Here is a 72,089-nt window from a genome sequence, read left to right on the forward strand (position 1 = left end):
AGCGCCATTCGACGGCCAACACCGCGGTTCCTGGTGTGTCCGCTGTGCCGTGCGTGTGATCATTGCTTGTACAGCCCTCTCGCAGTGTCCGGAGCAAGTATGGTGGGTCTGACACACCGGTGTCAATGTGTTCTTTTTTCCATTTCCAGGAGTGTATTTGACCGATTTCTTCATGAATAGTATATATCGGATACAAACAAAAACATAGATGAATAAATATATTTATAAGCATGTTGCTACCGTTTTTTCGTGTAACTGTGGAGTGCTTATGGCCTCTCGCGATCGATAGTAATCGGCCACTTTGACCTCCAACTACTCATTTACTATTCAAGTTACATGCCTGTAATTTATACCAATTTAGGTTTACACTAATAGCTTTCTAAAGACACGTCGATCGACAAAATCTGAAGAACCGTTTAGATTTTGGAATTTCGTTGCTGGGTGTTACTCGCATAATTTACAGCCAGATACTGAACTTTAAACTAATAAAGATATTGAAAATCTGACTACACTTTCTGAATCGTCGTGCAAATAATGGTAATGTACATGTTTCTTTTTGAGGTATCATGATTCATCTGACTACTATTAATTTCTATACGAACTGTGAAATGTCTGCCATTAAGGCTTCACAAAGTCCACCATCTTTGACCCTCCTGGCACACAGTGTCACCAAGGAATTTCCAGCCACGTGTTCGATGAACTACGCGCTGGGCTCCCCTCATGTTCAGCTAACGTTCGGCACCAAGTGGCTGCTGCCGGGTCGCGACTTTGACGAGCGTCCTGTGCCGCCGCTCCAACTCCGAACATATAATATTTCCAGGGCGCCACAACTCGCCCGTTACATCACATCCTGTCAAAGGCGCGTTCAATATCTATCGACACCATTGTACCCCAGAGACGACATGTTGTTGCCATTGCGAAACATCACGATAGTCGCTGAGTGCCATTCGTATATTGCTATACCCTTCTAGCTGGGTTTGATCGAGTGATCTCACTTTGGTCAATGGCATGTAGTCCTATATCCCTGTGCCGCCGGACGGTTTGTGGAAAGGGATGATCATTCCTTCCACGGAGGGTGGAAGTGGCCCGTTGGGGGATATCAACTGCCGCGTAGCAGTCGGAACTTGACCGGCATTCGAACAGTATTAATGGTAATTGAGGATGTTCGTTATGCCTGCTGCTGTCCCTCATGAATGCTTATGTTAACTTCTGCGCTTCTGCCTGGCGACCTGGTATGCGTGGCTAACATCCCGTGGATGCCACACCTGCCACTATGACTGCGTCGTCGATATGTGGAAGTATCGTATTAATCGTCCCAATTCCCTTGTTGAAGGTCCACCTCATGGCGTTTTTCTCCCGCTAAGGTGTTGCTACGGCGTGTGGAGTGGCTCCTACCGGTGGCTCTCCATCTGGTGGTTCTGCATTCAGCCCTTATCTGGTGTGATTCGCTTCGCACTGTTGTGAGGGAGGAAGAACCACCCGTTGCGCATCCGGATACACTGTGTCATTGTAGTACGCAACACCGTCTGCCGTGGAGTTCATTAAGCGGGTGTCCGACGGCGTTAGCCAGCGTTTCTTGTGGCGCTTCGGTGATCATTGTTTGCGCGTGTGCGCTTCCGTGCCCGAGTACGTAAGTGACTTCCGGCGCTCAGGAACTAAAGCAGCTGTTGGCACTACCATGGGGTCAATTTCCATCCCCGTCGTTCAAAGGCGTCGCCGGCGCCGGAGTGGCCCGAGTGTACGTCGTTTCTTCACTAGTGGCGCACTACTGCAGGCAGTTGCCGCAAACTGTCAGGGTGGTGGAGCGGGATGGCATCCATTTGGAGTGAGTCAACATACTTTAGAGTCAGGGGCGTCGGTGTGGAAGTAAAAAAGGGTTCACCAATTCGATTGTTCAAATGGTTCAAATGGCTCTGAGCACTATGGGACTTAACATCTGAGGTCATCAGTCCCCTAGAACCTAGAACGACTTAAACGTAACTAACCTAAGGACATCACACACATCCATGCCCGAGGCAGGATTCGAACCTGCGACAGTAGCAGCCGCGCGGTTCCGGACTGAAGCGCCCAGGACTGCTCGGGCCAGTTGGAACTTGTACAATCCTCCGCTGCATGCATTCTGAACGGACGTGGCCTTCCTTCCCCCATCCCCAGCGTGTTTTGGGTTGGCAATCGCAGATGACTATTGCTCTGCATCCGCCGATAAGCAAGTAGCAGGGTACATGTTGTGTTGGCTCTATTCAGGTCAGTCACGCCTCACTGAGAACGGGGTAGGTTGTGAATTTCGATCATTTTTCTTCCACGTGGCTAAGCACTCTCCCATATGGCCGTAGTGCGTCAATCACCAAACCAGACGGAACCTCGATGGGAAGTTCAAAGATGCATATGCTTCGCAATCCCAGTCCTGCATGATAAATACAGTAGTTACCTCGCTGACACGTCCGTCGGAGTGACGAAATTTGAGACCAGTGATTCTGTCGCACAGTGCATCGTTAATTAGTTTGAGGTACACTAGACGGCACTGCTCACTACGGAAAGGTATATTCCAATAAGTTCGTTGTAAACTAGTTTAACTTCGTCTCGTAGGAACCGTTCAGTTTCATAGAGTTCAGGTCGCACACATTCGTTCGAAAAACCAGTCCTGAAAGACGACTTTCGGTATTCTTGTACCATTCTATATCGGTTGCCTCAAAACTCGCGAGTACGCAGGATAGGTTAACCACCGCGTGCGTGCGAACTTCCGCCGTAGGATCGTAAACAGATGTCCGAGCCGCAGCATCGCCGAAGGCAGACTGTAATTTCTCACCTGTACGGGAACACTCGTAGGGGATGTACGAGTACACGTTGTGGATACATGGTTGACGACGTGTGGAATTTTGGGTCTAGCTATGAGTCGTGCCCGGATAGCCCAATGGTAAGGCGACCGCTCGAAATAAATGGGAAATTTGGGTTCGAGTTCCGGTCCGGCACAAATTTTCATTATCGTCATTCCATTGTACAGCTGATGATTGTCCATATTCGCAACTGTGAATTAATTTCATGTGTACCATATTAATGTTTCACAGCAAGAAAGTACATTTCTATGATCTCGAATCGATGAAGAGGAAATCTAGCGATGTACAAGCAAATTACAGAAGATCAAGAGTCAAGAACGCATCGTACAATGCAATACAACATATTTATTTCTGAGCGAATACGATTTCCCGTACACGTAGTTTAAACGTTTTATTTCATAGATAATATCAGTGCTAAAAGGTTTGTGCGCTCAGCGTGCCGGGAAAATTCTATTTTACTGGTGCACGTACAATACACAAGTCCTTTATAAACCAAGACCTCAATTTATAAAACGAATGAACATCACGGAAATGAAAATTCAGTAAGAAAACAGATATTTTCAAGTTATTTTCATTACATGTGTATCTACTTATATATACATCAGCCACTTTTCTAGTTTCGCAATATACACTGATAAGCCAGAACATTATGACTAGCGACCTACTATCGATATAAACCCGACCAAGCAATAGCAGTGTCACCTGTCGAGGAGTGACTGCCGGTCATACACACGCGCGGTGCATGTAGTATCAGTGAGCGTGCTGTCCGTGTGTGGAATGGGGAAGACACGCGATATACCTGACTTTGACAGAGGGCAGATTGTGACGGCCCGGGGGCTCGGCACGAGCATTTCGGAAACTGCACGACTTGTCGGGTAAACGAAGAGAGCTGTGGTGAGTGCCTTCAACAAAATGGCTCAAATGGCTCTGAGCACTATGGGACTTAACTTCTGAGGTCATCAGTCGCCTAGAACTTAGAACTAATTAAACCTAACTAACCTAAGAACATCACACACATCCATGCCCGAGGCAGGATTCGAACCTGCGACCGTAGCAGTCCCGCGGCTCCAGACTGAAGCGCCTAGAACCGCTCAGCCACACTGGCCGGCCTGTCTTCAACACGTGGCTAAGCCAAGGCGAAACCACGTCCACACGTCCTGGGGTTGGGCGGCAACCCCTCATTAGAGATGGACGTCGTACGCTGGGCAGACAGGTAAAATAGGACGAGCGGCGAACTGTGGCGGAACTAGCATCAGACTTTAATGCTGGGAAGAGTACAAGTTTGTCTGAACACTTGATGACTGGCCTTCGTAGCTGATGACCCATGAATGTGCTAATGTTAACATCATGACATCGGCAACTACGACTGAAATGGGCACGTGACCATCGGGACTGGACGTTGTCGCAGTGGCAGAGCGTTGTGTCGTCTGATGAATCCCGCAAGCTTCTTCATCATGCTGAAGAGAGGGCTCGATCCGTCCTTGACTGCAGGACGGAGACAAGCTGGAAGCGGCTCCATTATGCTCTAACATTCACGTGGGCATCCATTTGTCCCGTGGGGCTCGTGCAAGGCACCATGACTACTAAGAAGTATCGTACCCTGGTTGCAGAACACGTACACCCCTTCATGACGATCATATTTCCCGACGGCAATAGCATTTTTCAGCAAGACAATGCCCCATGTCACAAGGCCAGGGGTGTAATGGAGGTGTTCGAGGAACACAGTGGCGAGTTCCAGTTGAAGCCCCAAGTCCCCAGATGTGAACACGATCGTACACATCTGGGATGTGATTGAACCTGGCGTCAGAGCTCATGGCCCCAAATTTAAGGGAATTAGGTGACTTGCGTCTGCAGATGTTGTGCCAACTCCCTCCAGCGACCTACCAAAGCCTAGTTGCTTCCGTGCCACGACGCGTCGCCCCTGGTATCCGTACCAAAGGTGGACATACCGGCTGTTAGGTAGGTGGTCATAATGTTCTGGCTAATCAGTGTATCAAGTCAATGTAGTCCCATACTCGGAAGGTGACCGCAGAGGAGCAGTGCAGAAATCATGCAGCGCCACTCTGTGCAAGTTCCCAGTGGTTTGGTTTGCCATTGCTTTCTTCCAACCTATAATGAAGTGTTAAGTGCGTATCTGTGTCATGTGGATAACTGTGAGTTTCTGTCAGCACAATGGGTTTCTTCCACCATCTTTACACCTTGGGCCTGTTGCTCTTCCGTTCATTGAAACGACGAAATTCCTGGGACTCATGCTTGATAGGAAACTTTCTTGGTCCTCTCACGTCTTACCTGGCCGTACGCTGTACCCAGTATCCTAAACGGTACTTCTTGGGGAACAGATCTGACCACCCTCCTCTGTTGGTTTCCATCCCTTGTGTGTTCTAAACTAGACTTCGGCCGTTTCGTTTGCTTGTCTGCACGTCCGTCCATCTCACGCCATCTCAACACAATCCACCATCGATGAATACGTTTGGCTACTGCGCCTTTTCACTAGCCCGGTTGAGAGTCTCTATGCAGAAGCTGTCCAACCACTACTGTCATACCAACGTGATGTGATCCTCAGCGGATACGCATGCTGTTTGTCTGTTTTGCCCGGCCACCCATTCTATGCCCTCTTCTTCGATGAATTCCTTGACCCTCGGTATGGGGCGCGCCCTTCTTCTCTGTTAGCTCCCGAAGTTTGCTTTCAGTTCCGTGCGGCAGCCGTATTCATCTTGGACTTCATTTGCTTCCCAGGGAAACTACTCCAGATCTACCGCTGTAAATTTCTCGATCTTCTTGTTGACTGATGGCTGTAACACTGAACGTGGTGCTAGGCGTGCCTTCGTCATCGGCTTCCAGGACACCGCTTGATTTTTACAACAGAGCTCTTCGCCATCTATCAGGCCACCCAGTTCATCCGCCCACACTGGCTTTTTAATTTCCTCATATGCTCCGATTTTCTCTGTGCCCTCCAGAGTCTCTGTGTGCTGTACACAGTCCATCCCTTAGTGTAAGTGGTCCAACAAAGGTTCCACTTCCTCACTGTGATATTCATGTGAGTTCCTGGTCATATCGGTCTGACGGGAAATGAGACTGCTGACGCTGCTGCCAAAACTGCAGCCCTCCTATCTCGGCCTGCTAGCTCTCCCATTCCTTCGGATGATATCCGAGTTGCCGTCTGTAAGCAGATGGTTTCACTTTGGGACACGGGAACAAGCTCCAGGGAATTAAACCTCTCCCAGCGGCTTGGCCGACCTCCTCTAGGATCTCTCGTCGCGAGGAGTTTATTTTACCTAGGTTGCGCATTGGGCGCTATCTTTTTAGACATCGCCATTTGTTAAGTGGTGATCCCCCACCACTTTGTGTTCATTGTCATCAACCTTTGACGTTTCGCTATTTTCTGACCGAAAACGCCCGTTTTTTAAGCGCTTACATTCCAGTGTATATTTGCCGTCTAAGTTATGGGCAGTTTTAGCGAACGACGTGCGCATTTTCAACCTTTTTTTTACTTTTTGTCCGTCGTAGCAATATGGCGAAGGACATTTAATTTTTGTTTCTGGACCTCCGCTGTCTCTACGCCGTATTTTGCGGATCTTTCTGCAAGAGGAGTCTTAGTTTTTAGCTCTCTATCCTTCCGTCGATTGGGCTTAACGTGTAGTCGCTTTCAACTTCTTTCACTTATTAGTGTTCTAAGGTTATGACATTGGCGTTTATGACCTCAGTTGTTTTTGCGCTATAAACCAAAACAAAACAAAACTCCAAGCCTAGCTGCGGACAGTGGTTAGCCCGAAAATATCCCAGTACTGCAAAAGCCCCGCTCCACATCTTCATCCTCCATGAATATCGGAGAAGGACCAAAGAGTCTTCATAAGAGATATCAAACAGCGTGATCTCGTCTCGCATAAACTTCTCTCGGCTGTTATGAAAATGGCGATGTTGAAAACAAACTAGGAAGGTAGGACATTAAGAATCATTAATAGTTACGAAACCTTACAACAAAAAATACATCATGCCAAAGAGACATCAAATACTTTTACCCCCTGTGTAGACAGTCCATTTTTGAGACTATGTTGTGCATTTAGCAACCCCTGAGACCCCAACAAGATCTAAATCTGGTGCGCTATACACTGACATGAAGATGGCGATAGTACTGCATACACAAGGTAATAAAAGGGCAGTGCATTGGCAGATCCGTCATTTGTACTCGGATGATGGTGTGAAAATATTTCCAACGTGATTACGGGCGCACGACGCGCATTAACAGACTTTGAATGTGGAATGGTAGATGGAGCCAGACGCATGGAACACTCCATTTCGGAAATCGTTAGGAAATTCAATATTCTGAGATCCACAGCGTCAAGAGATTGCCAGGAATACCAAATTTCAGGCATTACCTCTCACCACAGACAGCACAGTGGCCGACAGCCTTCACTTAACGACCAAGAGCAGCGGCGTTTGCGTACAGTTGTCAGAGGTAATAGACAAGCAACACTGCATGAAATAACTCCATAAATCAATGTGGGACGTACAATGAACATATCCGTTAGGACCGTGCGGCGAAATTTGCGTTAATGGGCACGGCAGCAGACACCCGACGTGAGTGCCTTTGCTAACAACACGACATCATCTTTAGCGCCTCTCCTGGGCTCGTAATCATATCGGTTGTACCCCAGAGTGTTAAACCGTGGCATGATCAGATGAGTCCCGATTTCAGTTTGTAAGAGCTGATGGTAGCGTTCGAGTGTGGCGCTGACCTCACCAAGACATGGACTCAGGTTGTCAATAAGGCACTGTGTAAGCTGGTGGCGGTTCCATAATGGTGTGAGCTGTATTTACGTGGATGTTCCGCCACTTAGGGATCATTTGCAGCCATTCATGGATATCTTGTTCCCAAACAACGATGGAATTTTTATGCATGACATTGCACCATGTCGCCGGGCCACAATTGTTCGCGACTGGTTTGAAACATTCTGGAAAATTCGAGCGAATGATTTGGCCACCCACATCGCCCGACATGAATCCCATCGAACGTTTGTGGGACGTAATCCCCCACCGTCAACACTTTCACAATTCTGGACGGCTATAGACAAAGCAGGGTTCAATATTTCTGCAGGGGACTTTCAACGACTTGTTGAGTCCATGCCATGTCGGCTTACAGTAGCACACCGGGCAAAAGAGAGTTCGACAGGATATCTCACGACTTTTGTCACCTCAGTTTACCTCGAAGACACTTTCAGTAAGATCAGGTGTACTGTTACGACAAAGTCACACATGGACCAATTAAACATGAAATGTGGGTACCGTAGCTCCGATGGATATAATGATAAAGGGGTTTCATCGAACTATGAAATGTCACAAAAGGCCACAGTAAAATCCTGTCTAATACTAAGATGCATTAACCTGATTCCAATCATTGAAGAGGCAAAACAAATAATTATAACATGCACAAAAAATCAAATGAATTATGAAAGAAACACGATAAGACTTTGGCATAGGTGGGTAGGATTGGGAATGAAATGATACAACTAGCTATGTCCACGTAAACCTCTAATTATTGCTGAATTAGACAACATATTGAAGAAAAGAACCAGAAATATTCGTAGAAGCTGAAAGCTGTAAGTTCAGCCCTGGCATCAACCAAGACGAAGGAGCTCCCCCTCTGGTGGTCTATGACGAACTCTTCCTCTTCTGGACATCTAAGGCAAAGTTTGCACCAGCATTCCTTCTCAAAATATTACTGGTTATGCCAGCACTGGATTCTCATTAGCCAACTGCAGTAGACCTTTTGTGCTCCGACCAACAAAAAATTATAATATTAGCAACAATCTCCCTTCCGCTAAGAATCTGCTGTGATTAACCAGGAACACACATTTTTCTCTTCGAGTGGGGCAGGAAGCAGAACTTCTCTCCCACCGTGAGAGTAGTTTCACGTTTTTCCCAGCGATATGGGCTGCACATAAAGTCTTATGAGTCTTCCTTTCTGCTACGAAAACTAATCTGGTGAACTCACCCAGGAATTACTTACATAATTTAAACATCCGCTACTGTCGATCTTCTTTGAATCCAACAGATTCTTCTAGCTCTGAGTGCATCGTGTTTCTCATCTCCTTGCAGATCTGTATCTGTTTTGAAAGTATCCTTTATGCTGCGTTGCACAATGGAAGTTAACAGCTCGCCGAATACCTTCTTCAGCCCTCTGCGACGCTTTTATTGGACCGCGAGGCACTGTCTCCGACAGCACCCGTCCGTCCATTGTACCTGGTTGGGGCCTCAGGCTTTTAGCTAGCAACAGTTTTATGACTTGTTTCCCTGCATCCATCACTTTCCCACTGTCAGCCACCGGATCCATCTTACAGAAAAACAATACGTTTCCTTCACTGAAAAAATTAAATTGAGAAGTACCTCTGAGATTTGGTGTTTGACTCATTAATTTTCACACTTTCATTCGTTGTTAGTAATCTAAATTAACTTGGTAGTATTAATTTGGTAGTCTAATTTTGAAAGTGGATTATTAATTAGATTACAGAGAAGTTTTGTAAAAACTGTCCAACAACACGTGCAATCAGGAGCCAGCCCCAGTCATCAGTACTGGGCGTTCACTCAGCCTGACCGCCTGACTAAATTCCTGCAGTAGTATTCAAAAGACAGTTCATTAAAACCAAGGCGTAACTATGCTACACATAAGAAACGAAGGAAACACCATCATGAATGCTTAGTGATAGACGTAACTAAAAATTAGTGGAACATCGATAAACGTCACTAAAACTGCCTCATCTTAACTAAAACTGTGGCCAACATAAAAATTAAGTAAATTAAAATTTTGGAGCTGTATAAAAAACATAGGTTAAAAATAATTAGTTTGTTAAGCTACAAAACACCCAGAAACACTACTGAAATAACAATTTTGAACTTTCGGAGAGACGCAAGTTTAAGTTAAACATTTCGTCAAGTTCCAAAACATCCAGCAACACTAATGAAATAACAATTTTGAATTTTAGCAGAAACGCAAGTTAACGCTAGTTACTTTGTTAAGTTCCAAATCACAGAACAGGCCTCAGTTAATCCAAATTCGTAGGTCTCTACTTCAACCAGAGGCAAAGACAGGGCAAGGCCTCTAGTACAGTATCAACTGTATACCGAAGGATGATGTAAGACAAGGAAATTCCAGTCCCATCAGACTAGGATGGAAAGCTTTTCGAAAACATTCATTGGTTTTAAGGTACAAGAAGAAATCAGTTTACGGCTTGTGAATTCAACCATTTATAACTTATGGCTCTCAGATATAAACATTGAATGAATTTAGCGATGAAAAGCTCAGAAAAGCACAAAAACCTAAGGAAAATTCAGTGCTGTGTTTTACAAAACTTAGGTGACAGTAACAGGTCGCACGTCTCCTGTTGATTCCTAATGTTGGTGACATGTTGGAACAAGCAGGCTTCCTGAAATCGCACTGGCTGGTCATGTAGACTCAACCGAAGACGAGAGAGGAGATCGAGAACAGGTCTCACCGGCTGGGGACAACCGCTCAAACTGTACCTCCAGGTGTCGCTTCAAGAGGTCTCAGTTTTTCTGATCCAAATAGCTTAGGACGAAGAAGGAGCAACAATATGGAGGTCTAGCTGGAACATTCCTTTCGAGGTGATTCCAATTGGTGAAGTGTATCCAAAGATACTACACACATTCTTCTTACCAGCCAATAACACTCTGTGAGAACGGGGACTTTTTACCACAGCAGGCTGTCACACCAGAACATTACCACCAAATAAGAAAATATGTGGTTGTCGATCCATCAGACCACTAAACACAACAACAAGGTAGCACGAATTTTTCCAACGCACCTGTGGTCCAATGCCACAGGATTATTATTATTATTTCCTTCACTTTCTCAGACGTTAAGTCCGGTTAAAAATGGAGTGACGCGGACCTTGATCAAGCGTCATTTCCTTTTAACTGTACGGTATATGTTATATTGCATTTAGGAACTTTCGGGTAATTTAACATGTATCAATAATTACGGATTTCTGTAGTTGTATATATATGTTTGGATGTAGCTGTATTGCATTGATGTACTGGTGGATATAGTGCGGTATGACTCCTGTAGTTGATAGTATAATTGGTATGATGTCAACTTTATCCTGATGCCACATGTCTTTGACTTCCTCAGCCAGTTGGATGTATTTTTCAATTTTTTCTCCTGTTTTCTTTTGTATATTTGTTGTATTGGGTATGGATATTTCAATTAGTTGTGTTAATTTCTTCTTTTTATTGGTGAGTATGATGTCAGGTTTGTTATGTGGCGTTGTTTTATCTGTTATAATGGTTCTGTTCCAGTATAATTTGTATTCATCATTCTCCAGTACATTTTGTGGTGTATACTTGTATGTAGGAACGTGTTGTTTTAAAAGTTTATGTTGTAAGGCAAGCTGTTGATGTATTATTTTTGCGACATTGTCATGTCTTCTGGGGTATTCTGTATTTGCTAGTATTGTACTTCCGCTTGTGATGTGATCTACTGTTTCTATTTGTTGTTTACAAAGTCTGCATTTATCCGTTGTGGTATTGGGATCTTTAATAATATGCTTGCTGTAATACCTGGTGTTTATTGTTTGATCCTGTATTGCAATCATGAATCCTTCTGTCTCACTGTATATATTGCCTTTTCTTAGCCATGTGTTGGATGCATCTTGATCGATGTGTGGCTGTGTTAGATGATACGGGTGCTTGCCATGAAGTGTTTTCTTTTTCCAATTCACTTTCTTCGTATCTGTTGATGTTATGTGATCTAAAGGGTTGTAGAAGTGGTTATGAAATTGCAGTGCTGTAGCCGATGTATTTATATGAGTGATTGCCTTGTGTATTTTGCTAGTTTCTGCTCGTTCTAGAAAGAATTTTCTTAAATTGTCTACCTGTCCATAATGTAGGTTTTTTATGTCGATAAATCCCCTTCCTCCTTCCTTTCTGCTTAATGTGAATCTTTCTGTTGCTGAATGTATGTGATGTATTCTATATTTGTGGCATTGTGATCGTGTAAGTGTATTGAGTGCTTCTAGGTCTGTGTTACTCCATTTCACTACTCCAAATGAGTGGGTCAATACTGGTATAGGATAAGTATTTATAGCTTTTGTCTTGTTTCTTGCTGTCAATTCTGTTTTCAGTATTTTTGTTAGTCTTTGTCTATATTTTTCTTTTATTTCTTCTTTAATATTTGTATTTTCTATTCCTATTTTTTGTCTGTATCCTAGATATTTATAGGCATCTGTTTTTTCCATCGCTTCTATGCAGTCGCTGTGGTCATCCAATATGTAATCTTCTGGTTTAGTGTGTTTCCCCTTGACTATGCTATTTTTCTTACATTTGTCTGTTCCAAAACCCATACTTATATCATTGCTGAATCCTTCTGTTATCTTTAGTAATTGGTTGAGTTGTTGATTTGTTGCTGCCAGTAGTTTTAGATCATCCATGTATAGCAAATGTGTGATTTTGTGTGGGTATGTTCCAGTAATATTGTATCCATAATTTGTATTATTTAGCATGTTGGATAGTGGGTTCAGAGCAAGGCAGAACCAGAAAGGACTTAATAAGTCTCCTTGGTATATTCCACGCTGTGTATTGGCTGTGATGTGATATTATTTGAATTTGTTTGGATATTAAGTGTGGTTTTCCAATTTTTCATTACTATGTTTAGGAACTGTATCAATTTAGGATCTACTTTGTATATTTCCAATATTTGTAGTAACCATGAGTGGGGTACACTATCAAAAGCTTTTTGGTAATCAATGTATGCGTAGTGTAGCGACCTTTGTTTAGTTTTAGCTTGATATGTCACCTCTGCATCTATTATCAGTTGCTCTTTACATCCTCGTGCTCCTTTGCAACAGCCTTTTTGTACTTCATTTATAATTTTGTTCTGTGTTGTATGTGTCATTAATTTCTGTTTAATGACTGAAGTTAATATTTTGTATATTGTTGGTAGGCATGTTATGGGGCGATATTTAGCTGGGTTCGCTGTGTCTGCTTGATCTTTAGGTTTCAGATATGTTATTCCGTGTGTAAGTGTATCAGGGAATGTGTATGGGTCTGCAATGTAACTGTTAAATAATTTAGTTAGATGTGAATGTGTTGAGGTGAACTTCTTTAACCAGAAATTTGCTATTTTATCATTTCCAGGGGCTTTCCAATTGTGAGTAGAATTAATTGTACGGTCGCAGGTTCGAATCCTGCCTCGGGCATGGATGTGTGTGATGTCCTTAGGTTAGTTAGGTTTAAGTAGTTCTAAGTTCTAGGGGACTGATAACCACAGCAGTTGAGTCCCATAATGCTCAGAGCCAATTAATTGCTTGGGTGACTTCATGTTGCAAAATTATCACTTCAGGCATTTGTGGTATCATCTTGTATGTGTCTGTTTCTGCTTGTATCCACCGTGCATGCCTGTTATGTTGTACCGGGTTTGACCATATGTTGCTCCAGAAGTGTTCCATGCCTGTTATGTTTGGTGGATTGTTTATTTTAATGTGTGTGTTATCTATTGTCTGGTAAAATTTCTTTTGGTTTGTGTTGAATGTTTGGTTTTGTTTCCTTTTATTTTCACTTTTTTTGTATCTTCTGAGTCGTTTGGCTAATGCTTGTAATTTCTGCTTCTTTTCGTCTAATTGCTCTGTCGCTTCTTGTTGTGAGATTTTACCTAACCTTTTTCGTTTTTTTCCGAGATTTCATTTCTTATAAATTGTGTTAGCTGTCCGATGTCTTTTCTCAGTTTTTCTATTTTGATCTGTAGCCTGTGTTGCCATGCTGGTTTTGTGGGTTTCTTCTGTGTGTTGGTTGGTTCTGATCTCTGCCTAGTGTGTATATTTAGTGTAGTGAGTGCTCCTATATAAACCAGTAGTTGTAACTCTTCCATAGTTGTGTTTTCATTTATTTTGTTGTGTATGATTGTGTTGATAGTTTTTATTGTTGTTTCGACTTGTGGGTTATTTGGTGGTCTATGCAAGAATGGTCTAATGTCTGTATTTGTGTCTTTGTATTCTATATATGTTAGCTGAAATTTTTCTTCTATATCTAACATATGTGTCACTTCGTGTTCTATTTGTGCCTGTTCTGGTGGCTGTCTTAAGATTTCGTTTTCCTCTGATTGTTTAATTGGTGCGTGTTGTTCTTTGTTTGTTTGCTCTGGGATGTTTGAGTCCATTACTGTATTTTCTTCTTCTTCTGATTGCACATTATTTTGTTCCAGTATTTGTTGTACTTGTTGTTTGATGTTTTCTAATTCTGACTGGGGTATCCTGTTAGTTTTTATTATTACACGGATCTGATCAGCTAGTCGTTGTTCTGTTAAAAGTTTTAATTCTGGGTATCTGGTAATAAATGTTGTGTATACTTGTGATCTGTATCCAGTTGTGTTGGTTCCTAGGTTTGTTGCTTGGTAATAACAGAACATGAGGTGTCGATTAACTTCATCTGACCATCTCATCCTCTGTCTTTGTTTTCCTTCTAGGGTGGTTGCAGGAAGCATATCCTGCAAAACACCTCTATTTGGATTTAAATCATTTTCCAGTTGGCTAGCAGTGTCGTTACCATTGTGGGCGGGCATAGGGTTCAAGCGTCGTCCCCGACAATGACGGCGCTTGTCCGAGGCTTCTTTAGTTCTGTCCTGAACCAACTAATCACACTAAAAGGGGGGTTAGCCCTATTAGTGGTTTGTTCTTTTCGTCGCCTTTTACGACTGGCAGAACATACCGTTGGCCCATTCTTTTCCCGGGCCTCCACGGGGTTTATTATTATTATTATTATTACTATTTTGACATCCGGCTCATATTATCAAATATTTACTTCTCTCAAATAATTATCGTAACCGACACCCAAACATATAATTATATCCTGATTGTGTTTCGTCATAAAGGACACTCTTTGGTACGGTATATTTAAAACTATTTCAATGTCCGAGACGAGCCTATTTCGCATGATTTCCACTTTATGACACAGTGACATTATCCCACTACCGCAACTACTAGATATCTACTGATAGGAAACCTCAAAAGATGTAGTTTACTATAGACAACCATGTGCGGTGACATAGCTCCGGGAATTAACTGAAACAGCACGTGCACATTCACAGTGAACGCTTTAGCAAATGTTACTCAAACTGAAGATCTCCATAAACAAACAAACAAACAAAAAATTAGGAAAGGAGACGATCATCCTGAGCAAAAGCAGTAAGTGCAGAACAGTTAAATGATAATTGGTACTCACCTCTTGTACACTCGTAAGTGCTTTCTTCCTGCACTGATGGTTCAAATGGCTCTGAGCACTATGGGACTTAACAGCTATGGTCATCAGTCCCCTAGAACTTAGAACTACTTAAACCTAACTAACCTAAGGACAGCACACAACACCCAGTCATCGCGAGGCAGAGAAAATCCCTGACCCCGCCGGGAATCGAACCCGGGAACCCGGGCGTGGGAAGCGAGAACGCTACCGCACGACCACGAGCTGCGGACTTCCTGCAAAGCCTTAGAATATATAGTTTACGACCAGCCAACAAGCTACCAACTACAAACAGCCTATTAAACGAATACCAATTACGCTTCCATAACATCGCAGCACAACATCTGCCTTAATAAAGGTAACGTACGACCTGAAGCTTGCCGTGGATGCTAAAAGTGCAACTATCACGTGCTTTTTAGACTTCCCCGAAGCCTTTTACAGCGTCGACTATGACATTTTACTTGCCAAGTTTAGCAGCCCAATTTTCCCGCCAAATGTAGCGCAATAGTTTCGCTCATACCGGCCGCCTAGCCAGCAATGTGTCAAGACCGGAACAATAAAGTCACAACGGAGGCAGGCAGCATCAGGCTGTCGAGAATCTTAATACCAACCTGAGTGCACTATCAAAACTGGCGCAGGACACATGGTTAAAGCTCAGCCCATCCAAAACCCAAGCGGTAATGGTTGGTCATTCTAGGTTCATTAGCCCAAAGTATCGGGAATCCCTACCATCTTTAGCCCTAAATTGGAGAAACATCAACTCCTCTCCTTCGTAGGAGTAATCTAAATTGCACTGAGAACGTAACTGCAATGTGCAAGAAGGCATCAGCATCTCTCCATGTACTACAAAAATATAAACATGTCTTCCCTCTAGAGCTGAAAAAGAAACATATGCAACAAACACTTACACTTCCAATTAGTGATTACAGTGATGTTATCCTGCAAGGTTTTTTTTTTCAGGTTATATCTGTGACGTCCTACACTCTGATCACATTTCGCCATCACATGCACATCTATCCTGGCTGCGTGCAGACAAGCGTAGAGATTTCAATACCCTCTGTCTTCCTCACTGTCTTATTTAAGAACACTGCCCTTCATACCTCTCCTCGACCTTAGCGATCTTATCTGAAGGACATAGCACAAACACTTGCCCCAATCAGAAAATTTTGAAACTTTGTGGTAAGTTCTATGGGACCAAACTATCAGGTCATCGTTCCCTAAGCTTGCACACTACTTAATGTAACTTAAACTAACAACACACACACCCATGCCCGAGGGAGGACTCGAACCTCCAACGGGGGCAGCCGCGAGAACCATGACAAGGCGCCCTAGACCGCACGGCTATCCCGTGCGGTCCCAATCAGGTCAAAATCCTTCCTGTCCCACGCCAACGTTTAGCTCTGGTGACGGCGAGTAGTGAAATGGAATCCACGAGATGTCGAAAGCGTTGCGGACCCACCCTGATCAAAGACTACCCAACTGCTGCCCATATCTGACGGAGATTGATCAAAGCTGGATCCAATGTGTGCACACCTCAGTCGATGGCGTTACCAGCTGTGACATTAGGTGACGTCGTGGCCAAAGAAAAATCCTCGTATCCCTGGACATTTCATGAAAACATTCTGGCGTAATTCGGAAGCGATCATGTGGTGCACCGTTTTCTTAAAACAGAAGCTGCCTGTGGGGTGCTGTGGTGAGAGGCGATGAAAGAAGTATGAGGAGCTCCAGCTCCTGTGAACGTCCACCCACACGTGAGCACACTCAGAAACTACATGAAAAGCGCGCACTTCTCAAGCATCACACAGGGAGGGCCTCGTGTGGTTTACAACGTGCCCGCACCCTGCCATCAGTGTATGTCAACGTGTATAGCATTTCGTCAGTCCAGATGACCTTTCAAACGGTCCGAGCGACCTATGGCGCTGATCTGCCATCTGTGCTAATATCTGCGCACTTTGATACACAGTGAGGTACGTAGTGTTTGTTGTCCAGCACTGAACTGGTGAGTGAAGTGAACTGATGCTCTGGGCCCCTCTGTCCGCTGTTACAATCCGTGACAGTCACTGCAAACACGTCGTTGCCTGCAGCAGGCGCTTTGGCTGTGGCAATCGAATCGAAGTATTCGTACTAGAACCTTGACACGCTGACACGTGAAAGGGTGGCGCCCTATCAACTTAGAAGTTCAGTTATCTCTTGCATCTGATCCCCATCTTTTTGGCTGCTAGCAGTTGCACAATATCTCATGCCTTGCCCATTTCGCACTCGAGTGTAACTTAGTTGGTCAGTACTACGGCTACTGGCATCACACTCACTTAATATGCCCGAATGTACCATTCGCTGTGGTGAAAGGAGTACTCTTTCTCTCTAACGTATAAATTAACATATAAATTATTTCGACTGTAACTGCACATGAGTCTTTTTGGAAGCAACTCTCACCGACATAAAAATGAAACAAAAGATAAATGTTTTGCATCGGGATGGATCTACCAAACACTTCCTCAGATACAAACATAACGAGGAATGTGAATGTAATTGTTCTTATTGTGGAGTTCAGATTGAAGACCGGTTTGATGCAGCTTTCCACGGCTAACCTCTTCTCTCCAACCCTCTTCATCTCTTCGTAACTACTGAGTCCTATATATATTTTAACTGCATACCGGATTCAACTCTTGATTTTTCTTTTACGTTTCTACCTCTCTCACTTCTCTCCACTACCAAACTGACAATTACTTGATGCTTTACTATCTTTCCTATCAATCTGTCACTTCTTTCAGTCAAATTGTGCAACAAATTGCGTTTTTCCCTTATTTGGTTAAGTTCCTCCTCAGCACAAATTCTTAGCACAACATTTCAGAAGCATTCTGTGCTCTTCTTGTCTGAAGTGCTTACTGTTCAGGTTATCACTTCGCGCAAGGCTACACTTCATAGAAATACCTTCAGAAAATACTTCCTAACATTTATATTTATCTTCAGTGTTAAGAAATTTCTCTTTCCAGTCTGCATTTTATATCGTCTCTAATTCGACCATCGTGAGTTATTTTGTTGCCCAAATAGCAAAGCTCATCTACTACTTTTACTGTCTCATTTCCTTACATAATTCCCTCGTCGTCGCCTGAGTTAATTTCACTATATTCAGTTACCCTTGTTTTGTTTTTGTTGATATTCGTCTTCTAACCTCAGTACAATACATGGTCCATTCGTTCAGCTGCTCTGACAAACCCTTCGCCGTCTCTGACAGAATCGTAATGTCCTCGGCAAACCTCAATGTTAATAGTTACTCTCTCTGAACTTTAATTCCCTTTTCAAATTTCTCCGTGTTTCCTTTACAGCTAGCTCAATGTAGAGACAATAACATCTGTTAGACGCCACAGCCCTCTCTCACTCCCTTGTCAAGTATTGCTTCCCTTCCACGCCCTACGATCTCAACTGCAGTCTGGTCTGTAAAAACTGCAGATACCTTTTCACTCTGTGTTTTACCTCTGCTACCTTCAGAATTTCAAAGACTAATTGCAATCAACATTTTTAAAAGCTTTTCTCTAAATCTGTAAATGCTGTCTTTCCTTAGTCTATCTGATAATTGAAAGCAAAGTCGTAGTGTCAGCATGGTTTCGTGTGTTCCTATATTGCTGTGGAATCAAAAATGACCTTCTCCAAGGTCGGCGTCTACCAATTTTTGCTATTCTTCCCCAAATAACTAGTGTAGGTATTTTGCAATCATGGCTTATTGAACTGGCGGTTTGCTAACATTCACACGTGCCAGGGCCTGTACTCTTTGGAATAGGAACTATTAAGTTATTATTGACGTTTGAGGGCATTTCGCCTGACTGAAATATTTGCGTACAAGATGGAATACACTCGTCATGGCTGGCTACTCCAAGTATCTAAATAACTGCCATGAAATGTCGGCGACTCCAAGGGACTTGTTTCAACTTAGTTGTTTCAGAGCCCTGTCAAGTTCTTCTCGCAGTAATCTACAAATACACTTTTGTTCCTAGAAATAAATATATTTCAATAGACTAGAGAGACCACGTGAAACAGTAAAGGTGTGATTACATAAATCAATATGTTCCCGTAACTCTGGTTTACTACAAATCCTCGCCGTCACCCATCACACAGCAGCAGTAGCTACAGCTGGCATCGTTACCATCACGCTAATTATCATTCATCGAGTGGTCCCTCAACCGTGTAATGGGATTTGGCGCGCCTGCCTGCTCCGCGGTCCCCACCGCCGTGCGCTGCGCGGCTCTGCAGACCGTCTTAATCGGATTGCACAGCACTTGTGGGAGCGTGGGCCGATTCTCCACGGCAACGCTGCCCGGGGAGTAGCCACGTGTCGCCGCAGCCCTGTGTGGCGAGCCAGTTACCGGCGAGGACGCGGCCGTGCGCTAAACCTGGTTAACGGTCGCCACCACTCTGCGCGTTCGGCAGTATTTGTACAGCGTGCTCGCGGCGACCGTATTTTGCGACCAGCGAACACCGCTTTGCGGTTTACCCGGCGTTTTTGTTCAGAGAATGATACAAGCTGCGAGGAACATTCTGCACGAGAAAATTGCCATCGGTTAGCTCCAGGATAGTGCCGCCGACAGTGTCGTAACATCGCTTGGTATCTCTTACAGAAGAGGTAAAGAGTTTCCACAACTTTGCTTGATGTAGCAATGGAGAGATGTTGCTAGGAAATACAGGCATACTTACGGCCTTCCAATGAACAAAAGGTTCATGCTTTTATTACACACAAATATTTAAACAGAAACTCAAGAGTTAGTTTCACAAGAGAATCGATCAATCAGTTTTATCACACAATGGTTTTAATACAACTTTTAAGATCACTGAGAAGGGAAAATTTGAATTTAAACTTTCATACCTCTTTTACCTTTAGGAAACAACATTAAGACAGCAGCTAACGATACAGCATGACATAAACGTACTTGGAATCAGCCAAAACAACTTTCAAATTATGTACTGGGTTCACCTTACTGCATTTAGAATAGGCAATTTTAAAACGGCCTGCAGATAATCTTTACGTAAAGAACAAGTCCCATTAATTAACATGGAAGACAGAAACCGCACAGCTCTCACATGCAATCAACAAGAAATAGCCGGCCAGGGTGGCCGAGCGGTTCTAGGCACTACAGTCGCAGGTTCGAATCCTGCCTCGGGCATGGATGTATGTGATGTCCTTAGGTTAGTTAGGTTTAAGTGGTTCTAAGTTCTAGGGGACTCATGACTTCAGATGTTAAGTCCGATAGTGCTCAGAGCCATTTTTGAACAAAAAATATTTCAAATTGCGCACTAAGTTCACTGTCCTACATATCGGAATAAATAATAGTAAAATGATCACAGGTAGTCCGTACACAATAGAAAAACCCATTGCCATTGAATTGATAGCGCACACATTAACATTACCTGTATGCAGCCCTCCTTCCAAACTGTGAACGACACCTTTTACAACAATAATCAAATGAATAACAGGATACCCAGTACTCAACATAATGCAATAAATTTGGTTCTCGTCAAGACAAGCACACGCATTGAAAACCACGTGGACTCAAATCAATAACCACGATGCGCACCAGTAACGAACTTGATCAACCAATTAAAACATTTAGTCGTGTGAGCAGTAAAAATTGGAAATTTGTGGTGAGGTCTTATAGGACCAAACTGCTGAGGTCATCGGTCCCAAAGCTTGCGCACTACTTAATCAACCTTAAACTAACTTACGCTAAGGACAACACACACACCCATGCCCGAGGGAGGATTCGAACCTCCGACGGGGTGAGCAATAAATAGACCTTTGCGAACTGTAACGGCCACAAGATTCCACTTCGGGCAACAGCGGCCAGGGACCATCGCGACCAAAATCACGTTATTTTTATGTGGCTGCTTAACGTCGCTCAGAGTCCACAATTCGGCGAATGGCGGTATGCAGCAGTTCCAGCGGGCCCCTTCATAAAATTCTTCATGCCCACTCGATACAACGGCTTTGAACCTCCAGTTGACCGACCATGTGCCCCGACCAGATCACCAAGGCCAAGGCTGCAGCTTCTCATCATTAACCGTCTCTGTAGCAGAGAGAAATTTTCGTCGTCCCCCACCGGAAGGTTCTGCCCGCACGTTGGCAGCGGCACGGACGCCGTCGATCCCGGAGCGCCCTCTCAGTCACTGCGGCCGTCGGAGGCAACACTAGGCCGGAATTCAAGGTGGCGGCCGCTGGCGCCGGAATCGAACCGTCACACTTTGAAGAGGTCTTTTTTTTTTTTTTTTTTGAGTCATCGATCTTCTGACTAGTTTGATGTGGCCCGCCACAAATTCCTCTCCTGTGCCAACCTCTTCGTCTCAGAGTAGCACTTGCAACCTGTCCTCAATTTTCTGCTGGATGTATTCCAATCTCTGTCTTCTACAGTTTTTGTCCTCTACAGCTCCATCTAGTGCCATGGAAGTCACTCCCTGATGTCTTAACAGATGTCCTATCATTCTGTCCCTTCTGCTTGTCATGATTTACACATATTCCTTTTCTCTCAGGTTCTGCGCAGAACCTCCTCATTCCCTACCTTAACAGTCAACCTAATGTTCAACATTCGTCCGTAGCACCACGTCTCAAATGCTTCGATTCTCTTCTGTTCCGGTTTTCCCATAGTGCATGTTTCGCTACCATACAATGTTGTGCTCCAAACGCACTCGTATATTCACAGAAATTTCTTCCTCAAATTAAGGCCTATGTTGATAGTAGTAGACTTCTCTTGGCCAGGAATGCCCTTTTTCCCAGTCCTAGTCTGTTTTTGATGTCCTCCTTGCTCCTTCTGTCATTGGTTATTTTGCTACCTAGGTACCAGAATCCCTTAACGTCATCTGCTTCGTGACCATCAATCCCGATGTTAAGTTTCCCACTGTTCTCATTTCTACTACTTCTCATCACTTTCGTCTTTCTCCGATTTAATCTCAATCCATATTCTGTACTCATTAGACTGTTCATTCCTTTCAGCAGATCATGTAATTCTTCTTCACATTCACTCAGGATAGAAATGTCATCAGCGAATCGTATCATTGATATCTTTTCACCTTGAATTTTAATCCCACTCTTGAACCTTCCTTTTAATTCCATCATTCCTTCTTCGATGTTCAGATTGAACAGTACGGGCGAAAGACTCCATCCCCGTTTTACATCCTTTTTAATCCAAGCACTTCTTTCTTAGTCGTCCACTCTTATTATTGCCTCTTGGCTCTGGTACATGTTGTATATTACCCGTCTCTCCCTACAGCTTACCCCTATTTTCCTCAGAATTTCGAAAATCTTGAACCAGTTTACATTGTCGAACGCATTTTCTAGGTCAACAAATCCTATGAACGTGTCTTGATGTTTCCTAAGTCATGCTTCCATTATCAACCCCAGCGCCAGAATTGCCTCTCTCGCGCCTTTATCATTTTTAAAGTCAAACTCATCGTCATCTAGCACATCATTCTTGTCAGCAACTTGGATGCATGAGTTGTTAAGCTGATTGTACAATAATTGACTCACTTATAAGCTCTCACTGTCTTCGGAATTGTGTGGATGATATATTTCCGAAAGTCAAATGGTATGTCACCAGACTCATACATCCTACAAACCAGTTTTTTTTTTTTTGCCACTTCCCCCAATGATTTTAGAAATTCTGATGGAGTTTTAGCTATCCCTTCTGCCTTACTTGATCTTAAGTCCTCCAAAGCTCTCTTAAATTCTGATTCTAATACTGGATCCCCCTATCTCTTCTAAATCGACTCTTGTTTCTTCTTCTATCACATCTGACAAATTTTCCTCCTCATAGAGGCCTTCAATGTACTCTTTCCACCAATCCGCTCTCTCGTCTGGATTTAACAATGGAATTCCGGTTGCACTCTTAATGTTACCACCCTTTTAATGTCACCGAAGGTTGACTTTCCTGTATGCTGTGGCTGTCCTTCCGACAATCATTTCTTTTTTTATTTCTTCACATTTTTGATGCAGCCATTTCGTTTTAGCTTCCCTGCTCTTCCTTTTTTTCCCTTCCTCAACGACTTGTATTTCTGTATGCCGGAATGTCCCTGAACATTTTTGCACTTCCTTCTTTCATCGATCAGCTGACGTATTTCTTCCTTTACCCATGGTTTCTTTACAGTTACCTTCTTTGTATCTATGTCCTTCTTCCTAGCTTCTGTGATCGCCCTTTTTAGAGATGTCCATTCCTCTTCAACTATACTGCCTACTGGACTATTCTTGATTGCTGTATCTAGAGCCTTAGAGAACTTAAAGCACATCTCGTCATTCCTTAGTACTTCCGTATCCCACTTCTTTGCGTATCGATCCTTCCTGACTAATCTCGTGAACTTCAGCCTACTCTTCATCACTACTCTATTGTGACCTGAGGTTATATCTGAGCCGTGGCGCCATTGAGTTAGTAGACGGTTCTGTCTGGCACCATTGGCCCATGTGTAGTATCGACTATCCCTCTTGCGGCCCCATTGCCAATATCTACGAGGAAGAGATGGTATCTGTGGGTTGTGTCGTTAGATGGTCTTTGCTTGCCGATATATATACAGGGTTCGCTGGTCCGAGACGGAAGCACAAAGTTTAGTGATTGGCGGTAGCGTTGCGACAAGCGATGGTCACGAGGTCCGAGCGACCGAAGCTACGAGCTGCGCAAGGAGTGCATGCGCAGAACGAAGATACCGGAGAACTTTACCGGGATCAGCGTCGACTATAAGCAGCAGGCCGACATACCTTCGGTTGGTTGGCATCATTCGTGTCGGACGACCGCTCGTGGACTGGCTGTCCTCTTCCACCTGGCTTTCATCGACACCACTCAGTAACCGCTGCGAAGCACCGTGGATCCATGGAACAACATGCTGATAAAAGGGAGTAACATTCTGTAATTCTCGTAACATTCTGTAATTCTCGTAAATATAGCCAGTAATATTGTACTAAGACACTAGTTGTCGTTTGGAAATTTATCCCGCTATTATAGAGCCTTTCCTTTCTGGTTTGTACCCGATCATTAATGTTCTAATTAATCAGCTCTTGATCGTAAATACAGCCGTAACAACTGTACTGAGGCACAGGTTGCCGTTAAACAGAGACCTTGTGGTTGTATTTAGCTGCTAATCGATTCAGTTCTTTGATTGTAATTGTGTTTCTCAGTCATTAGCTATAATCTGAACAACCTGTTGTACTACGCTGTTCGTTTATGTGTTTGAAAGACCGGCTCATTATTGGTGTATTTTAGCTGGTTCTTGTGGTTCCGCCGAGTGAGTTCTCTTGCAATAAGTGTTCACGAGTAATGTTTTAAGACGTTCCTTCAGCGCGGTCTTAATAACTGACAATCAGTTTAACTTTGAAAATATTAACAACCAACTGTCACCAGGGATTTAGTCAAAATAAAATTGTCAGAAGGGACGGGTTGAGATCCAGTCGCACCTTGGTTGCCGATTGAAATTAAGAGGTTGGTTGCTTTGAAGTAAGCCTTATCATTGTCATATTGTTTGCTAATCTGTTTAACCTTTAAGCACAGATGCGCATCTTTCGACATCCAGCTTTCAAATTAAAAGTTAAGTTATCTGTTTTGAGTAACTGAATCTCTCTTGACTTCAATGGTGCTTATATAGTATTCATGTGTTGCAGAAGGGCATTTGCCGGCCGCGGTGGTCTAGAGGGTCTAGACGCTCCGTCCGGAACCGCGCGACTGCAACGGTCGCAGGTTCGAATCCTGCCTCGGGCATGGATGTGTTTGATGTCCTTAGGTTAGTTAGGATTAAGTAGTTCTAAGTTCTAGGGGACTGATGACCACAGATGTTAAGTCCTCTAGTGCTCAGAGCCATTTGAACCATTTAATAAGACAGTCTGTGACCAGCGTGGTAGTAAACACCGCTGTTTCACCCGATAATGGGCGGGCTGCAGGTCCGGCCGTCTTGTAATCATTGTCATATTGACTTGTAAATAACAGATTTCAGCTATCAGCTTTTTAAATTTTTTTGGCAGATCTAGATTTCAGCTAGAAACTAGTATTCAATCAACTGTGGATGGAGCCCGACCAACAGGCATTACATGCATTGATCAAAAATGGTAGTGCATTAAGAATTACTAGTTTCTAGCTGAAAACTAGATCTGCCAATAAAATTTAAAAAGGACGACTGATAGCTGAAATCTATTACTTACAAGTCAATATAACAGTCATTGCGTGCAACAGCCTTCTGAATGGAAGGTAACCTGATGGTCATTGTCATATTGTTTGCTGTTTTGCAATACAGCACTTCACATTTCTTCTGCAAAGATTAAAAGCTTATTCAACTTGGGGTTACAGGTCAAAAGAATTTTCCAAATTTGTTCATTTTGTTAAAGAAAATTTTATGCTTAAATGCTTCGATTTTCTGTAAAACACAGTTTTTATATTGTTAAATAAACAGGTTGTGTGTAAAGGAAGTTATGTTGGTGGGTCCTCCCTTCCACGTTTTCCTTAATTCCACTAAGTTCCACGTGCTCCCGTGTACGTCTTACAATTCAGAATCTGATTTCAGAATCTCTGTCTAACCATGTTGTAATCTAGCTGTAATCTTCCCGTAACATCTCACCTCTTCCGAGTATACCTTCTCCTCTTATGATTATTGAGTATTCGCTATTACTAACTGAAATTTATTACAGAACTCAACTAGCATTTCTCCTCTCTCATTCCTTGTTCCAAGCCCATATCATCCTGTAACCTTTTCTTCTACTCCTTCCCCTAAAACTGCATTTCAGGCCCCCATGACTATTATATTTTCATCTGCCTTTGCCGGTCGCGGTGGTCTAGCGGTTCTAGGCGCTCAGTCCGGAACCATGCGACTGCTACGGTCGCAGGTTCGAATCCTGCCTCGGGCATGGATGTGTGTGATGTCCTTAGGTTAGTTAGGTTTAAGTAGTTCTAAGTTCTAGGGGACTGATTACCACAGATGTTAAGTCCCATAGTGCTCAGAGCCATTTTTGAACCATCTCCCTTTGAGTATTGTATTACCCTTTCAATATTCTCATGTACTTTCTCTATTTCACCTTCAGCTTGCGATGTCGGCGGGTATACCTGAACTATCATTGTCGGTGTTAGTTTGCTGTCGATTCTGATAAGAATAACTCTATCACTGAACTGTTCACAGAAGCACTCTCTCTGCCCTACCTTCCTATTCATAACAAATCCTACTCCAATTATAACATTTTCTGCTCTGTTGATATTACCCTATACTCATCTGATCAGAAATTCTTGTCTTCTTTCCATTTCACTTTCCCTAGTACATCTAGATGGAGGCTTTGCATTTCTCTTCTCAGATTTTCCAGCTTCCCTGCCACATTGCACATCCCGACTTGTAAAATGTTATCTTTTAGTTGGCTATTCAGTCCTTTTCCGTGGTCATCTTCTCCTAGTTAGTCCCCTTCCGGAGATCGGAATGGGAGACTATTCCGGAATCTTTTGCCAGTGGAGGGATCATCATGACACTTTTTGAATTAAAGGCCACATGCCCTGTGGATACGCGTTAGTGTCTCTAATGCAGTGGTTTCAATTGCCTTCTGCATTCTCATGCCGTTGATCATTGCTGATTCTACTGCCTTTGGGGGCAGTTTCCCACCCCAAGGGCAAGAGAGGGCCCTAAACCTCTATCCGCTCCTCCGTTCTCTTTGAGAATGCTGTTGGCAGAGTGAGGGTGACTTCTTATGCCGGAAATCTTCCGCCACCAATGCTGATTATTAATCAGAGTTTAAGCGCTGGCGAGTTTCGAACACGGGACCGAGGACATTTTCGTTACGAATCAAAGATTCTATCCCTCACCACGGGTGCGCAACTGTCATTGAATCCTATACGTCATATTTGTTACAGTGTTTGAGTCAATTATTACTCGATATTCAGTACTTACCTTTTGACAACAATTCTATTGCCCACCATCGTCTACCACAAGTATAGTTTGTGAGGCTAGGGCATGTACTGTAGTATACACACAATTATTTTTCCCTCCCTCCACACACGAACTTGACCGGAAACAGTACTGATACGAACTAATAACCGCCATGTACTGCACCGTGGATAATGGATATGTGTAGGTGAAGAAGTGGATAAATGTGATTAACATTTTACCTGTGTTAGTAGTTTTTTTATAAATATGAATCCACATATGTTGCCTAATAATAACAGAAATATTGCTTAGAACAAGGTCGGGCAGCGGAGCATACCGGCCAAGACCTACTTCCAAACTCCAGCGCTGGTGGAAACGATGCTGTGTGAAGTATGGAGGAATAAGACCGCTCACTCCACTTTGAATCAAACAAACAGTGCGTTTCGGATGGGCAACAAGTGACCTGTTTAATTTGAGTTTTTCAGTGCATGAATGAAACTGTTTTGTTCACAAATAACTCACACCGCATATTTCTTTTGTATTTAGATACAACTGGTAATAGACTGAGGTGACAAAAGTCATGGGACAACAATATACACATATACAGTTGGCGGTAGCATTGCCTACATGAGGTATAAAAGGGCAGTGCATTGGCGGAGCTGTCACTTGAATTCAGGTGATCCGTATGAAAAAGTTTGCGACATGATTCTGGCGGCACATTGGGAATTAGCAGACTTTGAATGCGGAATGGTAGTTAGAATAGAGGTATGCGACATTACACTTCCGACATTGTTAGTGAATCCAATATTCCGCATCCTCAGTGTCAAGAGTGTGCCGGGAATACCAAATTTCAGTCATTACTTCTCACCACGGACAACGCAGTGCCCGACGGCCTTCACTTAACGACTGAGAGCAGTTACGTTGGCGTAGAGTTTTCTGTCCTATCAGATAGACGACACTGCGTGAAATAACTTCAGAAATTAATGTGGGAGGTACGATGAACGTATCCTTCAGGACAGTGCAGCAAAATTGGACTTTATTGGGCTATGACAGTAGACGACCGACGCGAGTGCGTTTGCTAAGAGTACGACATCGCCTGTAGTGCCCCTCCTGGGTTCGTGACCTTGTCGATTGGACCCTAGAGGACTGCAAAACGTGGCCTGGTTACATGAGTCCCGATTTCAGCTGGTAAGAGCTGATGGTAGTTTTCAGTTGGCAAGAGCTGATGGTAGGGTTCGAGTGTGGTACAGAAGTCACGAAGCCATGGATCTAAGTCATCAACAAGGCACTGTGCAAGCTGGTGGTGACTCCACAATGGTGTGGACTGTTTTTACATGGAATGAGCTTGGTCCTCTGGTCCAAGTGAACTGATCATTGACTGGAAATGGTTATTTTCGGCTACATGGAGACAGTTTGCAGCCATTCATGGACTTCATGTTCCCAAACAACAATGAATTTTTACGGATCACCGTGCACCTTCTCACCACGATTGGTTTGAGGAACGTTCTGTCCAGTTCGAGAGAATGATTTGGCCACCGGATCACACGACACGAATCCCATCGAACATCTATGGGACGTAATCGAGAGATTAATTCGTACACAATATCCTGCACTGGTATCACTTTCGCAGTTATAGACAGCTATAGAGGCAGAGTGGCTCAATGTTTGTGCAGGGGCTTCCAACAACTTTTTGAGTCCATGTCAAGGGGTTTTGCTGCACTACACCTGGCAAATGGAAGTCCGCCACGATTTAGGAGGTATCCTATGACTTACGTCACCTCATTGTAGTCTCTCTGTGGTAGGCTGTGACAATGTTTAGCCCACGTAGTAACAGTAGGAACGTTTAGCTACAACAGTGGTACGTTCGGACTGTATCTGACTCAATAGGTACCACAAAAATTTTAATTCATACAGTTTTTTAACTGACACTTATGGGGAAGTCACTATATAAGAAGGCTGAAAATAGCACGAAAGAAGCCTTAGAAAAAGTCAGACATCTTGAAATGGTAATCAGGGAAGCGAGTGAGTAATACATAGTTCCAAGAGTTACGTTGGCTGATAGACTTAAAGCTGCACAAGAAAACAAAGTGGTTAATAATTTTTGAACTCACAACTGGGACGTCAGCGATCTTTCATCGTAATGTAACAAAAAACTATCAGCCCAGATCACAAATAGGTGTCACAATATCACAAAAATAATTATTCAAATAAAATACTTTTAATACAACATATTTTTAAAACAGATAAAAAGTATAAAATAATAACTCCTAGAACCGAAAGTTTCCTAACGCCATACAAATAGCCCTGAGAATCTGTGCTTCTTTGTTTTTAATAGCTGTGACAGTACCTGTAAAATTTAAAACGATAAACGTGGGGTGCATGTAAACAAATAAGAGCAAGGATTGTAGAGACTAGCTGGAATAGATAAAAATGACACGTTGCATATCGTTTACAGTGCAACAAAACTGTTAGCGACTTAAGTGAACTATTCAACAATCAGTGACCTATTACCGCTTTTAGTGTTAAATTTTACAAGTACTGTCAAAAAAAATTTACACGCTCAAATTTTCAGGACTATGCCTATGGGATAGCAATCTGTATGGGGAGGTAGGATAAATAATTTCGACATTTTAGTCTGTTTTAAAAGTATGTTATATCAAAAAGTTTATTATTTAGTAATTTTTTTCTGCTTTTTAGTCTCGTGTGTGTGAAATTTGTCAATATAATTTTCTCTTCACCAGCATCAAATGGTTCAAATGGCTCTGAGCACTATGAGACTTAACTTCTGTGGTCATCAGTCCCGTAGAACTTAGAACTACTTAAACCTAACTAACCAAAGGACGACACACATATCCATGCCCGAGGCAGGATTCGAACCTGCGACCGTTGCGGTCACGCGGTTCCAGACTGAAGCGCTCGGACACTCTGGCCGGCTTCACCAGCATCAACCAAAATATTGCTTCCTCCTGCGTATATCCCGCGAAAAGACGGTGATAGTAAAAATTAGAGAGAACTGAGCTCACATGGAGGCTTACCAGCAGTGGCTCTTACTGCAAAATATTTGCGACTGGAACAGAGAAGGGGGGAAACAGCAGAGGAGCACAAAGTGCCTCTCCTCCAACACCAGACGAGAAGGAGAGTTAATATTGCACTGTCATTCAGATCTGAGATATTTTGAAAGTTTCACTTGTGTATGTCATTGGGAAATTGGTTTAAAATAAATAGCAAAATTTGTACCGAACTGAAAAACAGACAAGAAAGCGACCTTACAAAAACGTATAAATAAACACCATTTGCGATTTGAACTGATTTGTTACAAACAAATCTGTGTTAGGAAATAAAATGTTTTTTTTCAAAGAACGTTCAATAATGGGCAGAAAACAATATTGTACAATCAATGAACCTTCACAGAGCTCTTGACTCAATTACACACGTGCTAGGGTTGGGCCCATAAGAACTGTACCGTTAGAGAGCTGAACAGTCTTCGCTATATGTGTGATAAATGCTAAACCAATATTTCGACTTAGGCATATTCTGTTCAAAACTTTAAATTAAAACCTTATTACAAATTTTTGCTTGTTTGAGTCAACTTTCTCCCAACTTGGAAACTTGGTACTAAGACGTATAATGTGTATGTACTTTAGTGCAATGTTTATAACCATTCATGGTTCAGCTAAAACTTGTAACAGGAATTATTTTTTACACATTACAATTTTATTTCCAATTTAACCCCCCAAAAATTTAAACCACCAAAATGCAAAAGGTAGAAAAAAATTTCAAAAGCAGTGATCTTACATTCTTCAGACACTGAGTTTAATAACCCTATTAAGTAACTATCTTAAAATTGTTTAGTGTGAAGAATGTTCCAGTACAACCTACAGAAAAAATTAAAATTCCGGGAAAATTTATGTCTCTGGTAATTCTCGAACTTCGCCTATAGGTTCGCAAATAATGCTAATAGGTGTCTTGCCAAGATGTTCAATAAAAAACGATATAGTTTTCGTAATAAGTCTTTCATTCTGCAGAAAAATTTACGCTATTGTGATCGCTTGTCACACATTAAAAGTACATGTCGGCCAAATAATGATAGCCTGATGTGTTTTCAGCATTTGATGACAGCAAAGAGAACCTCATACATGGACATCAAGGGTAGCCATTTACTGCATCTTCTGTAAGAGTACTTAAATAAGAAATCAATTTTTTGTCAGACAGACAAGCATTTTGATAGATAGCACGTCCTTTGGACCTGCCTTTCTTCTACTTTATTTGTTCAGTCGAGCAGACACATCAATTATGGTACTTTCATTAAGTCGGAACTAATAACGAGGGTTGACGGTGGCTATTATACTGCATTCGATGGTATCAGGGTGCATGATATTATTAGAGGGGGTGCAGATGAGTGTTTGTTTTGTCGGACAGCATCGGCCAGTTCTGAGAACATGGCGGGTCGCGAGAGCAGCTTCAGATAGAGCGAAAGGAGACTCTGGCCGGCACATTCGTGCAGCAGAAGCTGATGCAGAGGACACGGCCTAAGCCGCAGGGGGATCCACTGCCCACGGGAAGTGGTGAGCCTGGAGCGGGCCACAGAGTTTTGTCCCACAGGTCTGAGGCACAACTTTTACGACTGGTTTCGACGAGCTGTGACCGATCGAGGAGCTGATAACTGTTCTCGGCTGAGGACAAGAGCGTTCCGCCGATTCTGCAGGAGTCCTCACGTTGTTTCGGGTGGAAATTCCTGTAAGATCGGTATCAGTTAGTCCTGTCAAAAGATTTCACCAAAGCGGCCGGAATGGGATGGCACTGCAGGATGTCTGACGCTACGTCGCCGGGAAGAGCTGCTGCGGTTTTTCGAGGCCATGTAGGCACTCTAGCCGTGCTCTTTCCCCACACGTGAAAAATAACAATGTGTTGACTGGAACGCCGAGCGTGTCATTAGAAAACGTTAAAAACGGACATCTGTTCGTGGTCTCGACATGTGTTGGTGAAGATTTCAGGAACCGTTTTTTCCCGTCTTACGGAGGAAGGTTGCACCGTATATAGGGTGGCATGTGATTGGCGTAGGAGAGCAATATCATTTTCGATTGGTACTTTTTAGCATGTACTCCACATGGAGTGCTTTGCAGACTCGCATGAAGTGTGAGGATATGTGGACTCGGTCTTGTGGGGTGGGAGGATGTATTCAGTTGCGAGCCATGGAGCAGAGAAGTCGAGTCGGTCTTGTGTCGTGGAGGTGGAAGGTCGATTAGGCTGCGTTCACACTGCCGGCCGGGCCGGGCCGGGCTGACGCGTACTGGCTCGGCTCGTGCCTATCCTGCTCAGGCCGACGAGTAGTGTATTCACACTGCGCGCCGCGCCGAGCCGGGTCGGCGAAATGGGGGAAAATCCACTTCTCCGATTTTCATGTTCTAAAAATTCTTAGCGGCATATAAGACTACGCCACATCGTTTTATGAACTCATTTTTTCCTTAAAAGCGTTACTTACGTCGTGAAAAAAGAAAAAGTCTACTTTTCGTTTCGCGTGATTTCTTAGTTTCGTAACGCTTCCCAACCGATTTTGAAGAAAGTATGCGGCTAAAAAATCTGATTTTTGTACACGTGCTAGTGTAACATCTTAGCTTCGTATTGAATCATTTATCTTTTCATATTTCTTAACAGTCATTGTGAAATGATGCTATTTGTCAACGTTGTGCACTTGATTTACAAATCTTGTAGTGAAAAAGTTATGTAGCGGGTAGCTTACTGTTAGATGCGTTTTACACCATACATTGTTGCGAATGAAATGTAGCTAAAAGTACCAAAAAGTTTTTGAAATGATAATGACACTGATATCTGTCTCTGGTCACAAGGAATGCGAGATATTCAGTGGCGTCAGTGCCGCGTCCGCAAGCCACGGAGTTCGAGCGGTTACAGCTTGGTTTAATGTAGTCATATAATGCAGGACAGAAAAAAACTAATTACTAGTGATCAGTGGTGTAAAACTAATCACAAAAACAAACTGGAGATTTGTGATACGTTTACTGCAGAAACTGAAGCGCAATTCTGTAGTCTCGTTGTCTACTTTGACAGAAAAAATAATGGAGAGTTAATGAAACTACTGTACATCGACACAGATGTGCGTTTCATTGTTCTTCATTGTTTTTTTTTTCTTCCTTGGCGGGCTGCGCTGCACTGTCAAGGTAATACCCACTCTTTGGCTAAATGGATGTCAGCTGCCGGAGGCCAAATAAATAAATTTTAAAAAATCCCCACCCTTCGACAGCTGACAAGCAAGTCAGTAGAAAAAGCAGCTGCAGCCAACAGCTGCTCGCCTTTACCTAGTCTGTGCTGTGTAGAACAATGTCTTCACTCTTTTATTGGTATTGTTTTGACTCTGCATTTAGGAGAGTTTTTCTCTTTATATGAAGAACTTAAAAACTATCCTGAAAAATTTTATTCAAACTACAGAATGAATCATCATACATTTCAGTATGTGCTGCAGAACATTCAAGACAAAATTTCTAAACAGAACACAAATTTTCGCAGAAGTATAACAGCAGAAGAAAAATTGTGTATAACGATAAGGTAAGATTCGTTAGTACACACTTTTTGGTTTGCAGTAGAACTTTGTACAGCATTCGCTACCTCCAGTTAATTGTAGTCATGCTTTTGTATTTTAAATTTCACAAACACTAACCTCTGAGGGGAAGAGAGTTTATGGGACTCCTGAGAATCATTAGGAAGTAATTAGCTTCGTCATTTTGGGTAATGTCTTGCTGTGCCTTCAACGAAGAATCGCAGAAATACTCCTTCAGAATTTTCCAACTTTTTTCTTCTTTTTTCTTCATGATGCAGCGCTTGGCAGTGGTGATGGTTCATCATGTGGAGCCACTGATGACCTCACAGAATTCTTTTCATTACCTTGTAAGATAGACAGATTGATAGGCGAAGAGTTTTGAGATAATGCCCTTTGACTCAGTGGTTCTATCTCCACTGATAAGGAACTGCCACAGCATGACTTTACAATGCATTATCATCTGGTAGGGACACCTTTCCGTCCCTCAGTGACACTCATATCTGTCTCCGTTTACAAGTAAATGCGAACTATTCAGTGGCGGCAATGCCGCGATCGCTGGCAAGCTATTGTTGTAAATGCATGCAAATACGGTAGATTAAATAAATGAAATAAAAGTAATTTCGCATGTATCATTATAATAAACGTAATTTTTCCTCATTGATTGTGAAATGTGACGTAACATCTTAAAATAAAAGACGTGTGCAGTCACACTTGTGAAGAAAGCAGAAGGGAGACGTGTGATGCGTGTACTGCAGAAGCTGTAGTGCTGCTCCACAGGCTCGCGCCTGCGGTCGGCTCGCGCCGGCAATATTAAACACTCCGAATGTCGTCGGCTCGGCTCCGGGAGGCTCACGCCGTGTCGGCGCGGCCCGGCCGCCGGTGTGAACACCGCAATTCAAAACCATGTGTTTGATATCGAAGCGGGCGGCGGCCCGGCCAGGCTCGGCTCGGCCCGGCCGGCAGTGTGAACGCAGCCTTAGAGCTTGGGCTATGGAGTGTGGGCGCGAAGGGGGATCCAGACGAGAGGGAGAGACAGAGGTCCACCGTTGAGCCCAATGCAGATGCACGCCGTCCATCTCATTCGACATTTCTACAGGCGTATGGTGAGAATTGTGCAATACCGGCACTAGGAACCCTTAGAGTGAATTTCACTCCCTGGACCGTGCGCTCATAGCAGTTGCAGTCACTGTCTGACGTAACTGCACTGCAGTAGTTTGTCCCAGTCAACAGTTCACAATCACTGTCAATCGTATTAGTCACCGTCACATTTCGTTACCTGTTTCTGAAATCAGAATTAGAGCCAATTTGTCAAAAGAGTTCATCAGTATACTTCCTTTTCCGATCACAACCATAAATATAATCGACGTGTTATAACCAACTGTGATGCATATCATTCTTGTCATTTAGAAATAAATCTATTGTGATATCGAATCCCATTTGTTATTCTGGTAGACAAGATTCCCTATCACCTTTATTAATTTTATTTAGTTGTGCGGGGGAATAATAGGGATTGCCTCGGAATAAAATACATTATGTCATCTTCAGTTTCACTGCACCAGATCAAATACCTTTGCATTTGCTTTTAAACATCTGTGTATAAATTTTACATTAGTATAACTGAAGGGTGGTACTGTGTTTTATGGATGTTCAGAGGCAGATGTCATCAGAGGTAACCACGTACCTACCCACCAAACAGCACGTTTTGTAATTTTTTGGGACAGTTTTTTTCTTTATCATCCTGCATGTATCTGATCGGATCCTAAACCCATATCGTCGTCTTCCGCGTGTAAAGCCTTCGCCGCCTTTCGTCAAAGAACGCTTCACGATCGGTCTTCACAGCATCAGATGTGTTCGTTTGGTGAACAGTTTCAACCTGCCACACAATTTCACAACAGTGACATTGAGCTGCCGAGTGAAAGTTTTGGCTTAGCCATTCAAAGCAGCGCTAATTCACCAAACACAAGATACGTTATTTATAGTTTGGAACGCACTAGGCAGGGATCTGATGTAAATAAGATTCTGAAAGCCAAATGGCTCAGCCTGTAAGACCAATATCCTCAAGAGTCCGTGTTCAAATCTCGACATGTAACACGGTTGTAATCTTCTTGAATCAACGTCACCGCTACGTGCGTTTGCTGCCGTCGCACCTGCTGCGACTGTCAGACGCGCGAATCACCTGTCCGAGGCCCACCGTCCAGTCGTGAGTGTGATATACAAAGCCTGACGCCTCTTCCTTCATAGCACACTTGATACGTCTGCACCGCAGCCCTTCACTTCGTTTGCGATCTGCCATCAGAAGCGTTCCATGATCTTGCCACACCTTAGCTTTGCTCTTTCAGCTGGTTTATAATTCACCCACTGTCGACTCGAACTTATCTTCTATCCGTTTAGACAAGTTGATCACTGACTATAATGATTTCACTGCATTTTCCTTTTGCGATTCCCGACAGCAATCTGCTATGTTTTGCCTAAATATAGCATTTTCGTTACAAAAGAAACGATACAGTGATGAATTTCGCAGATGTTTGCGCTTTTGCGTCCACTAATCGAACCACTCTGCGACATTACCCACTGTTACAACTTTGACGGCCATTTTCAATTCTCTTTTCGAGTACTTCAGTGCCGTCTCCAACTGTGGAAAAATAACTGCTCTTCCATTTTTTCCTTAATTGACATCAGCTCCACACGTCTCATACAGCTGCATCAACATTTAATTTTTATTAACGTCTGGACATGTTTCAAGATAAGCCCATTATTAACCCTCAGACGTGAGAACGAAAAAGACATTTTATGTTTGTTCTGAAATGTGCTGATTGACACATGACTTACATGACGTCACTTGATTTTACTTCACTCCTGCATTACGAATTACTGGACTTTACAGTGTACGACAAGTACGAAATGCTTTTACCATGAAGTCTGTGTGTAAACACTGTTAATCCTGCACATTTTTGTGTCTGATGTGGATAATTGACGTACCGGAAGCATGGCAACGTGTTAATGATAGGAAGGCTGGCCCCGCTATATGATATTTGTGAAGATGACGTCGTTCAAGAAACATTTGTTCGTTGCAATAGAAGATGCACTGGAAACGTTTTCTTCCAGTTTTATTACAGTTGCCTGCTTACTTGCCTCCAGAAAACTATCCTACGGAAATACAGAATACACAAATTTCGGAAAAGAAGATGCGTCCAGTATATTGCTAGAAACCGTTTTATTCAACTTTTAGCCTCAGGCTCTGTTATTGTAATTAGTAAATTTCAAAGGTGTGAAGTTCTCTTGTTCCTCACAAACGAGAACGGGTATTCAGTGGTGCAATAAAACATAAATACACTCCTGGAAATTGAAATAAGAACACCGTGAATTCATTGTCCCAGGAAGGGGAAACTTTATTGACACAATCCTGGGGTCAGATACATCACATGATCACACTGAAAGAACCACAGGCACATAGACACAGGCAACAGAGCATGCACAATGTCGGCACTAGTACAGTGTATATCCACCTTTCGCCGCAATGCAGGCTGCTATTCTCCCATGGAGACGATCGTAGAGATGCTGGATGTAGTCCTGTGGAACGGCTTGCCATGCCATTTCCACCTGGCGCCTCAGTTGGACCAGCGTTCGTGCTGGACGTGCAGACCGCGTGAGACGACGCTTCATCCAGTCCCAAACATGCTCAATGGGGGACAGATCCGGAGATCTTGCTGGCCAGGGTAGTTGACTTACACCTTCTAGAGCACGTTGGGTGGCACGGGATACATGCGGACGTGCATTGTCCTGTTGGAACAGCAAGTTCCCTTGCCGGTCTAGGAATGGTAGAACGATGGGTTCGATGACGGTTTGGATGTACACTATTCAGTGTCCCCTCGACGATCACCAGTGGTGTACGGCCAGTGTAGGAGATCGCTCCCCACACCATGATGCCGGGTGTTGGCCCTGTGTGCCTCGGTCGTGTGCAGTCCTGATTGTGGCGCTCACCTGCACGGCGCCAAACACGCATACGACCATCATTGGCACCAAGGCAGAAGCGACTCTCATCGCTGAAGACGACACGTCTTCATTCGTCCCTCCATTCACGCCTGTCGCGACACCACTGGAGGCGGGCTGCACGATGTTGGGGCGTGAGCGGAAGACGGCCTAACGGTGTGCGGGACCGTAGCCCAGCTTCATGGAGACGGTTGCGAATGGTCCTCGCCGATACCCCAGGAGCAACAGTGTCCCTAATTTGCTGGGAAGTGGCGTTGCGGTCCCCTACGGCACTGCGTAGGATCCTACGGTCTTGGCGTGCATCCGTGCGTCGCTGCGGTCCGGTCCCAGGTCGACGGGCACGTGCACCTTCCGCCGACCACTGGCGACAACATCGATGTACTGTGGAGACCTCACGCCCCACGTGTTGAGCAATTCGGCGGTACGTCCACCCGGCCTCCCGCATGCCCACTATACGCCCTCGCTCAAAGTCCGTCAACTGCACATACGGTTCACGTCCACGCTGTCGCGGCATGCTACCAGTGTTAAAGACTGCGATGGAGCTCCGTATGCCACGGCAAACTGGCTGACACTGACGGCGGCGGTGCACAAATGCTGCGCAGCTAGCGCCATTCGACGGCCAACACCGCGGTTCCTGGTGTGTCCGCTGTACCGTGCGTGTGATCATTGCTTGTACAGCCCTCTCGCAGTGTCCGGAGCAAGTATGGTGGGTCTGACACACCGGTGTCAATGTGTTCTTTTTTCCATTTCCAGGAGTGTATATTACTATGTACAACTCTGCACGATTTAAAATTACTGTCATCAGAAAGTCATTGACTTTTCATAAAAATGCGTAATGTCACTACTGTAGATTTCAAAACGATGAATGGTATGGATGTTACAGCAGAGCAGCGGTGGGGAACTGTTTCTGCTCGGGGACCACGTTGTGGAAGCGGAGGTCAGCGGTAGGCCGCAACTTTTAAAATGACTGCATTCGTTAGTTAACGTTGCATTCCAGAAAACTTATTCATTTTGTCATAAAAATCAGTTAATATAAATTAAATTAAATAATGACAGTTTTAATCAATTTATTTATTGCTCTAATTTTATATCACTCATAGCTACTAACAATTTAATTTTAAAATCAATTTAGTTTGACAAATGTATTTTATCACCCTTTTCTACAATTATTTTTTGAATCAACTGTGAGACTGCTTATTGAGAGCTACAAAAACTTTGCTCACAAGTATAGAACCAAATACAAAGAACACTTTCCCAGCAAATTTCTTCACACATAAAAATTGTCCGGCTAACAAGGATTTGCAAAAGTCGACTAATGTTACGGAATTAAATATGTCTTTCAGTGCGTGATCTGACTGTATGTCAGGAAGTAAGTGGAAAACGCCTCCACGGGCGTTCCCATCATACACTACGCCGAGTGTTAAATTTGTCTGTGCGATTAATATCTACATTGCGCTGTGCTCATGAGTATTGACGTGGCCGTCCTAGTGGAAATCCTCGGTCGGGCGCCGGAAAGAAATCTAGGTCCAAGGCTGATTTTTCTTTCTTGGCGGGCCATACGAAAACATTAAAAAAAAAATTGTTCAAAATGAATGTGAATTCCTATCGGACCAAACTGCTGAGGTCATCGGTCCCTAGACTTACACACTACTTATACTAATTTATGCTAAGATGAAACACACACCCATGCTCGAGGGAGCACTCGAACCTCCGGCGGGAGGGGCCTCGCAGTCCGTGACATGGCGCCCTAAACCACGCGGCCACTCCGCGCGGCCCATCCCTGCTCTAAAGCCAAGTAGCCGCTCCATTGGCGAATATTTTGGGATATTTAATCGAGTAACAGTATCAATATCTCCGCACTGATATACGACACAGTTTATTTTCATATCCAGTTCATACTCAATCAAGAGCCTCGAAATCGACTGTACGTGCATCGAACATCAAAATAAATTATGCGTTACAGCTGTATGGCGAAACTGCCTTCGCTAATGGAATAAATTAGGGCCTAAGTAACAGCTGAAAAAAAAGTCGTATGAATATCAAATCCCAATGGACTCTGTAAGATTTGTGAGCGGGCAATTTGATTGGCTGTGTAGGGAGATTCGTGTGGAACATCAAAGGGGCAGGTGGAGTAAGTTGTACGGTCCAGGGCAATATGAAATGTCAGCCATCAGAATTGTGGAAGTAGTTGACTGGTCAGCTTTAAATAGTAAAAGAGAAGAAAACTAAGGAAAGGGAAGGATTTCCTGTTATAGGAAATAATAAAGTGTTTGTGACAGCTAAGAGAGCGGATCTTGCTTTAGTACACGGTTTGAAAGTATAGTATCGGACGGATGCGTCAGCGTTAAGCGTCGCGGGATACAAAGATTAGAAATTCAAGTGAAACAGAGGCGAAACTACAAGCTATGAATGAATGCTAGACGAGAGTGAGAAGGGAGGGTAGAGAGGGTGGGGCGAGCAATCCGATTGTTTATTTCCACAATTGGTAATATATTCTGTCAAGTGCGTGGCAAAGGAAACTATCCAACGGAAATACAGAATACACAAATTTCGGAAAAGAAGATGCGTCCAGTATATTGCTAGAAACCGTTTTATTCAACTGTTAGCCTCAGGCTCTGTTATTGTAATTAGTAAATTTCAAAGGTGTTAAGTTCTCTTGTTCCTCACAAACGAGAACGGGTATCCATAAATATATTACATACTGCTCAGCAAAACTAAGGACGAGATAGGTAAAGCAACATAACATATTAGCTACTCGGTGGAATTTGAAAGTGCGGGACTTTTTTTGCCAGAAGTCTCCCAGTCGTGCGAAGAAAACTAGATGTCACGTGGCGTGACGTCAGCGTGACTATAGTGCCAGATGGGGCTGATCGCGAAAAATGAGCCGGCCGCCGTGGCCGAGCGGTTCTAGGCGCTTCAGTCTGGAACCGTGCGACCGCTCCGGTCGCAGGTTCGAATCCTGTTTCGGGCATTGATGTGTGTGATGTCCTTAGGTTGGTTAGGTTTAAGTAGTTCTAAGTTCTAGGGGACTGATGACCTCAGATGTTATGTCCCATGGAGCTCAGAGCCATTTTTTTTTTTTTCGAAACATGAGGCAACTGAAACAACGGCGGGAAAAGACGCTGTGTGTTAATCAGCGCACAATTATGGGGAACTGTGGTGGTCTTATTATTACAACATGGCCAGGAGACGTTTGGATGACTTCAGACGGGGACGATCCATCGGGAAACTGGAAGAAGGGCGAAGTGTGACGAGTGCAGCTGAGCTTTCCGTTATTACTCACGGCATTGTTTCACTTGAATGAGAAGAGTTCCAAGCCACAGACACTGCTGCGCTAAAAGGCACGGCCAACTACAGAAGCAGATGACCGCTACATTGTGCATAATACAAGAAGGGATCCACATTAAACAGCAGGTGCAACTGCAACACATTTAACAGGATTGCAGGGCACGTGCTCTTCTCGGATGAGAGCAGATTCTGTCTGAGTAGTGACTGTAGGCGTATCCTAATATGGTGAGAGGTGAGAGTATATAATGCACCCAGGATCATTGTCGAACATGATCTTTTCCGTCGTCTCGGTGTTGCGTCGAGGGAGGCATAATGATGCATTGGCGTACTATATCCAAATCTTTGAACACAATACACTCAACGCTACTTCCCTAGGTGCGTCATTTCAGCAGTGAATTCGGAACTGACTTCACTTTTATTGATAATGATGCGCGACCACATAAAACAGCGCAGGTGGAGCAGCTGTTAGAACGACAGGGATTCCGCAAATGGACTGGACAGCCCGTTCCCCCGGTGAGGAAACGTATTGCAACCCGTCCACATGCACCAACCGTCACGCAAAGGTTGTCAATCGCACTGGTGGTGGGATGGAAGGTCCTACCACAATAAGTTCGTACCAACGTTGTGGCCAGCATGGGAGCACTTTGCAGAACATGCAATGACGTCCATGTGATCCCACGCCCTATTACACTGCTGGCCATTAAAATTGCTACACCAAGAAGGAATTGGACAAATATATTATACTATAACTGACACGTGATTACATTTTCACGCAATTTGGGTGCATAGATCCTGAGAAATCAGTACCCAGAACAACCACCTCTGGCCTTGATACGCCTGGGAATTGAGTCAAACAGAGCTTGGTTGGCGTGTACAGGTACACCTGCCCATGCAGCTTCAACACGATACCACAGTTCATCAAGAGTAGTGACTGGCGTTTTGTGACGAGCCAGTTGCTCGGCCACCAATGACCAGACGTTTTCAATTGGTGAGACATCTGGAGAATGTGCTGGCAGGACAGCAGTCGAACATTTTCTGTATCCAGGAAGGTCCGTACAGGACCTACAACATGCGATCGTGCATTATCGTGCTTTAATGTAGGGTTTCGCAGGGATCGAATGAAGGGTAGAGCCACGGGTCGTAACACATCTGAAATGTAACGTCCACTGTTCAAAGTGTCGTCAATGCGAACAAGAGGTGACCGAAACGTGTAACCAGTGGCACCCTATACCATCACGCCGAGTGATACGCCAGTATGGCGATGACAAATACACGCTTCCAATGTGCGTTCACCGCGATGTCGCCAAACACGGATGCGATCATCATGATGCTATAAACAGAACCTGGATTCATCCGAAAAAATTACGTTTTGCCATTCGTGCACCCAGGTTCGTCGTTGAGTACACCATCGCAGGCGCTCCTGGCTATGATGCAGCGTCAAGGGTAACCGCAGCCATGGTCTCCGAGCTGACAGTCCATGCTGCTCCAGATGTCGTCGAACTGTTCGTGCCGATGGTTGTTGTCTTGCAAACGTCCCCATCTGTTGACTCAGGGATCGAGACGTGGTTGCACGATCTGTTACAACCATGCGGATAAGATGCCTGTCATCTAGACTGCTAGTGATACGAGGCCGTTGGGATCCAGCACGGCGTTCCGTATTACCCTCCTGAACCCACCGATTCCATATTCTGCTAACAGTAATTGGCTCTCGACCAACGCGAGCAGCAATGTCGCGATACGATAAACCGCAATAGCGATAGGCTACAATCCGACCTTATCAAAGTCGGAAACGTGATGGTACTCATTTCTCCTCCTTACACGTGGCATCACAACAACGTTTCACCAGGCAACGCCGGTCAACTGCTGTTTGCGTATGAGAAATCAGTTGGAAACTTTCCTCATGTCAGCACGTTGTAGGTGCCGCCACCGGCGCCAACCTTGTGTGAATGCTCTGAAAAGCTAATCATTTGCATGTCACAGCATCTTCTTCCTGTCGGTTAAATTTCGCGTCTGTAGTACGTCATCTTTGTGGTGTAGCAATTTTAATGGCCAGTAGAGTAAGAACCATCTCCCGCGATTTGCAATATCCAGGAGACAATCTTCGAGGTGACTTCAGAGCAATTATTGTATTCGAATAGAAGTATCATTTCAGTTCGCCTCACTGTGTATTTCTTTCTTTCGTTCTTTAATGTCCTACGTTGTACTGTAACCATTCTTTCTACGTGTGGGACAAGTTTCATCGACTACTTGGCAGTGATACACCATGTGAAAGCTACTTTCGTCATTCAGTTTTCCACGCCAGTGTATTATGGTTTCCTCCTGTTAGAACGCGGATGGGGTGTGAGAAAAACGACTGCTCCTACGCTTCTGCAGTAGCTGTTATCTGCTCAATTTTCTCTCCGCGACTGATATGCAACGGTATGTAGTCAGTGCTGATATCCACGAGGTTGAGTGCCATAAACAAAAAACAACAACGGCGTGTAGAAGCTTGAAGAGTATTCGCAGTTTCTGCCCTCAAAAGCTGTTTCTGAAGTATATAAGCAAGCACTCCCAATACCTAAAGCATATTTTTCCAAATGACTGGCAGTTACAATTTGTCAAAGTTTCTGTTACAGTCTCTCACCATTATCTGGTGACACAGAGCAAGCTATGGACTTCTGGACAGTGTAAATCCTTGGTTAGGATGTATGAATCAGCGCTGAGGAGAACAATGAAAAGACGGAATCTCCATCTTCAGCTGACCAGAAATTTTAAATTGTGGTTTACTGTCTGATGAACGGTTTGCATTCGGAGAAGAGTTACACTGGTAGCTTTTTGTTCGTTGGTTAATTCTATAATAACTACTTCACGAAAAGTCCTCGAGAGCACACGTTGACAACAAACAGACTGGCTGTCATATAGCAGTAAATGGGCACCGGAAGCAACCGAACAGGGCGGCAGTGTCGGCATCCCTCTGAATCTCTCTAACTTCAGCATCGCCACCAACATGCGAGATGTGTGATGCAAGAAGCAGCATGTCTGCTGACTTGTTACGGAATGTTCCCTCCAGGAATCTCCTGACTAAAGCTCTCCCTGTTGCACAACTCCTTCCTTGTAGCGTCTCCCACTGCAGCTTGTTGACCATCCCTCAGGCACTCTCAAGCTGATCAAACAAATCCGTGACGAATCGAGTAGCTCTTCTTTTAATCTTTTATGTCTCTTCTGTTAAACAAGCTACTCTGACAACAGCACAGAATCATTTCAGCACGGGCTGGAGATGTATGTGGTTAGTATAGCATTTTCCTGGAGGCTCAGAGTCGGCATTTCAATTCCGAAGCCACTTCTTTCCCTTCAAGTCCATATGGAACTGGGTGCATCTCTCTCATGCCGCCAAGATAAAAACCTAGGCAGTACTATGAATCCACTGTCTTCCGTATTGTGGCGGTAGTTGCCACTATTGTACCCGACTGCGGTCGTAAAGATATCGTGAGGTCAAGTGACCTCATCGACACATGATCTGAGAAGTGTGGTGTAACAGATAGGCAGTGAATGAAATTGAACATTCCGTCTGGGCCGATAGAATTGTGTTTTGCGGATCGCTTACATGGCAGTGGTGCCGAGAGCAGTCTGCGACCTCTCGGGGAACGACACATGGTTTCTGCACAGTCGAACAGTACCGTGTTTAGCTGTAATGTGATGATGGGCTCCTGGTTAACATTTTCTGGCATTGCAGTAACAGTGATTTCCGGGTGCGGCGCAGGAGCAGCGGTGAGTGGGCGATTTCGTGTGACGCCTATCGGATCACATTTGGAATGGATGATGTTGTGATGATGTAGCGCCGGTTTGCAGTCTGTTTTATCGTATGTTGTGATCAGGTATTATTGACATTTACTGTGTATGTTTGTACTTGTCCAGCTTAGTCTCGAAGATTAATGCTGTCACTAAAACTGTAAACTAATTAAACTAATTACTTCTGATTGCTTCAAGATATACAGGCTGAGTCACTAACTATTCCAGAATAAGATTTTCACTCTGCAGCGGAGTGTGCGCTGATATGAAACTTCCTGGAAGATTAAAACTGTCTGCCCGACCGAGACTCGAACTCGGTACCTTTGCCTTTCGCGGGCAACTGCTCTACCATCTGAGCTACCGAAGCACGACTCACGCCCGGTACTCACAGCTTTACTTCTGCCAGTATCTCGTCTACTACCTTTCAAACTATAAGGACTGTATAGTTTGGAAGGTAGGAGACGAGATACTGGCAGAAGTAAAGCTGTGAGTACCGGGCGTGAGTCGTGCTTCGGTAACTCAGATGGTAGAGCAGTTGCCCGCGAAAGGCAAAGGTACCGAGTTCGAGTCTCGGTCGGGCAGACAGTTTTAATCTGCCAGGAAGTTTCACTAACTATTGTCACCAAGAATAACTCCGAAAGTATGATAGGAGTTGAAAAGTTTGGGGGTCAAAAGTTGCATGGGACAACGGGCGCCATAATATGACGGTTTTTCGTTGCTAGGTGGGATGGATTCAGAGGTGGCATGCTATAGTTTGGTACTTATTTTTGATAGTCGCTATCGTGACGAATCCACAGGTGTGTAACAGTAAGGTCTTTTAAGGCCAACGAAGCTCACAAAGATGGCATGAATGGCCATTTACAGGTATTCAAAGTGATAACCATTTGTCTCAATGCAGTGCTGCAATCTTCGTATCCGCGTTGAGTGGTATTCCTTATCACTTCAGCACTTATTGAAGCATATGCTCTTACAATTTCCTCTCGCATATCTTCAGGTGTAGCTGGAACGTCTTTATAAACAATGTCTTCTACGAATCCCCAAAAGAAAAAATCCAGAGGCATCAAGTCTGGAGAACGAGCCAGACACGACACAAATCCTCCAAATCCAATCCAACGATTTGGGAATTGTCTCTGCGACTCATTTCTAACCATGAGCGAAAAATGTGCCGGGCACCCATAGTGTTGATATCACATTCTGTTTCATGTTCCTAAAGGTATTTCTTCCAATAACAGACCTAATGTTTTTTGCAGGAATGTGGTGTACTTCATACCAGTAAGATTTCCTTCGACGAAATAGGGGCGTATAATTGTGTCCTCCAGAATCCCACACCACACCATACATTCATCGACCACGGTTTTAGGTGTGCAACGTGCCGCAGCCAACATGGATTTTCAAATACCCAATAATGCATGCTATACAAATTAACACACCGAGCGAGGTGGCGCAGTGGTAAGACACTGGACTCGCATTCGGGAGGACGACGGTTCAATCCCGCGTCCGGCCATCCTGATTTAGGTTTTCCGTGATTTCCCTAAATCACTCCAGGCAAATGCTGGGATGGTTCCTCTGAAAGGGCACGGCCGACTTCCTTCCCCATCCTTCCCTAATCCGATGAGACCGATGACCACGCTGTCTGGTCTCCTTCCCCAAAACCAACCAACCAACAAATTAACATTTCCATGGTTCGTGACTGTAGCCTCGTCATTAAATAAAATCAAATTAATAAATCCGTACCAGTTAATTCTTGGCGGAGACTGGTATGGTAAGGATGATATTTATGGCGATGCAGAACACGAACAACACCACTCTGGCTCATGCCAAATTCCCTTGCAATTTGACGCGAACTAACACAAGGATCTCGAACCACAGTGGCAAGAGTACCAATTTCCGTTTCCTCGTTGCTAACTATCGTTTGCCGGTTATGTTTCCGATGTGTTAAAGATGCAGTTGTTCTCAGTTTATCATACACCTATTGAAGTGTACGATGTCTAGGGTGAGTGCGTTTAGGATATCTTTCAGGGTAAAAGGTCTCTAGCTCTCATTGAATTTCGTTGGCATTCTCCGTAAATGAGAAGAATATCGACTTGTTCTTCGAAGGAATACATCACTCACATTCACTTGATTCGACGGTACTAGTCTTACCGTTCCTATTAGTGTTGTATTGCGAAACCATCGAATGGTGTTTACATGTCAATGGTACGTTAGATGGATACGCTGTATTCGGCAAATATTTACTATTTGCACGATATAAGAGAGAGAATTGTCAGAGTATGTGCTTTGATAAGTGACGAAGTGATAAGGAATACCACTCAATCCATGATAGGAAGATTGCAGCACTGCATTGATACCAATGGTCATCACTTCGAACACCTGTAAATGAACGTTCATGTCACCTTTTTGACGTTCGTTGACCTGCAAAGACCTTACTGTTACACATCGTTGGATTCGTCTCGATAGCCGCTATCAGAAAATAAGTACCAAACTATAGCATCTCATTTTAAAAAAACGAAGTTGACCTTCATATCTCTGACGCGCATCCACCTAGCAACAAAAAACCAACGTCATATTATGGCCCCCATTGCCCCATGCAACTTTTGTCCCAAAAACGTTTCAGTTACTGTAGTGTTGGCAGTTAGCCAACACTACGCACACTAATTGAGAGAGGAGGCCGAAATGCACGCGTTAAACTCACGCAGGCTGGCGTGAGGTCTGAAACAGGATATGGAATGAATGCTATAAAGAAAAGTACGTAGCTGCTGGAATACTTAACTTTAATCCATCATTTGTATACATCGTTCTTGACGGTACTTATAAAGAACATGAACTGTTGATGGCGCCTTGCTAGGTCGTAGCCATTGACTTAGCTGAAGGCTATTGTAACTATATTCTCTGCAAATAAGCGAGGCTTCATCAGTGTTGCATCGCTAGCTAAGTCGTCCGTACAACTGTGGCGAGTGCTAGTAAGTCTCTCGAGACCTGCCGTGTGGTGGCGCTCGGTCTGCGATCACTGACAGTGGCGACACGCGGGTCCGACGTGTACTAATGGACCGCGGCCGATTTAAAGCTACCACCTAGCAAGTGTGGTATCTGGCGGTGACACCACAATTACTATGGTACTTTCAGAGTCATTCTAGGTGGCAATAGTTAGTGACTCACCCTGTATAATGATTACGGTGCTTCGTCCGAGTTGATTTAATAATATTGTTGTGCTTCTCTTGTTCAGTATTAACGATTTCTTTAATCTATTTGAGGTCCTAAGTAAAATTGTAGTTTATAATTTGTACTCTCGCGGCAAATGTAAAGTACGTGTAAGGCTCCAATTAAGACTGACATTTCACGATATTTTCTAAGGAGAGATTAGAAGTGTTTCGCATGTCTCGCTGGACGTTAAGAATTTTCATTCGAACTATTGCGCTTTATCTTAAAGAACTGATATTTTCACTTTGTTTTCTGGGCGAGATTTGAAAAGATACTGTCGAGCAGTAAGCACTACTGTCAGTCTCTTTCGTTGTGTATTGTCCACCGTTATTCTGTGTCTAAAACAAATTTGTTTCAGGAAACTGACTGCATTAAAGGAAAGGCAATATGTTCAAATGTTTACTATGAAGCTGGTTCATGTTGTAATAAAAGCGGACGACAGTGCCCCCTCTCGTCGTTATGAGATGGGCGGCATACACGGAATGAGTACCCGTATAACGCAAAATTGCTGTCATTCGGACAGATGTAATTGCCTTTCAGCCTGTCTGTCGTTATTGCAAACTTTATCATATTTTATATTGCATTGTTTTGTATATTATTAGCAGAACCGAGCAGGCCTTACCTAATCCTTTTGCAGTTTTACTTAAAGTGTTGTTATGCTTCGTGTTATAAATCTTGTTTTGGCGTTCTACTGAAATTAACATTTGGGGAAACTGTTTTGAAATTGTTGAGACATTGTGGAAGTTTTTCTGAGTTTTTGAAGGAGATTCATTGTCAGAGATATTGGCCAGTATTTTTGAATTGTGCTATGTCCGGGTACAATGATGTTAAGAACTTCTCAACTTGGTATTTTTTGGTTAACTATTTTCAGTATTTGAAGAACATATAAAAGAGTGTTTTAAATTTTTTTGGGGTATTATTTTGCAATGAATAAATTATCTTTATATGGAGGTGTTAAATAGAATGGATGCTATGAATGAATGTCAGATATCTTTGTTTATACTCCTGTATCTTAAAGCCCTAGTCAGCTATTGCACTTCAGGTAGAGTGCTTAAGTTAAACTCCCGGGAAAGTATGGCAGACACGTACACTAACCGCTAAGTTATGGATGTGTTTTATAAGATTCTGGCAAATTGTTACGAAGGCGTCAAGGGGCGGCTCGTGTGGGGTTTCGTTTTATATTCGTTGCTTGAGTTCTGGAATGGTATATTTTGTAGAGTCATTGGTTGTACCACTATTTGAATAGGGTAAGAGGTACCTGAGAGGATTACTTCGTTTTTTCTAACACTAGGAAATCCGTAGAACTAGGGAACCAGTGTCGGTAGTCGATTGGAGCTAGTGTGCGGGAGAAGGTAGTTTGAAGACATAGTATACATGATGTGTAGAAGTGCACAGAGAAGCAATCTTAGAGGCGCGTCTATTAAAATAAAATTGTAACTGTTGTCAGCAAGCGCAGAGGATCGGATAGGAAAGAGATTATCGGAATGTCACTGAAAGTGATGCAAAGCCAAAGGTGTTGGAATATACTGCCTGCGTAGTACGAGAATCTACAAACCGTTTCACTTGTGACGCTACAACTGATTTATTACGTTTGTAGTAGTTAACATCGCAGGGTAGGCATACACGATGAATGTACAGGAGTACATGACGATGGGTGGCGACAGGGAACCTCTTGTCATATACATTGACAAAGTCAGTCCTGGTGTAAAGTGCTGTAAGACATTACTCCCTGTATACAAATTAGAATGTACCGTCGGTCACTCCTAGGAAAACGGCGTTGTCCATTGCTACGCAATTAGCAAACACGATTGTTATGTAGACGGATGCAGAAGGGAAGTTTGGGAAAGACGAACGGTCCTAATATGCCAAGTACCAACCTACGAGGAATCCGATGCACACCATGTTTGCAGACTATTCCAGCGGTTAAGACAAGCCGTGCAAGTAATACCACAACATAATGAAGGAGGACAATGAACTGTAGACGCTGCTGACTTGGCAGAATCAGTGCTTGGATGACAGGAGCCAGCATTCAGGACTCGATGAAATGCACGTGAGTTTGGAAACTAACACAGGAACAATAGCTTCACATTTGTCATTCACAGAAAGTTCAGTATTAAATGACATTTGATCTCGTGTCAGACCAAGCAAGTAGGTGCTACAGAGCTAAATAGTTGCTCCGCACTCCTCTGACGTACTTATCTCGATGGATGCCTGTTTCGCGAAAGACTCCATTCTCGTTAGATGCAATAGTATATATGAAGGTAGTAACTGTTCTCGAAAGAACGGATACAATTGCTGACCATGCAGCTTCTCTAGAATAAATGATGATTAATTGAAACCCTCAGCTGTCGACAGGTGTTGTTGATGTACGTCGATGAGGACAGCTGAAAATGTGTGCCCCGACAGCGGCTCGAACCCGGGATCTACTGCTTACATGGCAGACGCTCTATTCATCTTTTTTTTTTAAATTTCATTTTGTTCGCTTTCGTTCGTTGTATATGCTCGGGGCGGACGTCGTAAGACATCCGTTTAAGTTCGTCGTTGATCCATTAACTCAGTTTTTTTATTACAAAGGGCAGCTGCCTCTCTTACGGGACACGCTGAGCCACCGTGCCGGCATTCATCCGAGCCACCGAGGACACAGATAAATAGCGCGACTGCAGGGACTTATCCTTTGCATGCTCCCCGTGAGACCCACATTCCCAGCTGTCCACAATCTACAGACGTAATGTTCCTAATAGATGTTTGCCCATCCACTCATTACTCGCACCAGCTAAGGTGACGATTCCCGTATTTTTCAGCTGTCCCCCATCGAGGTATATCAACAACACTTGTCAGCAGCTGAGGGTTTCAATTAATTATCACTTATTCTAGAGAAGCTGCACGGTCATCAATGGTATCTGTTCTTTCGAGAACACTTACTATCTTCATATATATTTAGAGGCTACCCGACCATCGACCGTCGTCTGTGTGAATGCGCACTGGTTCCCCAAACTCTTACAAACTCTTACAGCAATCGTCACCTTAGTCAGCGCGAGTAATGAATGGATGGGCAAATATCTATTAGGAATATTACATATGTAGATTGTGGACAGCTGGGAATGTGGGTCTCACGGGGAGCGTGCAAGGGATAAGTCCCTGCAGTCGCGCTATTCATGTGTCCTCGGTGGCTCAGATGGATAGAGCGTCTGCCATATAAGCAGGAGATTCCGGGATCGAGTCCTGGTCGGGGCACACATTTTCAGCTGTCACCATCGAAGTATATCAGCAATAGCTGTCGGCAGCTGAGGGTTTCAATTAATTACCATTTTCAATAGTGTATATTGACGCGTTGCATTTTTCTTTTTACTTTGCCCTTATAATTACACAGGAGGAAAACACATCATTGTAAGATGGTGGAGCATCTAATTATCAAACAAGCGCTGATGTCTGAGACGGACAAAGACCGACAGCAGCATTCTTCGGATACGAATGACAGAATCATTTGTACATCTGTTGCATGAAGTGAATGCAATATACAATAAAATGATTGGCCTTAAATCTCAGGATCGCTGATTGCTAAGACGAAAGACAAATTAATAACTGTAAGCAGTACACGTTCGCTCATTGCGTCCCCTCATAGTGATCTACCAACTTCGCTGGATCCTGTCTGTAACAAATGATACGACTTCAAAATATCAAGCAGTTATTCGTACTGAGAGTAGGTATATTTAAAATAATTACAATAGTTCTAAACAGATTACCACATTTATTTACTTTAAGCTACAAGCGTAATTTGGATACAACTTACACAGCACGTCTGCTCGCTATGTCAGACTATCAAAGAAAGACAAAAAAGAGTGCATGAGCTCGCGCTCTTACGTAAAATTACGAGAAAACTTTTCCTCACTTCGTTCAGTTTCAGCAACAGTCCATTTCAAGCTTGCTGGTCATCGATAAATTTTCACTGCGGTGCCACTGAATACAATAGTTATTGTTATTATATTCCATTCAAAGACTAGACATTATGTGTGATTTTTCTTCTTCCTTACACAGAAACTATTAAAGAGAAACATATGCACAGAAGACTGGCTCTTTACAAAAATTAACGCTTCCTCAAAAAGTAATACTTTGAAGATGCCAGCGCTACATTTGAAAAAAGACATGTACATGGATTTATAGTGAACTTGTGAGCGGACATATTGCATGACTAGTTAGTTGACTCAAAAGTGGTTCAAACGGCTCTAAGCACTGTGGGACTTAACATCTGAGGTCATCAATCCCCTAGACTTACAACTACTTAAACCTAACTAACCTAAGGACATCACACACATCCATGACAGAGGCAGGACTCGAACCTGTGACCGAGGCAGCAGCACGGTTCCAGACTGAAGCGCCTAGAATCGCTCGGCCACAGCGGCCGGCTTAGTTGACTCACATCTGCTACTTCCTCACTTAACTGTACCAACACGCACTTCGTTTCTCGTAGAGACACTCCCACGGTATTGTAAATCTCCCCGCTTGCTCTGTATAGCTACAATATAGTGAGCCCCAGTAAACGCTGCGTATCTCGCTCGTTAAGGGCCTTGTCAGCCGTTCCCTGAACCGTGGGTGAGATGATGGGGACCTGTTTCATGGCCTCCTCTTTCACCTGGTCTGACCCCACCTGGTTTGCTCTTGTGGGGTCATGTGAAAGGTGCACGAGGCACGTATCGAGGATGTAGATGCTCACCTGGCAAGAATTCTCGCTGGCTGTACACTCTTAGGACAAAACCAGGGTTGACGGGGGTCCCCATGGGCTAGTCGGTTGCTAGTGTCTGACTGGCACAATGTGAGTCTTTCGGTGATGCATCTCGTAGCCGAAATATTCTGCCGATTTGACGCTAGTATCCGGCTGGACGTCCACAAAAACTTTTGCCTCTATCGACGCCGAAAAATCGTGAGACGATACAACACCGGGCTCTTTCGAAAGGGTGCGACATAACATTGTGTAAAGTTGTCGTACGTCCATAGGAGCTGAGGGATGTCACTTCAAACAACTCTTGTGATAACAGAATTTTGTGCATATTGTGTGGATAAATAAAATTTTTACAATAAAATTTATATTTGGATTTTTTCATTCTCTGTCATTAAGGGCAAATATCATACATATTGATTTCAGTTTATCACTTTCAGTTTCGACAACGTCGTTTCCGGGCCGTAGTACTCTATATTTATAGACTTTCCCTGGAAGTCTGTAACACCGTGGAAACAGTCAACATATGTCTGAAGTTCGAAACTGAACACTGCCAGATGAGCACGAATGCAAATCACTGTAGGTAATAGGTGTTGATTTGCATGTTTACATAAGGTTGTTGCAAATATGGATTTGAATGCATTGTTAAAAACTATTATTTAAGATGATAAGTCGATATGATTTACTTGGTGTAAACATTGTAGCTTTCGCTAAATATCCTATCTTTCATACGAAATTTCTCAAAATTTCTCAAAACCGACCATGAACAATTGGACAGTCAACAAAAGAGACGTCTTCTACTTTACTTCGCACTTACATCAGGAACATTAAGGTAATGTTGATGAAACTTTCATGGAAAGGGTCTTTTATTGCCAGTTATATTAAAGACGATTTTAGAAGACTATATTTTAAGTGGCGCTCAACCTGCAGGAGGGTGGACAAAAACATGGGAACACCAATAACGCAACACAATGGAATGCCTAATACGGTGTAGGAAAATCACATATATTCAAAAATAGGTGCATACATAAAGGGACTGTATGGTTTCAAAGAAATTTTATGTCATTCTCCCTGTAAAATAGTAGAAAGTGCTGGTAACGATGATGAAGGTGCGTAACGATCTCATACTTTTCTCTCGAAAGTAGACCACAAAGGCTCAACAACTGTGAGAGCTGGTGGCAGATGAGATGCGACAGCTGGCCCTTGTGCTCACTAAACCACTGCTGGACGATGCGAGCTGCGTGAACAGGGGCCCTATCGTCTTGGAACACAGCATCACCGTGGGGAACAAAAACTGTACCATGGAATGGGCCTGATCAGCCAAAATGTTGTTATAATCCTTGGCAGTAACGCGACCTTGTAAAGTAACCATGTGACCCATAGAATACTAGGATATCGCTGACCAAATCATCACCGAGTCGCCGGCATGTTTCACTCTGGGTAAACTAAGCCAGAAGTTGGAAACAGTGTTCAGCAAAACTCATCCAACCAAATGACACACTCCCATTGCTCCATAGTGCAGGATTTATGGTTTTGGTACAGTGTTTTCCTATTGTTGCAGGTATTTACATCACTGATGATTCGGTATGGAATTCCAGTAGGCCCTGCAATACCGTGCTTATGGAATTCCCTTCATGTTGTTTTAATACTACAGGGTTTGCGAATGCGACATTAAATTCTGCAGTGACTTTTGCAGCTGGTGTCCTTTTATTTTTCAAATCCTCTTCAGTGACTGTCCATCATGATAACTTGAGAGATTGCAGGGCACTCTCACTTCTGATATGGTGTTATTTTTCTTAATGTTCTTAGGGAAGATGATCTTTATTACTTGGTTGCTATACTGGATATGATCTGACTTCATTCATATGCTGAATTTGTTGGCAGCAGTTAACACTTTTGCTTGTGTACTCTAGTGAAGGAAAATTGGTAAGCTTTACCTGCATTCAAAGGAAGAGGGTGACGATTTAAACGACCATAGTAAAAGTGTATGGCGGCTAAGGGCCGAGGGGAGCAGTTTTTTCTGCAGAACCTGGGTGAAAACATTTGCGGACTGCCTAGTTACTCAGTGTCATTGTGCAGACACGTAGGATGGAGCCTGTCAGCCAGTGGCCGCATCCAGGTAGGCTGACTAGCGCCAAGAAGGATCCTTTATTGTATGATTATATGATAGCGGAACAAACACTGGTGACAGTTACTTCTGTAAAATATCTGGGAGTATGCGTATGGAACGATTTGAAGTGGAATGATCATATAAAATTACTTGTTGGTAAGGTGGGTGCCAGGTTGAGATTCATTGGGAGAGTCCTTAGAAAATGTAGTCCATCAACAAAGGAGGTGGCTTACAAAACACTCGTTCGACTATACGTGAGTATTGTTCATCAGTGTGGGATCCGTTCCAGGTCGGGTTGACAGAGGAGATAGAGAAGATCCAAAAAAGAACGGCGCGTTTCGTCACAGGGTTATTTGGTACGCGTTACGGAGATGTTTAGCAAACTCAAGTGGCAGACTCTGCAAGAGAGGCGCTCTGCATCGCCGTTTGGCTTACTGTCCAGGTTTCGAGAGGGTGCGTTTCTGGATGAGGTATCGAATATACTGCTTCCCCCTACTTACACCTCCCGAGGAGATCACGAATGTGACGCGGGAGTGACCCTTGTTAACGATCGTCGCAGCAGATGGTGGGAACGGCCACCGTTAACGTCGATGTAGCGCTGTTCTCTGTTTACCAAACTGCGAGACGCGCGTAGCAGCTCTGCCTGAGGGACGGCAGAAATAGCGCTTTCAGTGTTCTGCTGCAAGTCTCACAATGTGCTAGGATTGTTTGAGTACACCAGACCCTGCAGTTATCCCCACAGGTAAAAATCTAAACGAGAGAGATCAGGCAGTCGATGTGACCAGGAGATTGCACTGTTCCTGCTGACTGTCTTATCCTCTCCGAACACCTCATGCTCTCTGGTATCTCATGTAATGAGATAGCAGACCACCTGGCGAAACAAAGTGTGACTAATGACCGACCTTACTACACTTGCCTCTCACATACAGATTTTGTTACTGGCGTAAAGCAAAAGGTCCCTCAAGAACGATCACAGACGTGGGAGATCGCGCAACAATCCAAAGTGAGACATCATGCCAGAATACAGTCGAGTACTCCGCTAGAAACCTATTTCTCTCAAATCAAGCTATCTAGACGTCATACCGCAACTATAATGCGCGTCCAGATGGGTCACGGTTGTTACGCTTCACGTCGTTATAGGATGAAAGTTCAGCCACCTCAATACTGGGAAGTCCACCCAACTGAGTTGCAGACCTCAACCGTGTTATACTATGGACGACGCCGCAAGTTTCTTAAGGCCTTGATCAGATCAGGAATTCCCCAACCAATATCTGTGACGGACTTGCTTTGGCATCTGTCCACAACGGATATGTCAGTATTGCCCGGTTTCTGCAAGAAGCGGATATCCAGTTATAAGTCACGCAGAAAGGATCTAACGTGAGAAGTTTTGATATATGGACTGTGCTGAGTGTGTGAACGTACGAAATCTGCCATGAAGTTTACCTGGAATTAATTCACTAATTTCTAATGCCGATGCTGTATTTTTTTTTATTGTTGACGTATGGGGTCAATAGTGTCACGGGAGGTACAAGCCATCAATGTCGCTTTTGATGGTTGGCCTTCCTTCGTGTCCAAATTTGTTTCACCTTTTCAGAATGAAATCTCTTTCTTTCATCAGATCACTGTATACCGGTCCGTTTTATAACTCTCTTCTGACCAACCTTCCAATCAAATATCTTTTGTCTGAATGTTTTTCTATCTGTAACGTCTGCCTGAATTAAACTGGCTACTTTCTCCTTCATCGCAGCGATTCATTTAATTGGCTCAGTTTTGGCCTTACTTTCGTTTTCGTAGAATTCTACTATTTGTTTTGTCATTCCAGTGGGTGCCATTCTTTTAATATGCCCACAAAATTTAAGTCTTCGTTTTCTCATGTCTCATGTCTCTTCTATTTCCTTATTACTTCCCAGCCTATAAGTTTCCCCATCAGTAATGTTTGGGCCTAATATTTTCCTCATAATCTTTCTTTCTTTCTTTTGAATTTCTTCAATATCCCTCTTTCTATTTAAAATTAAAGTCTCTGCTCCATAAAGACATTCAGGTTTGATTACAGTGCTGTAATGCCTAAGTTTAATAAATTTAGAAAGTGATTTTTATTAGAAATATTTTGTGTTAATCTGAATGCGGTTGCCATCGTTTGACGGCGATCTTCGTTTGCTGCTTTTCCAGACCGTTCTCTTGTATGATTTCCTCCAAGTATTTAAACTGAGAACCCTTTTCATTTTTCCGTATTTCGTGTTCAAAAACTTTGGTGCTTTTTTTCCTTGCATGTCATATATTCCGTTTTTTCGAATGAGATCTGTAGTCCTACTATTTCCGCAACTTCTTTAGTAATTTCTATTTGTTTTTGAGCTGTGGTAGTATCCCTAGTTAAAAATGCCAGATCATCCGCAAAGGCGAGGCAATCTACTCAAATATTACTTCTACCTAACTTGATTGATTGACATAATTTGAGTTGACTTTTGCTCTCGCCATTCTGTAATTACCTTTTCCAAAACATAGTTAAACAGTAATGTGGAGATTCCATCTCCCTGTCTAACACCAGTCTTTATATCAAATGGTTCATAAATTTCTTCCATGAATTTAACATTAGAGCTAGAGTGTTAGAGTTTTATTATCTAACCCTTGTTCCTTTAAATTTTGGAAAAGAATTTCACCATGTTGCATATATGATATTGTATACCAAATCTATAGTTATACAATTCTCTGGCTGAATGGTTAATGCTGAAGGCCAATACATGTGTTAAAAATCTCTTCATGCGCTCGTGTGCTGTTTCTCCGTCTTGCTGAAAATAATCACACAGTCGTTCATCTTCTGTGTGTCGGTCCACTAATAGATTGAACAGTTTCTGAACGTATCGGTTAGCATTAACAGTTTGGTGAAGGAATCGTGTTGCGATGCGAACACCAGACATTGAGCACTAAACACCTATCTTGAGACTATGCAGAGGCTCTCCAGAGTACTGATGGAGATTTTCTGGCGGACCCTACGACTTATCTTAGAAAATAGATTAAGGAAAGGCAAACCTACGTTTCTAGCATTTGTAGCTTTTGACAATGTTGACTGGAATCCTCTCTTTCAAGTTCTGAAGGTGACAGTGGTAAAATATACGGAGTGAAAGGCTATTTGCAATTTGTACAGAAAGCAGATGGCAGTTACAAGAGTCGAGGGGCATGAAAGGGAAGCAGTGGTTGGGAAGGGAGTGAGACAGGTTTGTACCCTATCCCCGATGTTATTCAATCTGTATACTGAGCAAGCAGTAAAGGAAACAAAAGAAAAATCGGAGTAGGAATTCAAATCCATGGAGAAGAGATAAAAACTTTGAGGTTCGCCGATGACATTGTAATTCTGTCAGAGACAGCAAAGGACCTGGAAGAGCAACTGAACGGAATGGACAGTGTCTTGAAAGGAGGATATAAGATGAACATCAACAAAAGCAAAACGAGGATAATTGAATGTAGTCGAATTAAATCGGGTGATACTGAGGGTATTAGATTAGGAAATGAGACGCTTAAAGTAGTAAATGAGTTAACATCGAGTATAGATTTAAGTGTCAGGAAGTCGTTTCTGAAAGTATTTGTGTGGAGTGTGGCCATGTATGGAAGTGAAACGTGGACGATAAATAGTTTGGACAAGAAGAGAATAGAAGCTTTCGAAATGTGGTGTTACAGAAGAATGCTGAAGATTAGATGGGTAGATCACGTAACTAATGAGGAGGTATGAACAGAATTAGGGAGAAGAGAAATTTGTGGCATACTTTGACTAGAAGAAGGGGTCGGTTGGTAGGACATGTTCTGAGGCATCAAGGGATCACCAGTTTAGTATTGGAGGGCAGCGTGGAGGGTAAAAATCGTAGAGGGAGACCAAGAGATGAATAGACTAAGCAGTTTCAGAAGGATGTAGGTTGCAGTAGGTACTGGGAGATGAAGAAGCTTGCACAAGATAGAGTAGCATGGAGAGCTGCATCAAACTAGTCTCTGGACTGAAGAACACAACAACAACAACAATTGTGCATTTCTGTGAGGTCTACATACCCTGGCTGGCTGAACCAGACCTCACCTGAGTAAATGAGCAACTCCTAATTCCACTGGTCAGTAACTACCAGCAGAATTCAACACGAGAAAGTTTGTCTTGACGCTTTTTCTCATGCATAACAGTAAATTTGTGAGGATAAAATGCACATCATGTTTGATAATGTTTCGACCCGACACTCACTTAATTCCCACTTGCACGGATAAACGTCGTTGTTCCAAGCTTTTCTTCGCTCGAACAGTGTTTCTGGTGTTCGAAATCTTTTCGGATGGTAACAGTTTGTACCTAAGGCTTTCACTGCAGACTTTGTTGGAGATTTTGCCCAAATACTTCCAGTCTTAAACACTAAATCAAAGAGTTCTGCACATATTTCCCACTAGTCGTGCGTCGCATAACACTCGACAATAAACACGCGCTATTTTATCATGAGCACCATTTTGTGTTGGAGACATCTGGACACTTACTTAATAGGTCTGCTCCTCTCACTAAGTCAAACGTAATGACGCAGCGAAGTAATACTCGGGACAGAGCATGTTGGAGAGGTGAAACTGTAGACGCGTGACAGCGTCCCCCGACTTGTGCAGCGAAACCAGGGTTTCCAGCATTTTCTGTGATACACAGTTCTCTCATTTATTTTCGTCTCCTATACCAAATTCTTCATCGCAGAGTACACTTGTATCCAACGTTCTCAATTATTCGTTTAATACACTCCTGGAAATTGAAATAAGAACACCGTGAATTCATTGTCCCAGGAAGGGGAAACTTTATTGACACATTCCTGGGGTCAGATACATCACATGATCACACTGACAGAACCACAGGCACATAGACACAGGCAACAGAGCATGCACAATGTCGGCACTAGTACAGTGTATATCCACCTTTCGCAGCAATGCAGGCTGCTATTCTCCCATGGAGACGATCGTAGAGATGCTGGATGTAGTCCTGTGGAACGGCTTGCCATGCCATTTGCACCTGGCGCCTCAGTTGGACCAGCGTTCGTGCTGGACGTGCAGACCGCGTGAGACGACGCTTCATCCAGTCCCAAACATGCTCAATGGGGGACAGATCCGGAGATCTTGCTGGCCAGGGTAGTTGACTTACACTTTCTAGAGCACGTTAGGTGGCACGGGATACATGCGGACGTGCATTGTCCTGTCGGAACAGCAAGTTCCCTTGCCGGTCTAGGAATGGTAGAACGATGGGTTCGATGACGGTTTGGATGTACCGTGCACTATTCAGTGTCCCCTCGACGATCACCAGTGGTGTACGGCCAGTGTAGGAGATCGCTTCCCACACCATGATGCCGGGTGTTGGCCCTGTGTGCCTCGGTCGTATGTAGTCCTGATTGTGGCGCTCACCTGCACGGCGCCAAACACGCATACGACCATCATTGGCACCAAGACAGAAGCGACTCTCATCGCTGAAGACGACACGTCTCCATTCGTCCCTCCATTCACGCCTGTCGCGACACCACTGGAGGCGGGCTGCACGATGTTGGGGCGTGAGCGGAAGACGGCCTAACGGTGTGCGGGACTGTAGCCCAGCTTCATGGAGACGGTTGCGAATGGTCCTCGCCGATACCCCAGGAGCAACAGTGTCCCTAATTTGCTGGGAAGTGGCGGTGCGGTCCCCTACGGCACTGCGTAGGATCCTACGGTCTTGTCGTGCATCCGTGCGTCGCTGCGGTCCGGTCCCAGGTCGACGGGCACGTGCACCTTCCGCCGACCACTGGCGACAACATCGATGTACTGTGGAGACCTCACGCCCCACGTGTTGAGCAATTCGGCGGTACGTCCACCCGGCCTCCCGCATGCCCACTATACGCCCTCGCTCAAAGTCCGTCAACTGCACATACGGTTCACGTCCACGCTGTCGCGGCATGCTACCAGTGTTAAAGACTGCGATGGAGCTCCGTATGCCACGGCAAACTGGCTGACACTGACGGCGGCGGTGCACAAATGCTGCGCAGCTAGCGCCATTCGACGGCCAACACCGCGGTTCCTGGTGTGTCTGCTGTGCCGTGCGTGTGATCATTGCTTGTGCAGCCCTCTCGCAGTGTCCGGAGCAAGTATGGTAGGTCTGACACACCGGTGTCAATGTGTTCTTTTTTCCATTTCCAGGAGTGTATATTCCAATCTCCGTCTATAGTTCAAGTGGTTCAAATGGCTCTGAGCATTGTGGGACGAAACATCTGATGCCATCAGTCCCCTAGAACTTAGAACTACTTAAACCTAACCAACCTAAGGACATCACACACATCCATGTCCGAGGCAGAATTCGAACCTGCGACCGTAGCGGTCTCGCGGTTCCAGACTGAAGCGCCTAGAACCGCTCGGCCACTTCGGCCGGCTTCGTCTATAGTTCCTATTCATTAAGAAGCGTCACCTTCGCGTCATTTTTATGAATATTTTCTGGCCCACTTTTATTTTTCCCATCCATCATTACAGGACACGTGTGCGCAGCAGTGTTGGAGCAGTCGTTCATGCAACATTTCACGATGAGTGTGAGACAAAATACACTAACTGATAAAAGTACTGAAGAACGCAGAAGAAATGGGCTGATGTCAATACCTTCGGAGGATATGAAAATGACTAGGTTTGCAAATCTCTGTAGCAAGTAGAACGGCCACCTGAGTGCATTAATATTGTTCGTGTTTAATATTATTACCATCAGGACTGGTAGGGTATACCAGGGGCATTAGCGGCAGACATTGAGTCATCACTGTGAAGGACACAGAGATGCTTCGAACTCGTATCAGACAGCGTTATAAGTTCCTGAGTGAGCTTGGGAGTGTCCTCTCTGTTGGTCTCGATTTGGTCTGCTGGTCGAGTCGTCGAAATATTGAGATTCCTGGGCCATTTGGATGAGACAGTGGTCCGATGTTGGACTGCAAGTGAACTGGAGGGCAGGCATACTCTCCGTCAAGGTACCGGTCGACCACGACCGACCAGTACACGGATAGATCGCCGTATGCACCACGCACATCGTGGCACTTTGCATCTATCTGCCATCCGAGAATACGAGTATACACTGGCCTTCCTGTAACGTTCTGTGTCATCCTGCATCATACATATATACATACATACATTAATCCTTGGTCCATAGTTCATGAATACGACCTTTCGTAATGATGTGGAATGTGTCACTTTAACGTAAGTTTTCTTTACACAAATTAATCAATTAATTTTTTTTTTACAGGTTATAAGAATCAGCTATTGAGTAGAAGGAGTTGTCATTCAGAAATTCTTTAAATTTGCTTTTAAATGTTGGTTGGCTATCTGTCAGACTTTTAATATGATTTGTCGAATGACCAAAGATTTTTGTGGCAGCATAATTCACACCCCTTTCTGTGCCAAAGTGAGATTTAATCCAGAACAGTGAATATCATCCTAGTGTTGTAGCTATGCACTTCGCTGTTATTTTTGAATTGGGATGGGTTATTAATGACAAATTTCATAATATATGTATTGCGAAGCTACTGTGAATATCCCGAGTTCCATAATTAAATGTCTGCAAGGTGATCTTGGGTGGGCTCCAGCTATTATTCTGATTACACGATTTTGTGCAATGAATATTTTCTCTCTTAACGACGAATTGCCCCAAAATATGATGCCATATGAAAGCAGTGAATGAAAATAGGCATAGTAGGCTTATATACTGATATGTTTACCACCAAAATTTTCAATAACCCTAATAGCATAAGTAGCTGAACCTAGCCGTTTCAGCAGATCATCGATGTTTTTCTTCCAATTCAATTTCTTATCAATGCACACACCCAGAAATTTTGAGTATTCTACCGTTCCAACAGACTTCCGTTCATAGTTTATATTTATCAATGGTGTTATGCCATTTACTGTACAGAATTGTATAAACAGTGTTTTCTCAAAATGTAGTGAGGGTCCATTTGCAGAGATCCACTTAATAATTTTCTGAAAGACATTATTTGCTATTTCCTCGGCTGATTCTTGCTTCTTGGGTGTGATTACTATACTTGTATCATCACCAAAATGAACTAACTTTGCACCTTCACGAATACAGATTGGCAAGTCGTTAATATATATTAAGAACAATAAGGGCCCCAAGACTAAAACCTGTGGACACCATTCTTGATACCTCCCCAGTTAGAGGACTCTACTGGTTTTTGTAGACTGTCTGTACTGTTAATTTCAAACTTCTGCATTCTTCCAGTAAAGTATGAATTAAACCATTTATGCACTGTACCACTCATACCACAATACTTAAGCTTATGTAGAAGAATTTCATGATTCACACAATCAAAAGCCTTTCATAGATCACAATGGGTGATGTTCAGTTATAAATTGCATTTAATATTTGATCAGTAAAAGCATTTATAGCATTTTCTGTTGAAATGCCTTTCTGAAAACCAAATTGACATTTTGTTAGTACTTCATGTTTACAGATATGTGATGCTACCCTTGAATACATTACTTTTTCAGGAATTTTGGATATAGCTGTCAGAAGTGAGATTGGGCGGTAGTTGTTAGCATCATATCTATCCCCTTTTTTATGCAATGGTTTAACAATAGCATATTTCAGTGTATCTGGAAAAATTCACTGTTTCAGTGAGCTACTACATATGTGGCTGAGAATCCTACTTATTTGTTGGGAACAAGCTTTTAGTACTCTGTTGGAAATGCCATCAATTCCATATGAGCTTTTACTTTTGAGTGAATTTATTATTTTCCTAATTTCAGTAGGAGAGGTGGGTTGAATTTCAGTTTTATCAAATTGCATAGGTACTGCTTCTTCCACATATTGCCTTGCATTTTCTAATGAATAACTGGAACCTATTTTCTCTACAACACTTAAAAATGATTATTAAAAATGTTTTCTCCTTCTGACTTCTTGTTAACAAACTTTTCATTGTGTCTGACAGAAATACAGTCTTCCTGTGCTCTTGGTTGCCCTGTTTCCGTTTTCACAATATTCCAAATTGTTTTAATTTTATTATCGGATGTGCTAATCTCAGACATAATGCGCATACTTCTAGAGTTTTTTACAAGATAATTTTATCCCTTTAGTAAGCTATGGCCTTTTACATGGTTTCTTTCAATTATATTTCTCGGTTATCTTAGGGAAACTGTTTTCAAATGTACTCACAAAGGTATCATGAAATAGGTTAAATTTTAAATTAGCATCATGTTCCCTGTAAACCTCATCCCAGTCTAACTGTTGTAAGCTTTCCTTAAAATTTTGAAGTGTTAAAACGTTAATGGAACGCACTATTTTGGAGGACTGTTTTGCATTACTGTATGCAGCTATATCATATAATGTAACTAGCTGTGCATCATGATCAGACAGACCATTCTTAACAGGAAATGTTTTTATTGAATTAAATTTATCTTGGCCTATGAAAACGTTACCTATCAGTGTGCTGCTTTCCTGTACCATCCGAGTAGGAAAATCAATACTGATTGATGTCAAATTGAAAGAACCAAGTAATACTTCAAGGTCAAGCTTTCTATCTGACTCTTTCATAAAATCTACGTTGAAATCCCCACAAACAATAATTTGCTTTCCTTTGTCTGACAGGTAGCACAACAAAGAATCCAAGTTTTTTAAAAATAGTTGAAAATTTCCCAATGGGGACCTATACATGGCTACAATTATAAAAGTGCCTTTATTTAGTTTAAGCTCACATGCACATGCTTCTTTGTGTTGCTCTACGAAAAACGTTTTAGGTTCCAAATTTTTCACAGTATGACTGATTTTAACATTTATGGCAACTCCTCCTCTCTCCGTAGTGTCTCTAATTACATGTGCTGAAAGCTTATATCCACCTACATTTACCATTTCCATACCTGCGACGATATGATGTTCAAACAGGAGACTAGCAGCAGTCGGACTGGGAAATTACTGTCCCACACGTAGACTGCCGTTAACACAGCGCAACGGATGCGTTTGGAGTGGTGCTGCAACCGGGAAGAGTGAAACGCTGATGAATGGCGTCGAGCTGGTTCGCGCCTCTGCACTATCCCGGATGAAGATCGTCGACGAGTATGACGGCGACCCGGTGAGACATATCATTCATGTTTTGGAGAGTCGCAGCGGTGCTACTGCTGGCGTCATCGTATGGGCAGCCATAGGTATGGCTTCAGGTCACGCCTGGTAGTGGTTGAAGGCACTCTGACGATACGATGGTACATCAAGGACAGCTTGCGTTCGCAAGTGTAACCTCTCACGCAACAGTATCGTGGTGCCGTATTTCAACAGGGCAACGCTCGTCTACACATGGCACATGTCTCTATGAACTCTTTGCATGATGTTGGAGATCTCCAGTGGCCAGCAAGATCTCCAGATCGTTCTCCGACAGAACGTGTACCGAACCATCTTAAACGTCAACTCCATCCCAATGACAGTATGCCGGATATCAAGGACCAGTCACAACAGTTGCGGCCCAGCATGTCTTGGGAGAAGATACAATAGCTTTATGACGCCCTTCCCAACTGAATTAGTACCTGTATCCAAATCAGAGTTGGTGCAACGTCATACTGAAAAGTGGGGTCGTACTTGTAAGTTCTTTGTTAATTTGACTGTATTTTGTGATCACTGCAAGAACATCACATACCTTCACAACCCATCAAGTTTTGTTACGTTTCCTCCTACCCTTCTGGGTGCTTCACTTTTTTTTTCTTTTTCACACGCAGTCTATTATCACCCTTTGAAGATCACACTAATCACCCTGGAGCGCTGTAGATGGCGACATAGAACTAAGCTCACTAGACACTATGTAGAGTGTAATGGTGAAACTGCATATATTTGGTGACTGAGAACAGTGTGCTGAGCAACATTACATCAGTATTTCTTCATTTTCAGGCTAATATTATAGCTATTAGGAGCAGTATGTTCAAAATGGTTCAAATGGCTCTGAGCACTAAGGGACTTAACATCTGTGGTCATCAGTCCCCTAGAACTTAGAACTACTTTAAACCTAACTAACCTAAGGACATCACACACATCCATGCCCGAGACAGGATTCGAACCCGCGACCGTAGCGGTCACGCGGATCCAGACTGAAGCGCCTAGAACCGCACGGCCACACCGGCCGGCCAGCAGTATGTCTTTAGATGGATTTGTACCTCTAAGTATATGTGGCAAGAGAAAGACATTAAGACATTAATGCTTTTTTCCCCTAGGCAGCAGGTCACTTGTTGAAGTGCCTATACTGACAGGTGCAGTCCACTTAGTGGTGCAGCTACGACCACACAGAAAACATGAGATAGTAAATTATTGACGTCTTTGTGGAAGGACTTTTCTACGCAGAAAAAAACTAACACACTGGTGTGTGTACATATTAAGGTACCACATAGAAAAATATCTGCATTTATATCCGTTATACCCAATGTAAGTCACCCCCTTAAAACAGCACACTGGCTACTTTCTAACATTCTAGATTATGTAAACCTAGTACCAGGTGGTAATGTGACGCTGCACAGCTGACGCAAGTTGTGGTAGTACCCTGATGTACATAGGACAGTCGGTTGTATGGCATCAGCGCAGTAAGCTGGGTCGCCTTGTGATGTCAAAAAGCAGCTTTCGTATTTGGATGTACACATGACCACACAAAGACTAAAGTTACTCGATTTGTTGACCTATCACAGCAAACTGTCCAACGTGAGCACAAGGAAACGGATACCACTCACAGTCATGTAACACGGAACAAGAATAGTGGACTTTTTTCCTGGGTCATCAGTATTATGACTGGTTTGACCCGACCCGCGACGAATTCTTCTTTTCATCTCAGAGTAGCACTTGCAACCTAAGTCCTCAATTATTTGCTGGATGTATTTCAATCTCTGTCTTCATCTACAGGTTATGCCCTCCACAGCTCCCTCTAGTACGACGGAAGTAATTCCCTCATGTCTTAATAGATGTACTACACATTCTGCCCCTTCTCCTTATCAGTGCTTTCGGCATATTCTTTCCTCTTCGATTCTGCGCAGAACCTCCTCATTCCTTACCTTATCAGTCCACCTAATGTTCAACATTCCTCTGAAGCACCACATCTCAAATGCTTCGATTTTCTTCTGTTCCGGTTTTCCCACAGTCCATATTTCACTACCATACAATGCTGTACTCCATACGTATATTCTCATAAATTTCTTCCTCAAATTAAGGCCTGTTATTGATACCAGTAAACTTCACTAGGCCAGGAATGCCCTTTTTGTCATAGCTAGTCTGCTTTTGATGTCCTCCTTGCTCCATCCGTCATTAGTTATTTTGCTGCCTAGGAAGCAGACTTCCTTAATTCCATCTACTTCGTAACCATCAATTCACGTGTTAGGTTTCCCGCTGTTCTAATTTCTGCTACTTATCATTACCTTCGTCTTTGTTTGATTTACTATCAGTCCATACAGTGTACTCATTAGACTGTTCATTCCATTCAGCAGATCATGTAATTCCTCTTCACGTTCACTCAGGATAGAAATGTCATCAGTGAATCGTATCATTAATATCTTTTCACCTTGAATTTTAATACTACTCCTGAACTTTTCATTTATTTCCATCATTACTTCTTAGATGTACAGATTAACTGTACGGGCGAAAGACTACATCCCCGTCTTACATCCTTTTTTATCCAAGCACTTCGTTCTTGGTCATCCACTCCTATTATTCCCTCTTGGCTCTTGCAGATGTTGTATATTACCTGTCTCTCCCTACAGCTTACCCCTAGTTTTCTCAGAATTTCAAACATCTTGAACCAATACACATTGTCGAACACATTTTCTAGGTCGACATATCCTATGAACGTGTCTTGATGTTTCCTTAGTCTTGCTTCCATTATCAACTCCAACGTCAGAACTGCCTCTCTCGTGCCTTTACCTTTTTTAAATCCAAACTGGTCGTCATCTAGCACATGCTCAATTTCCTTTTCCATTCTTCTGTATATTATTCTTGTCAGCAACTTGGATGCATGAGTTGTTAAGCTGATTGTGCGGTAATTCACGCACTTGTTAGCTCTTACTGTCTTTGGAATTGTGTGGATGATATATTTCCGAAAGTCTAATGGTATGTCGCCAGACTCATACATTCTACAAACCAGCGTGCGTGAATGAATAGTCGTTTTTTGTTTTTGTTTTTTTTGTCACTTACCCAAATGATTTTCGAAGTTCTGATGGAATTTTATCTATCCCTTCTGCCTTACTTGATCTGAAGTCCTCCAAAGCTCTCTTAAATTCTGATTCTAGCACTGGATCCCCCTATTTCTTCTAAATCGATTCTTGTTTCTTCTTCTATCACATCAGACAAATCTTCCCCCTCACAGAGGTTTTCAGTGTATTCTTTCCACCTATCCGCTCTCTCCTCTGCATTTAACAGTGAAATTCCCGTTGCACTCTTAATGTTATCACCCTTGCTTTTAATGTCACCGAAGGCTGCTTTGACTTTCCTGTATGCTGAACCTGCCCTTCCGATAATCATTTCTTTTTCGATGTCTTCACATTTTCCCTGCAGCCATTTCGTCTTAGCTTCCCTGCACTTGCTATTTACTTCATTCATCAGCGACTGGTATTTTTGCATTCCAGAGTTTCCCGGAACATTTTTGTACTTCCTCCTTTCATCGATCAATTGAAGTATTTCTTCTGTTACCCGTGGTTTCTTCGATTGGATTAGATTGGATTGATTTGAGGGAAGAGACCAAACAGCGAGGTCATGCGTGTTATTGGATTAGGGAAGGATGGAGAAGGAACCATCCCGGCATTTGCCTGAAGCGATTTAGGGAAATCACGGAATACCTAAATCAGGTTAGCCGAACGCGGTATTGAACCATCGTCCTCCCGTATGCGTGATCAGTGGTTTCTTCGGAGTTACCTTCTATGTACCTATGTTTTCCTTCTCAACTTCTGTGATAGCCCTTTTTAGAGATGTTCATTCCTCTTCAACAGTACTGCCTACTGAGTTATTCCTTATTGCTGTGTCTATAGCCTTAGAAAACTTCAACAGTATTTCGTTATTCCTTAGTACTTCAGTATCCCACTTCTTTGAGTATTGATTCTTCCTGATTAGTGTATTAAACTTCAGCCTACTCCTCATCACTACTATATTGTGATCTGACACTATATCTGCTTCTGGGTACGCCTTAAAATCCAATATCTGATTTCGGAATCTCTGTCTGACCATGATGTAATCTAACTGAAATCTTCACGTGTCACCTGACCTTTTCCAAGCATACATCCCCCTCTTGTTATTCTTGAATAGAGTATTGGCTATTACTGGCAGAAATTTATTACAGGACTCAATTACTGTTTCTCCCTTTTTATTCCTTGTCCCTAGCCCATATTATCCTGTAACCTTTTCTTTTACTCATTCCCCTACATCTACATTCCAGTACACCATGACTATTAGATTTTCATCTCCCTTTACACACCGTATTACCCTTTCATTATCTTCATATACTTTCTCTGTCTCTACCTCTGCTGCTTGCGACGTCGGCATGTATACCTGAACTATCGTAGTCGGTGTTGCTTTGCTGTCGATTCTGATAAGAACAACCCTATCACTGAACTGTACACAGTAATACACTCTCAGCCCAACAATCCTATTCATAATGAATCCTTTTCCTGTTATACCATTTTCTGATGCTGTTAATATTACCCTTTACTCATCTAACCAGTAATCCTTGTCTTCTTTCCATTTCACTTCACTGACCCCTACTACACTACTGGCCATTAAAATTGCTACACCACGAAGATGACGTGCTACGAACGCGAAATTTAACCGACACGAAGAAGATGCTGTGATATGCAAATGATTAGCTTTTCAGAGCATTCACACAAGGTTGGCGCCGGTGGCGACACCTACAACGTGCTGACATGAGGAAAGTTTCCAACCGATTTCTCATACACAAACAGCAGTTGACCGGCGTTGCCTGGTGAAACGTTGTTGTGATGCCTCGTGTAAGGAGGAGAAATGAGTACCATCACGTTTCCGACTTTCATAAAGGTCGGATTGTAGCCTATCGCGATTGCGGTTTATCGTATCACGACATTGCTGCTCGCGTTGGTCGAGATCCAATGACTGTTAGCAGAATATGGAATCGGTGGGTTCAGGAGGGTAATACGGAACGCCGAGCTGGATCCCAACAACCTCGTATCACTAGCAGTCGAGATGACAGGCATCTTATCCGCATGGTTGTAACGGATCGTGCAGCCACGTCTCGATCCCTGAGTCAACAGACGTTTGCAAGACAACAACCATCTGCACGAACAGTTCGACGACGTTTGGACCAGCATTGACTGTCATCTCGGAGACCATGGCTGCGGTTACCCTTGACGCTGCATCACAGCCAGGAACGCCTGCGATGGTGTACTCAACGACGAACCTGGGTGCACGAATGGCAAAACGTCATTTTTTCGGATGAATCCAGGTTCTGTTTATAGCATCATGATGGTCGCATCCGTGTTTGGCGACATCGCGATGAACGCACATTGGAAGCGTGTATTTGTCATCGCCATACTGGCGTATCACTCGGCGTGATGGTATAGGGTGCCACTGGTTACACGTTTCGGTTACCTCTTGTTCGCATTGACGACACTTTGAACAGTGGACGTTACATATCAGATGTGTTACGACCCGTGGCTCTACCCTTCATTCGATCCCTGCGAAACTCTACATTAAAGCGCGATAATGCACGATCGCATGTTGTAGGTCCTGTACAGACCTTCCTGGATACAGAAAATATTCGACTGCTGCCCTGCCAGCACATTCTCCAGATGTCTCACCAATTGAAAACGTCTGGTCAATGGTGGCCGAGCAACTGGCTCGTCACAAAACGCCAGTCACTACTCTTGATGAATTGTGGTATCGTGTTGAAGCTGCATGGGCAGCTGTACCTGTACACGCCAACCAAGCTCTGTTTGACTCAATGCCCAGGCGTATCAAGGCCAGAGGTGGTTGCTCTGGGTACTGATTTCTCAGGATCTATGCACCCAAATTGCGTGAAAATGTAATCACGCGTCAGTTATAGTATAATATATTTGTCCAACGAATACCCGTTTATCATCTGCATTCCTTCTTGGTGTAGCAATGTTAATGGCCAGTAGTGTATATCTAGATTGAGCCTTTGCATTTCCCTTTTCAGATTTCCTAGTTTCCCTGCCACGTTCAGGCTTCTGACATTCCACGCCCCGACTCGTAGAACGTTATCCTTTCGTTGATTATTCAATCTTTTTGTCATGGCCACCTCCCCCTTAGCAGTCCCCTCCCGGAGATCGGAATGGAGGTATTATTCCGAAATCCTTTGCCAATGGATAGATCATCATGACACTTTTTCAATTATAGGCCACATGTCCTGTGGATACACGTTACGCATCTTTAATGCAGTGTTTTCCATTGCCTTCTGCATCCTCATGCCGTTGATAATTGCTGATTCTTCCCCCTTTAGGGGCAGTTTCCCATCTCTAGCACAAGAGAGTGCCCTGAACCTCTGTCCGCTCCTCCGCCCTCCTTGAGTAGGCCGCTGGGAGGATGAGGGTCACTTCTTATGCCGGAAGTCTTCGACAAAATTAAAGCAGTGGCGGGTTTCGGTCACGGGATCGAGACGCTACCCCTAGATCACGGGTGACATGGTGACATAAGAGGATACTAACCAACCGCGACTGACGATGAATGGCACGCTTTGTCAGTGGCAATCGGTGTCAAACCTGGCTGGAATAGCTGGCCTCACTGAGCGCTCTGAGCGAACATTTCTAAGGGAACAACATGCAAAGGCTATTTGGAGTTGGGTACTTATCAACAGCCCATTTCTCACAATGGCGCATTAGCCTGCACTTCTCCAATGGGCCTAAGACTCATAAACTGGACAGTAGCTGGCTGGAGGAGTGTAATGTGGCCCATTGCTTCTTTCTGAAGAATGCAAGGTTTAAATGGAACTACAGCCCAGTGACACGTTTAACTCACAGTGTGTGGATGATGTGGGTAGAGCCGGAGGCTATTCTGTGATGTTTCAGGTGTGTTTGTCAAACCTTGACTCAGCCTCACTTGTACACATTACCGTGGGTGTGAACCACAACGTTTTTTTCGACATTCTTCCTAACCAACTGCTGCTCTTTCTTCTACATCTTCATGATGAGTACGCTACGGACACTACCGTCTTACAAAACGACAGCAGCTGTGTTTACAACTCGGCCGTGGTGGCCGAGCGGTTCTAGGAGCTTCAGTCCGGAACCGCGTGACCGTTATGGTCGCAGGTTCGAATCCTGCCTCGGGCAGTGTGTGTGATGTCAAATGGCTCTGAGCACTATGGGACTTAACTTCTGTGGTCATCAGTCCCCTAGAACTTAGAACTACTTAAACCTAACTAACCTAAGGACATCACACACAACCATGCCCGAGGGAGGATTCGAACCTGCGACCGTAGCGGTTGCGCGGTTCCATACTGTAGCGCCTAGAACCGCTCGGCCACCGCGGCCTGCTGTGTGATGTCCTTAGGTTAGTTAGGTTTAAGTAGTCCTACGTTCTAGGGTACTGATGAACCCAGA

This window comes from Schistocerca serialis, chromosome 1 (assembly GCF_023864345.2).
Source record: "Schistocerca serialis cubense isolate TAMUIC-IGC-003099 chromosome 1, iqSchSeri2.2, whole genome shotgun sequence".
Lineage (NCBI taxonomy): Eukaryota > Metazoa > Arthropoda > Insecta > Orthoptera > Acrididae > Schistocerca > Schistocerca serialis.